At 46.7% G+C, this 70,757-nt stretch overlaps 5 protein-coding genes and 1 non-coding gene across 6 annotated transcripts in view; 3 read left to right on the plus strand and 3 right to left on the minus strand.

Moving 5' to 3' along the window:
* Positions 1-21,848: 21,848 nt before the first annotated feature.
* On the minus strand, positions 21,849-25,263 carry LOC109770488 (uncharacterized). Its single transcript, XM_020329193.3, has 4 exons — positions 24,981-25,263; positions 23,245-23,877; positions 22,674-22,772; positions 21,849-22,573 (listed from the first exon to the last, which is right to left on the minus strand). The coding sequence occupies exons 1-4, from the start codon at positions 25,140-25,142 to the stop codon at positions 22,223-22,225; spliced, it is 1,245 nt and encodes a 414-aa protein (XP_020184782.1). The 5' UTR covers positions 25,143-25,263; the 3' UTR covers positions 21,849-22,222.
* Positions 25,264-25,300: 37 nt separating this feature from the next.
* Positions 25,301-29,244, plus strand: LOC109770489 (uncharacterized). Its single transcript, XM_020329194.4, has 10 exons — positions 25,301-25,647; positions 25,952-26,040; positions 26,180-26,287; positions 26,396-26,478; positions 26,791-26,924; positions 27,606-27,655; positions 27,746-27,838; positions 27,920-28,011; positions 28,668-28,774; positions 28,929-29,244. Exons 1-10 carry the CDS (start codon positions 25,396-25,398, stop codon positions 28,968-28,970), a joined length of 1,050 nt encoding a protein of 349 aa, XP_020184783.1. The 5' UTR covers positions 25,301-25,395; the 3' UTR covers positions 28,971-29,244.
* A 2,908-nt stretch (positions 29,245-32,152) lies between these two features.
* On the plus strand, positions 32,153-34,409 carry LOC109770491 (transcription factor JUNGBRUNNEN 1-like). Its single transcript, XM_020329197.4, has 3 exons — positions 32,153-32,539; positions 33,323-33,624; positions 33,708-34,409. The coding sequence occupies exons 1-3, from the start codon at positions 32,359-32,361 to the stop codon at positions 34,407-34,409; spliced, it is 1,185 nt and encodes a 394-aa protein (XP_020184786.1). The 5' UTR covers positions 32,153-32,358.
* LOC109770490 (pentatricopeptide repeat-containing protein At1g74600, chloroplastic) lies at positions 33,614-37,591 on the minus strand. The gene is made up of 2 exons (XM_020329196.4): positions 34,885-37,591; positions 33,614-34,409 (listed from the first exon to the last, which is right to left on the minus strand). Exon 1 carries the CDS (start codon positions 37,425-37,427, stop codon positions 35,001-35,003), a length of 2,427 nt encoding a protein of 808 aa, XP_020184785.1. The 5' UTR covers positions 37,428-37,591; the 3' UTR covers positions 33,614-34,409; positions 34,885-35,000.
* Positions 37,592-37,699: 108 nt separating this feature from the next.
* Positions 37,700-37,780, plus strand: TRNAL-CAG (transfer RNA leucine (anticodon CAG)). Its single transcript has one exon. It is a non-coding gene; the product is annotated as a tRNA-Leu (tRNA).
* Positions 37,781-69,662: 31,882 nt separating this feature from the next.
* LOC109770492 (large ribosomal subunit protein eL34) overlaps positions 69,663-70,757 on the minus strand; it is a 1,634-nt gene continuing 539 nt past the window's right edge. Inside the window, exons 3-4 of the mRNA XM_020329198.4 lie at positions 70,036-70,145; positions 69,663-69,947 (exon numbers count right to left, since the gene is read on the minus strand). Coding sequence (XP_020184787.1) covers positions 69,857-69,947; positions 70,036-70,145 — 201 coding nt within the window. The 3' untranslated portion in view covers positions 69,663-69,856. The remainder of the gene's footprint in view (positions 69,948-70,035; positions 70,146-70,757) is intronic.

Raw genomic sequence — 70,757 nt, forward strand, 5'->3', positions numbered from 1 at the left:
AAGTGAACGGGGTGGATGAAGTCGTACTCGTCGTGATCCAAATCACCGATGACCGAGCGCCGAACGGACGGCACCTCCGCGTTCAACACACGTACGGAGCAGTGACGTCTCCTCCTTCTTGATCCAGCAAGGGGGGAGGAGAGGTTGATGGAGATCCAGCAGCATGATGGCGTGGTGGTGGAAGTAGCGGGATTCCGACAAGGCTTCGCCAAGCGCTACGGGAGGAGGGAGATGTGTCACGGGAGGGAGAGGGAGGCGCCAGGGGCTGTGGTGCGGCTGCCCTCCCTCCCTCCTCCTATATATAGGCCCCCTGGGGGGCGCCGGCCCTAGGAGATCTGATCTCCAAGGGGGGCGGCGGCCAAGGGGTGGCTTCCCCCCAAGCCAAGTGGGGGGCGCCCCCACCCCTAGGGTTTCCAACCCTAGGCGCAGGGGAGGCCCAAGGGGGGGGACACACCAGCCCACCAGGGGCTGGTTCCCCTCCCACTTCAGCCCATGGGGCCCTCCGGGATAGGTGGCCCCACCCGGTGGACCCCCGGGACCCTTCCGGTGGTCCCGGTACAATACCGGTGACCCCTGAAACTTTCCCGGTGGCCGAAACTAGACATCCTATATACAATTCTTCACCTCCGGACCATTTAGGAACTCCTTGTGACGTACGGGATCTCATCCGGGACTCCGAACAACTTTCGGGTTACCGCATACTAATATCTCTACAACCCTAGCGTCACCGAACCTTAAGTGTGTAGACCCTACAGGTTCGGGAGACATGCAGACATGACCGAGACGACTCTCCGGTCAATAACCAACAACGGGATCTGGATACCCATGTTGGCTCCCACATGTTCCACGATGATCTCATCAGATGAACCACGATGTCGAGGATTCAATCAATCCCGTATACAATTCCCTTTGTCAATCGGTACGTTACTTGCCCGAGAATCGATCGTCGGTATCCCAATACCTTGTTCAATCTCGTTACCGGCAAGTCACTTTACTCGTACCGTAATGCATGATCCCATGACCAACCACTTGGTCACTTTGAGCTCATTATGATGATGCATTACCGAGTGGGCCCTGAGATACCTCTCCGTCATACGGAGTGACAAATCCCAGTCTCGATCCATGTCAACCCAACAGACACTTTCAGAGATACCTGTAGTGTACCTTTATAGTCACCCAGTTACGTTGTGATGTTTGGTACACCCAAAGCACTCCTACGGCTTCCGGGAGTTACACGATCTCATGGTCTAAGGAAATGATACTTGACATTGGAAAAGCTCTAGCAAACGAACTACACGATCTTTGTGCTATGCTTAGGATTGGGTCTTGTCCATCACATCATTCTCCTAATGATGTGATCCCGTTATCAATGACATCCAATGTCCATAGTCAGGAAACCATGACTATCTATTGATCAACGAGCTAGTCAACTAGAGGCTCACTAGGGACATGTTGTGGTCTATGTATTCACACATGCATTACGATTTCCGGATAACACAATTATAGCATGAACAATAGACAATTATCATGAACAAGGAAATATAATAATAACCATTTTATTATTGCCTCTAGGGCATATTTCCAACAGGCCCGCCATGCTTTGGCCCCCGCATCCGTGATGAGCCCTTCCCCAAAGGGTTCTCGCTCCCCAGAGACACGCCCAAGTACAACGGCTCTGTGAAGCCGGAAGATTGGCTCATCGACTCTCTACTGCTGTCAGCATAGCGAACGGCAACAGGCGCGTAGCCGTGAAGTACGTCCCCCTCATGCTGCAAGGCACGGCACGCACCTGGCTCAACAGCCTCAAGCCCTACAGCGTCAACAGCTGGCTGGACTTCATGGAAGTCTTCGTCCGCAACTTCACCAGCACGTACAAGCGGCCTCCCAAGCCCCGCCAGCTCTCCCTATGCGTCCAAGGGCCCAACGAGTCGACCCGCGACTACCTCACGCGGTGGGCCGAGCTCCGCAACTCCTGCGAGGGGGTGCACGAGGTTCAGGCCATCGAATACTTCACCGCCGGGTGCCGAGAGGGCACCCTCCTCAAGCACCGACTCCTCTGCGACGAGCCGGCTACCCTCGACGAGCTGCTGATCATTGCGGACAAGTACGCCACGGCCGACTCCTCGATGAAGACCGAGCTCCGAGTGGACGCCTCTGGGAAGGTGCTCGCTCCGGCTCCCAAGACGCCGGCTGGCGACCCCAATCGGCGCCCCTACCAGAACGACCACAAGCGTAAGGCCCCTATGCCGCCATCCACCAGTCGGCAGGTGGCCACAGTCGAAGATGAGCAGCCCGAAGAACGGCCCGCTCCCAAGAAGAAGGGCGGCAGGCCGGCTTGGCAGCCGGCCTTCTCCTACGAGCAGACTCTCGATGCCCCCTGCAAGTTCCACATCGGCGCGAAGCCGTCCAACCACACGACCCGAAAGTGCCACTGGCTCACACGGATCTCCAAGGGCGAGGGGCTGGTGCCGCCTCCGCCTCCCGGCCCGCCGCCTCCAGCCCCCCAGCAGCTGGCTGCTCGACCAGCAGTCGGAGCCATTCAAGATGAGTTCCCTGAAGAGCACGCCGCCTACATCGTCTTCACGAGCCAGGTTGAAGACAAGCGCAGCCGGCGCCGACAGCACCAAGAGGTCAACGCAGTCACCTCCAGCAACCCCGAGTTCATGCATTGGTCCGAGAATCCTATCAACTGGAGCCGGGCCGACCACCCAGAGGTGATGCCGTCCCCTGGCTCCTACGCATTAGTATTGGATGTCACCCTCGCAACGGAGAGGCGAGCTGCCCGATTCTCCCGCGTCCTGATTGACGGCGGAAGCAGTATCAACATACTGTACCGCAATACCATGGAGAAGCTGAACCTCAAGGCAAAGCAGCTCATGCCAAGCCGGACCGTGTTCCATGGCATCGTACCCGGCCTATCTTGTTCCCCGATCGGCAAGATCAAAATGGATGTTCTCTTCGGAGACAAGGATCACTTTCGCCGAGAAGCAATCTGGTTCGAGGTAGTAGATCTGGAGAGCCCTTACCACGCCTTGCTTGGCCGACCTGCTCTGGCCAAGTTCATGGCTGTGCCCCACTACGCCTACCTGAAGATGAAGATGCCGAGCTCGAAGGGGATCATCACCGTAGCCGGCGACTACAAGAAGTCCATCGAGTGCTCCGCCGCCAGCAGTCGGCTGGCCGAGTCCCTCGTAGTGGCCGAAGAGAAGAAGATGCTGGAGCGAGTTGTGGCCATGGCCGGCAAGCAGCCGGCCTTGTCCCCTAACCCCAAGGATTATGATGCGCAGGACTCCTTCCAGCCGACCAAGGAGACGAAGAAGATACCTCTGGACCTGGAGAACCCGGAAAGGTTTGCAGTCATTGGTGCAAACCTGGACAGTAAATAGGAAGGCGAGCTCGTCGACTTCCTCCGTGAGAATCGAGACATCTTTGCATGGTCCCCAAAGGACATGTCGGGTGTTCTGAAGGATTTCGCCGAGCACAAATTGCACGTCCGAGCCGACGTGAAGCCGGTCAAGCAGCCCCTCCGCAGACTGTCAGAAGAGAAGCGAAGAATCGTAGGAGAAGAGATAGCCCGGCTCCTCGCCGCCGGCTTTATTATGGAAGTATTTTTCCCAGAGTGGCTTGCCAACCCAGTCTTGGTGTTGAAGAAGAACAACAAATGGCGTATGTGTATAGACTACACCAGCCTCAACAAGGCCTGCCCCAAAGATCCGTTTGCTTTGCTACAGATTGATCAAGTGATAGACTCCACGGCCGGATGCGAGCTGTTGAGTTTTTTGGATGCCTACTCAGAATACCACCAGATCAAGTTGGACCCAGCAGACCGCCTGAAGACTGCCTTCATCACACCATTCGGAGCTTTCTGTTACCTGACTATGACATTCGGCTTGAGGAATGTCGGTGCCACTTTTCAGCGTTGCATGCAGAAATGCCTCCTTAAGCAACTCGGCAGAAATGCCCACGTCTACGTAGACGATATTGTGGTGAAGACAGAGAAGCGCGGCACCCTGCTGGAGGACCTCAAAGAAACATTTGCCAACTTGCGCTGATTCCAGATCAAGCTCAACCCTGAGAAATGCGTGTTCGGAGTACCAGCCGGCCAGCTTCTAGGTTTTCTGGTCTCCGAACGCGACATTGAGTGCAACCCTGTGAAGATCAAGGCCATTGAGATAATGGAGATTCCCACCAAGTTGCGGGACGTGCAGAAGTTCACTGGGTGCCTGGCCTCCTTAAACCGCTTTATCAGCCGGCTAGGAGAGAAGGCTCTCCTCCTGTACTGACTCATGAAGAAATCCACTCATTTCGAGTGGAATGACCAAGCAGACCAAGCCCTCCATGAGTTGAAGAAGATGCTGACTACTCCACCTGTCCTGGCGGCGCCGACTGAGAAGGAGCCCATGCTCCTTTACATTGCCGCGACTAGCCAAGTGGTCAGTACAGTTGTCGTGGTCCAGCGCCCGGAAGAAGGCCGAGCCCAGCTAGTCCAGAGGCCGGTATATTATCTAAGCGAAGTACTATCCAACTCAAAGCAAAACTACCCGCACTACCAGAAGATGTGCTATGGAGTGTACTTCGCCGCCAAGAAGCTGAAGCCCTACTTTCAAGAGCATCCCATCACGGTCGTGTGCACCGCCCCGCTTGCCGAGATCATAGGCAGCCGGGATGCATCCGGCCGGGTGGCTAAATGGGCCATTGCGCTGGCACCTTATACGATCTTCTACCAGCCCCGCACCGCCATCAAGTCCCAAGCATTGGCCGACTTCCTCGTCGACTGGGCCGAGACCCAGTACCTACCGCCGGCTCCCGACTCTACCCATTGGCGGATGCACTTCGACGGGTCCAAGATGCGCACCGGCTTGGGAGCCGGCATCGTCCTCACCTCTCCAAAGGCGACAAACTCAGATACACGTTGCAAATCCACTTCGCCGTCTCCAACAACGTGGCCGAGTACGAGGCACTCATACACGGACTCCGGCTAGCCAAAGAGCTCGGCATACGCCGGATCCTGTGTTATGGCGACTCAGACTTGGTGGTCCAGTAGTCATTTGGCGACTAGGACGCCAAGGATGCAAACATGGCGAGCTATCGATTCCTCGTCGAGCAGATCAATGGGTACTCGAAGGGTGCGAGTTCCTTCACGTGCCATGGGCCGACAACGACCAAGCAGATGCCCTGGCGCGGATCGGCTCCACCCGACAGGCTATACCGACCGGTGTCTCTCTCCAGCGCCTCCTCAAACCGTCCATCAAGCCGTCTCCAGAGTCGGACTCTATATTCGTACCGCCTGCCCCTGATGCAGCCGGATCCGACTGGAGGAACCCAGCAGGCGGCTCGGGGACTTCGACAACCGGCCCGGGGACTACCGTAGTCGCACCCGGCTCGGGGACTTCAGAACCCGGCCTGGGGACTGCAGCAGTCGGCCCGGGGACTGCAGCAACACAAGAAGCGGTGGCCGACTCCAACTCCCCACCACCCAACCCGCCCACCCGAGTCACAGTGGCCGTACTGACAATAGAAGAAGTCATAGCTCCATCATGGGCCCAGCCCATCCTCAACTTCCTAGTCAACAGAGAGCTGCCAGCTGATGAGATCTCCGCAAGACTAGTGCAACGTCGAGCCGGAGCATATGCAATAATAAACAGAGAACTTGTCAAGCGCAGCGTCACTGGAGTCTTCCAGCGCTGCGTCGAGCCAGAGAAAGGTGTGGCAATCCTCAAGGATATCCATCAAGGCGAATGCGGCCACCACGCAGCCTCAATATCACTTGTGGCCAAAGCTTTCCGCCACGGTTTCTTTTGGCCGGCTGCTTTGGAAGATGCCAAAGAGATAGTCAAAAGCTGCAAAGGATGCCAAGTCTTCAGTTCCAAGCAACACCTACCGGCTTCTGCACTCAAGACCATCCCCCTCACCTGGCCCTTTGCCATCTGGGGGTTGGACATGGTGGGCCCATTCAAGACAGCCCACGGCGGCTTGACACATCTGCTTGTCGCCGTGGACAAATTTACCAAATGGATCGAAGCAAAGCCGATCAAGAAGCTGAACGGGCCGACTGCCGTGACGTTCATTGCCGACATCACTACTCGGTACGGCGTGCCGCACAGCATCATCACCGACAATGGCACAAACTTTGCCAAAGGAGCACTGGCACGTTTCTGCGCGACGCAGGGTATCCGATTGGACTTAGCGTCCGTGGCCCACCCGCAGTCAAACGGCCAGGTCGAGCGAGCAAATGGACTCATCCTCTCCGGCATCAAGCCCCGACTGGTCGTACCACTAGAGCGATCGGCCGGCTGCTGGCTCAATGAGCTGCCGGCTATCCTCTGGAGTCTGCGTACTACCCCTAACAAGTCAACCGGCTTCACTCCATTCTTCCTTGTATATGGTGCCGAGGCTGTCATCCCAACCGGCATCGAGTTTGACTCGCCTCGGTTCACCATGTACACGGAGGCGGAGGCCAAGGAAGTGCAAGAAGACGGCGTCGACCTGCTAGAAGAAGGCCGGCTGTTAGCACTCAGCCGGTCCGCCATCTACCAGCAGGGTTTGCGCCGTTACCACAACCGCAAGGTCAAGCCAAGATCTTTCCAAGAGGGCGACCTTGTGCTCCGGCTGATCCAGCGAACAGCCGGCCAGCACAAGCTCTCGGCCCCTTGGGAAGGCCCTTTTGTCATCAGCAAGGCACTAGGCAACGACTCTTACTACCTGATCGACGCACAAAAACCAAGAGCACGCAAGAGGGATGATTCCGGCAAGGAGTCGGAGCGACCATGGAACGCGAACCTCCTGAGAAAATTTTACAGTTGAAAGCAGTATGTATCATGCTACCTTTTTGTATTAAGTACGAAACAATGGGCCCCCCGAGGAGCACTCGGGGACTGCCCTCCTTTATCTATGAATGACGAGTGTCGTATTCATGAATGTATTATTACATTTGATTTTCTGTCTGGCACCGGGTTCGACTAGTCGGCCCGGGGACTGGCCGCCTTAAGTTATATTAAAGTTCTACCTGAAGTCAGACAAGTAGTGTGCCGGCACCCGAGCCCTCTCTTGTTGAAAGTCGCAGCTCGAAGAACCGACTGTCCGACTAGCAAGAGCCAAAGGCAGAAAGGATACCCACATGAAAAACGGCTAAGGACTAACGAACTTGTATAACGAAAAGACGGCCTCCAACCACGCTTGCCGGCTGTCAAAACAGCCGGCTGGCTGGCCTCCCAATCACTTCGCTATAATCCAGCAAAGCTAGAATACTTACCCTCCCAACTGGCCAAGCACTTCTCCAGCCACAGATTGCAGAGCAACTGTCCGACTGGGGAGGCGGCAACCAAGGGAGGGCGGCAAAGGAAACAGCTGAAGGATGAAAAGCAAAGAACAAGGGAAAGCCAAACGCATGCATAATTATATTTACACATAAGGCCCCCAACAGGCCGGTAGTCAATATAGTTTGAATACACCCCCAGTAGGTGGAATTGTGCAAACCTAACAAAATACTGTTCCAAGAGTGGTAAAACAGGAAAATAGAGGCAGCAGACTAGACTAAGGGCGCGGTGTGGGAGCCGGGTTGGTCGGTGGAGACGGCGCCACCGGCTGGAGGAGTTGCCGGCTGGCGGGTCTCGGCTTGATCATCACCAGCTACAGGCGGTGCACCCGCGCGTGCCTTGTTGCTGGAGGCACGGTCAAGCTGAGGCTGACCGGCCGCTCCACCATCTGGCCCAGCGTCTTCACCCTCCTCCTCCTCCTCCTCCTCGCCCTTGTCGCTGGAGTCGATCTCCTCCGTCGAGTCCTCGCCGTCTGCCGGGTTCAGCCCAAACCACTCCTCCGGATGGGCAACACCGTTGTCGTCCACCTCAGGAGCGAAGGCGCTGGTGTTGGTGTAGTCGGCGATCGCCGAAGCCCGCTGGATGATAGCCGGCCACGCCGGCTCCAGCTCCGTGTCGGCCTCCTGCCGCCAGGTGGCCAGCTGGTCCAGACTCAGCACAGGATACCAGGCCTTGGTGAACTCCAGCGCCCGCCTGGCGCCGGACCGAGCCACCGAAGCCTTCCAGGCCTTGAAGCGGCCGACCGCCACCTCCAGCCAGTCGGCAGTCCGACTGGGGGTGCGGGGAATCACTTCACCAGGCCAGAGAGCGGCCAACACCTGCGCCCCAACACGCTGAAGCCGGCGGAGCAGGCGATGAGCCGGCTGGAGGCGGGCCTGGATCGCCAAGAGCTGCTCCTCCAGCGACCGGCGAGCGTTTGGTGCGATTTCGGCGCCAGCCTGCCTTTGTGCCTCGCGGTGGGCCTCGACGACCTGGTTGGCGGCGGTAGAGTAGCCAGGGAAGTACTCTGCACAAGGAAGAAAGAGAAAGAAGAGAAAAACACCAAGTCAAAAAACGAGCTAAAATGGCAAGTGGCAAGCAAGGACGAAGAGGAAGGCGGCCTACCATCAACCAAGTCTTCGATCTGGCCATAGCCGTTGATCAGCGTCTGCTTCGCTTTGGCTCAGCTGGCCGCCTTTGTCTCATACTCGGCTTGGAGGGCGGCCTCGCTGTCCTGCACCGCCTTCAGGGCCGCCTTGTGGCTCTCCTCCTGGTCGGCCAACCTCTTGGCCAGGCGGTCACGCTCCTGTGCCAAGGCGGCAAACTCGGCCTCCTTAGCGCGGAGGGCGGCCTGAGTCCCGCCCAGCTGCTCCCTTAGACTGGCGTTGGCCGCTGTAGGGATGGCAGAAAAGAAAGAAGCAATAAGGAAGAAGTCGTCAAGGAAGATCCGACCCGACTGCTCAGCAGTCGGCCCGAATCTCGGGGACTACACCCAGTGGGTGCGCTGACGCGCCCCCACGTGAGATAAAAGAAGAAGCACTTACCCCGGCTCTCAGATAGGTCAGCAGTCTTCTGGGTCAGCTCCCGAGCCTGGGAGTTGAAGGCAGCCGCGCGGCGGTTGTGGTAGTCCTGCAAGTCAGGCAGAGGAGCGAATGAGAACAAGAATAGCAAAACAAGGCCCGCTAGGAAGTTCCAAGCCGCCTGCTCAGCAGCCGACTCGGAACTCGGGGACTACACCCACTGGGTGCGCTGACGCACCCCCATGGAAGAAACCAAGATAAAAAAGAGCAAAGACAAGAAGATTAACCCGAATGGTCGCCCGCGTCGCAAGGAACTCGTCATTATATTTCCTCAACGCCGCAGCCTGGGCTTGAAGCCGGTTCCGGATGTCCTGCGCGGCCACGTTCACCACAGCCGTCCCTCCACCTGGCGTCCACCCCGAGCTGGCGCTGGTCGCCTCCATGTCCTGGGCCGACGAGCTGGAGCCCGCGGCCTTCTGCGGTTCCGATGCAGCCTTCCCCGCGCGCTGGCGCGACGGCGTCTGGACCACTAGATCAGTCCTCGCGGCCGGCTCGCCCCCGGCCGATTGTGCAGGCGGCAAGTTAAGCCGGCCGCCTCGGGTCGCCGCAGTCGGCGGGGCCGGTGCTGCCTCCCTCTCCGGGACGACGACGTCGTCCTCCCTCTCCAATCCCGGCTGGTCACCGCCGGCTTCTTCTGGCGGGGGCTCTGGGGCCTCAGGCGCCGCGACGCGCAGAGGGGTGACTAGCAAGGCCCCCTCCGCCATCGCCGCGGCCGCAGCCTCCGCTTGGGCCTTGGCCGCTGCATCGGCGAGCGCCTTCGCCGCCTCCTCCTCCTGCGCCGCCTTGGCGGCGGCCGCCCTCAACTCCTCCGCCTCCCGCTCCTCCCGCGCCTCCCGCGCATTTCGCTCTGTTGCTGCCTGAAGCTCGGCACGGGGGTCCACGCGGCGAGTGGTGCTCCCGGATCCTCCCGGCGATCCAACGACGGAGGCGGCAGCAACCCGCTCAAGCGACAGTGGAGCCCTGATTTTTTGAGAAAGGACAAGGATTTAGGAACTACCAGAGAAAAGAAGAAAGAATACATGAAGGAGTATACACTCACGCCGACACCGTCTGCGGCTGCTTCACCGCCTTGCGGAAGCGGGCCGCCTTTGCGGCCGCCTCATCCCGCCTGGTCGCCGTTGCCCCGCCCTTGGGCTTCTTCTGCCGGCTGCCGAACAAGCCCGACGCGGCACGACGCTTCTGCCCGCCGCCCCGAGCAGGGGGCGCGGCGGAGGAACCCGCGCCGTGGCCAGACGCTGGCTGGCGGCATGGGACGACTTCCGCCTTGTCGTCATTCGGCCAGTCGTCGAAGCTGACTCCAAGCCCGGAGCCGCCTGCCTCGCCGCCGGCTTGGCCGCCACCCGCCTCGGTGTTGTCATCCATGGCGGCCGCCCCCAAGTTGGGGTCCTCCAGGTCGTGCTCCGTCCGGTCGGGGAGGAATCGGCGCTCCGCCTCCGACCCGCCTACAGGCCGAAGGAGAGGGCTCTGCCGAGACGTGCCGACTAGTCAGAGTCGGCCAAAAGGAACTCGGCGACAAAACTAAGAGAAGAAAGGGAAAAAGAAAACATACCGTGGGCGGCGGATGTGCTCGGGAATATGGCTCCTTGCCAAACTGCCATTCTGCGGAGAGCTTGCAGTTCGCAAGGTAATTCACCATATGGGCCACCTCGTCGTGCGGCATGTCCTTGGTGCACATCCGACTCGGATCGAGCTGGCCGCTCATCTGACAGATCAGGTGAGGGCAGCTCTGAAGCGGAAGCACCCGGCGCGCGACGAAGGCGGCCAGCAAGTCGGACCCAGTCAGGCCCTCCGACTGGATCATCACCCGCAGTCGGGCGACGGCCGCGGCTCCAGCCGGCGTCAGCGTCATGGCCCGATAGGACCACTGGGGCCGGCTACATAAGCCGGCAAATTGACGTAGTCGCCTTGCGGGGCGACGTTCTTCACGTAGAAGTATGACTTCTGCCAGAGCTTCACCGACTGGATTAGCGTGATGACGGGGAAGGGGTTGTCGGCTGCCACCCTCCGCATAGCGATGAAGGCGCCACTCTGAGCTGGCACGCCCTGCATACGCCTGCCCAGCTTGGACTGGAAGAACTCCCCCCAGAGCTCGAGGGTGGGGAGAACGCCAAGATAGCCTTCGCACAAGGTGACGAAGGCGGACAGCAGCACCACCGTGTTCGAGGTGAGGTGGTGCGGCTGGAGTTGATAGAATTCAAGGAAGGAACGGAAGAAAGCACACGCTGGCAAGCCGATGTCGCGCAACAAATGCGAGCGGAAGACCACCCGCTCGCCTTCCTCCGGCTCCGGCGTGATCTCCTTCTCAGGCGCGAGACGGACCCGCACCTTATCCGCGCCGGGCAGCTGCCGCGTCTTGCGGAGGAACTCGACGTGGTCCACATGGACGTTGGAGCCGTCCCAGTCCCCGCTGTACTGCATGGCGGCGTGAGGCCAGCAAGAATGAGCGCGGCGGCGGGGAAAAGAATGGTGGGACGGCACAGCGGTGAGGCGCTACTGTGAGGGGAAGCAGGAGGAAGAAGATGGCGGAGAGGAGAGGAGTGTGCGAGCGTCTGTCGCTTCCCCTCCTCCCCCTACTTATAGCCTCATGCGGTGAAGCCGAGGAGGCGAGGCGTGGGGTGGGACGTGGGATTAACTGCACCCACTCCCCCACGTCCCGCGATTACTGCGCCCTAAAGACGTGCGGAAACCACCGTCGGAAGACGTGCGGACAGCTTTGGGCCGCAAAGAATCCGCGCCTGGGCGTAGGCGTAGGAGTGGTGGGCCCTTGGCCTGCGGCGGCGTCTTGTCATGCGCATGGGTTGGCAGGCTCTCTTCAGCTAGGGGATGCCACGTGGTTCGCGGGCGGCGGGCGGCCGGCCCGCAGCCCGGCGCACGCGCCAACAGTCTCCCGCCTTCCGACTTTAAAAATTTCGCCAAGACGGCACGCCCAACCGGAGCCTGCTCCCAGCTGCTAGCTTGTCAAGATAAGAAGCTGCCCGAGCTTCTCGACCTCCACTCAACCTCGAAGCCCAATCAGCTTCGGGGACTACTGTCGGAGTAAATGGCCATGGGTAGCCTAACCGACTCCCCCTGGCTCTTCGTAAAATTATCAAGCCATTCGAGCCTTCAAGCATACAAAGCATAGGGCCGCCTTCCCCCGGCCGGCTATCCCCAGGGCCGACTCCCGGAAGGCGACCCAGTCTCAGAAAACCTCCCCCAAGAAAGATATGAGATAGCCGACTCCAGGAAACCGGCCCCAAGAGGACCGACTCCCAGAAGCCGGCTATGAAGAAAGCCGACTCCCAGAAGCCGGCCAAGACTGCACCCACTAAGACTGTACCCACATAACAGTGATAAGATGGGGCGTGGCCGTAGTACAACCCACTACCCCCAAATCCCGAAACAGGCATGGCCACAGGACGCCGTACGGGCCAGCCATCCCCCGTCCGGCGCGGCATTGTAGCCATGTTGGCCCCGACGTCACCCACGACAAGTGCCAGAACGGCCCGCGGGCAGCGGGCCCCTTTGCCAGGGAGACATCTGGAGACGGCCCTGCCTCCTCTAGTCGGACAGGGATGTGGCCGGCTCCCAATAGCCGGCTACCTCCCTCCCTCGAAGCATGCGCCCTGTTAAGGAGACAAGACGGGGTAAGGCTACAGTGAGAGCTTGCAAGGCGGCGACACTGTAGCCATGCTTACCTCGACAAAGCCCTCGTCATCAGAGGTGAGGCAACAGTAACCAGCCGCCGACAAAGCCCCCATGCGGTGGGGCCGGCGTGCCGGCCAAGAAGCCGGCAGCCGGCGGGACCCACCAGTCGGCGGGCCCCAATGACCGGTGGAGAAGCCGGCAAGCATGGACACTGATGGCTGGGACCCGTGCCTAGCCGGATTACCATTGTACCCCTGGGGGTAGGCCTATATAAACCCCCCGGGACACCCATGCAAAGGGTTGGTCTCATAGAATTACACACACCACATAGAGAGAAAAGGAGAGCTAGCCTTGCCCTTCTTCTCCCTCTAACCCGACAGCTCAAGGAGCACTTGTAGCTACTTGTCTTGATCTAGTGATCATGCGGAGACCCCGCAGAGCAGGACTAGGGGTGTTATCTCCACGGAGAGCCCCGAACCTAGGTAAGATTCGCCGGCGTGCATGTCTTCGCCTCATCCCGTTTCCAGGCACCGGCGACGTCTTACTGGCTCCCACAATGATAAGCCACCCGTTGGCATATGTCGCACCTACCACCCGACAATTGGCCTACTCTTTTCGAGGACGCCCGTAAGTTCGTCTTATCTTGTGATGAATGTCAAAGAATAGGTAATATCGGTAAGCGTCAAGAAATGCCTATGAATTATTCACTTGCTGTTGAACCATTTGATGTTTGGGGATTTGATTACATGGGACATTTTCCTTCCTCTAACGGGTATACACATATTTTGGTTGTTGTTGATTATGTTACTAAATGGGTAGAAGCTATTCCAACCAATAAGGAAGTTATTTTCCCAAGGTTTGGAGTCCCTAGATATTTAATGACTGATGGTGGTTCACACTTTATTCATGGTGCTTTCCGTAAAATGCTTGCCAAGTATGATGTTAACCATAGAATTGCATCACCCTATCATCCTCAGTCTAGTGGTCAAGTTGAACTTAGTAATAGAGAAATAAAACTAATCTTGCAAAAGATTGTCAATAGGTCCCGGAAGAATTGGTCTAAGAAATTAGATGATGCACTTTGGACTTATAGAACAGCTTATAAAAATCATATGGGTATGTCTCCTTACAAAATGGTTTATGGAAAAGCTTGACATTTACCTCTTGAGTTAGAACATAAAGCATATTGGGCAATCAAAGAACTCAACTATAATTTCAAACTTGCCGGTGAAAAGAGGTTATTTGATATTAGCTCATTAGATGAATGGAGAACCCAAGCTTATGAAAATGCCAAGTTATTTAAAGAAAAAGTTAAAAGATGGCATGATAAAAGAATCCAAAAGCGTGAGTTCAAAGTCGGAGAATATGTTCTTTTGTACACTCTCTTTTCAGATTCTTTGCAGGAAAACTCCTCTCCAAATGGGAAGGACCCTATGTTATCGAGGAGGTTTATCGGTCTGGAGCTATCAAAATAAATAATGTCGAAGGTACTAACCCGAAGGTTGTTAATGGGCAACGAATAAAACATTATATCTCGGGTACGCCCATTAATGTTGAAAGTAATATTATCCAAACTTTGACACCGGAAGAACACATAAAAGAGTCCTTCCAGAACACTCCAGAATCGTGAAAATAAGGAGGTACGTGATATGGTAAGTAAATGGACTCCGAAAAATCAGCAAAAATATTTTTTTGTCAGTTTTGGAATATTTGGAAAATAAGGAAAATAAGAAACTTCTAGGAAGCGTACCCTGGTGGGCATAAAACACCAGGGCGCGCCCAGGTGGGTTGTGCCCACCAGGGACACCTTCTGGACTCCGTTTCTCTCACGTTTGCTTGTTTCCCAAGATAAAAAATCTTTATATACCCCCCGAACCTATTGACAGTCGTATCACGGAAAAATCTTATGTTCTCTTTCCTTGTTGTTTTCTGACAGATCGAATCTACCATGGCCGCTCCATGCTCCTCCAAGGGCAAGTTCTTCGAGAACGTCATCAACCCATATCTATGGGAGGTGATGCAGCACCCTCAGGCTATCCAGATGCATGAGGGGGTGCTGCACATCCGTGATGTGCAAGGTCCCAAGGGGACGGGAACCGTGGAGGCCAGGCTTGAGGCTATGGAGTAGGAGGTCTTCCGATGCAAGGGGATGGTGGAACATGGACTCAATGCCAATCACCTCATGATCGCGGACTACACCCGTGATCTCAAGATGGATGGCAAGTCTTTGAAGGACATCGTCTTCACCCTCAACGAGCAAATCAACTTCCTCCAAAGCCAGATCTATGATCTTCAAAACCAAGTCTTTGAATATGAGGCAAGGTTTAAAGGTATGAGTTTGGCTGCCAGTTTCAGGACCCGTGAGACTCACTCCTCCTCTTATAATGGTGAGCCTCTGCCATGGAAACCCGAGGACAAGATATCTTCATCACCACCTCCTTCTTCTTCATCACCAAAGGAAAATTGAGTATCGGGTATGGGCACTCCCCTTGGCTTCCGCCAAGCTTGGGGGAGGTGCGCAGGTATCGTATTATCCCCACTATCTTTTTGCCTTTACTTATTTTAGTTCGATCTTTTGCTTTAGATGAATAAAAGTTTAGTTCGATCCTTTCTTTTCGAGAGCTTGCTTAGTTATCTATCCTTGTAATAGTGTGGAAGATATATAATAAAGTTTAGTTTGAGTTTCTGCTTTCTTTACTTTCATGTTGCAATAAAAAGAAAGGATATAAATAAAAAAGAAAGGAAATAAAAGAAAAAGATCATATGCTAACCTTATGGTAGGTGATGGCACCACATAAGGAAAAGTATAAGTAGAAAATTTTATTAGAGATTGACAAACATAGCATTGGTCAATGATGCAACTCATGAAAGAATTAATAAGGGAAGAGAAGATTCACATATAAATACACTATCCTAGAAATCTTTTGTGATTTCGAGCCCCATCAAAATATTATATGCCAAAAACTGTTGACGTTGGACAAGGAAGACAACGTAATGATTTATGTTTGTTCATATTCACATAGAAGTTATATTGTCATAGATCCTTCAACATGTGGTGCTTGCCCCTATCTTTGCTAGCCAAAAATTCCGCACTAAGTAGAGATACTACTTGTGCATCCAAAAACCCTTAAACCCAAATCTTATTTTCAAGAGTCCACGATACCTACCTAGGGATTGAGCAAGATCCCTCAAGTAAGTTGCCATCGATGCAAAAAGGCAATAAAAATTGCTTCTAAATGTGTGAGATCATTTAGTGTAAGAGAAAATTGAGCGTTGCACGAACTTGTGATGATGAAGAATTAAAGCGATAGACTGCATAATAAAGGTTGCTATCACAAGGGGCAATGCAACGTGATGTTCTTTTGCACTAAGGGGTTGAGCATACAAACAAATAAGTGCACGGCAACCTCTGCTTCCCTCTGTGAAGGGTCTATCTTTTAATTTTATGTTTTTTTTACAGAATACTTTTATGCAAAGAGTCAAAGTTTTTCCCTCTATTCCTTTTTTATTTTTCTTCTTTGGCAAGCATCATGTGGTGAGGAAAGATCTAGGCACATATGTCGAGTTGAATATGGGTGGCATAAGTTATTACTGTTGACATCACCCTTGAGGTGAATACGTTGGGAGGCGAAACTATAAGCCCCTATCTTTCTATGTGTCCGGCTGAAACGTTTTGCTCATGTGTATGCGATGAGTGTTAGCAATCATAGAAGACTATATGATGGTTGAGTATGTGGACTTGCCTAAAGGCTCTGATACGCGACCCTTCCTAAAAAATGATGAATTATAGTTACAAAGTTGACTAAGAACATAGTTTGTTGGTTTCTAATAGAGTTTATGCTTTATACTTCGATTGTGTGATGAACTGCTACTTATTCATGAGAAGTCTATGATAAAAGCTCTATGATAAAAGTCTTGTGTTTAAATTTGTTGCTGTTATAATAATCTACATGATGCTTCTATGTCTGTATATTATTTTTATCGACAACTCTCTCTCTAAGCATGTGGACATGTTTTTCGATTTTGGTTTTCGCTTGAGGACAAGCGAGGTCTAAGCTTGGGGGAGTTGATACGTCCATTTTGCATCATGTTTTCCTACTGTTATTTATGATGTTTTTATGCATAATAATGCTTTTGTAGTAATTCTAATGCCTTTTCTCTCATAATATGCAAGGTACACACAAAGAGGGAGAATTCCGGCAAATGGAAATCTGGACCTGGAAAAGCTACGTCAGGCCACCTATTCTGCACAACTCCAAACAAGCTGAAACTTCACGGAGATTTTTTATGGAATATATGATGAATATTGGAGAAAATAAGTACCAGAGGGGGCCCACCAGGTGGACACAACCCAGACGGGCGAGCCAGGGAGCCCATGCGCGCCCTGGTGGGTTGTGCTCACTCAGGCCCACCTCCAGTGCCCATCTTCTGGTATATAGGTCATTTTGACCTAGAAAAAATAAGGGGAGGACTATCGGATGGAGCGCCGCTGTCTCGAGGCGGAACTTGGGCAGGAGCACTTTTGCCCTCTAGCGGAGCGATTCCGCCGGGGGAACTTCCCTCTCGGAGGGGGAAATCATCGTCATCATCATCATCAACAACTCTCCCATCTTGGGGAGGGAAATCTCCATCAACATCTTCAACAGCACCATCTCATCTCAAACCCTAGTTCATCTCTTGTGTTCAATCTTGTTACCAGAACTATAGATTGGTGCTTGTGGGTGACTAGTAGTGTTGATTACATCTTGTAGTTGATTACTATATGTTTTATTTGGTGAAAGATTATATGTTCAGATCCAATATGCTATTTAATACCCCTCTAATCTTGAGCATGATTATCATTTGTGAATAGTTACTTTTGTTCTTGAGGTCACGGGAGAAATCATGTTGCAAGTACTCATGTGAACTTGATATGTGTTCGATATTTTGATAGTATGTATGTTGTGATTCCCTTAGTGGTGTCATGTGAACGTCGACTACATGACACTTCACCATATTTGGGCCTAAGGGAATGCATTATGGAGTAGTAAGTAGATGATGGGTTGCGAGAGTGACAGAAGCTTAAACCCCTGCGCTATTCCGTAAGGGACCGATTGGATCCAAAAGTTTAATGCTATGGTTAGAATTTATTCTTAATACTTTTCTGGTAGTTGTGGATGCTTGCGAGAGGGTTAATCATAAGTAGGAGGCTTGTTCAAGTAAGAACGGCACCTAAGCACCGGTCCACCCACATATCAAATTATCAAAGTAGCGAACACAAATCAAACCAACATGGTGTAAGTTCCCGTGTACCCTCAAGAATGCTTTGCTTATTATAAGAGACCATTTTGGCATGTCCTTTGCCTCAAAAGGATTGGGCTACCTTGCTGCACTTTTGTTACTACTATCGTTACTTGCTCGCAAATTATCTTGCTGTCAAACTACTCTGCTACTTACAATTTCAGCACTTGCAGACATTACCTTGCTGAAAACCACTTGTCATTTCCTTCTGCTCCTCGTTGGGTTCGACACTCTTACTTATCGAAAAGAGCTACAATTGATCCCGTATACCTGTGGGTCATCATTGGGGAATAAGACCTCCTTTGTATAGTGGTGGGGCGAATCCAACCATTACTTGTTCTGCCCGCACCCAAGCGGCAAATCCAACCGTTACTTTGTACTACCTCTAGGGGTGATTGTTCTAGCTGACGCCTGCGAGTACAAGAGTACAAAGGCGATAGTGTCGCCGAAGTGGTACTACCGTTCCCATATGCGGTACTGCCGCGAGGGGTCACAGGACACAGATGCCAAGGCAGAAGTACCGCACGAAGTGGTAGCTTAGTACAGCCGCTCTAGTACCGCTAAAATAGTCTGGGCAACAGAAGCCCTAAAATAAGCGGTACGCGTCAGTAGAATGCGGTACTGCCGCAATAAGCGGTACTACCGCTCTACTACCATTAATTATGGGGAGGCCTAAAACAAGAGGTATTGGGTACGGTACTGGTCTGCGACAGTACCGCCAAGCGATGCTATCGTGGACCAGCGCGATACTACTGCTTGAGTGCTTCAACTTTGCCAAGTAAAAACGGTGAACTCCTACATGTTGCCGGAATGGTTAGTGGGTGCATATGTGTAAGTGTACGTGTTGATTTCACCCAAACCTTTTCAAAGCGAATCCCTTCTTAATAGTACGGTTTTCCTACGACTCATGTCCACCAAAAAAAGAAACGTCGGAAAAACCGTCTTCACTCTTATTGTCACCAAGGGGAATAAATTCGTCTTGTGCCATATATAAGAATATCTAAAATGCTCAATGTGAACGGTTAGTCCGTAAAACACATTGTCATCAATCATCAAAACCATTAGAGAGAAATATGCCCTAACAAATGGAGAGGAGCTTGTGTTGGAGATCATGGGCCGACTGCATGTCAAGTCGCCGTCGCTGTTTAGGTGCATCTGCAAGGCCTGGTGCAACACTATCTCCATTAACGCACTAGCGCGCCGTTTTGCCTGGTCCATCTCCATCCCCAGATGCCATGCTTACTCCTCTCGACCAACACTAAAGAAGACCATACGAACAAGGTCACCACCATCTGCAGGACCTTGTAAATGTAAAAAGATGGAAAGCGAGTATTATTCATGCGCATATATATATTTTGTTCTATATCATCTTGGTGTGTGCATATATCCAATATTTTTTGTGAAGGCAAGATGGACAATAGATGTCAAGCCAGCGTTTCGTTCTTCGAGGACTGCAAATACGCATGTATGGTCTGAGCACATGAATAAGTACCAGAACTATGTAACATGGCTAGTGAAGCTTTATTCACGGCCGCAGCTAGCGAATCACAGCCAGAAGAGATGATGGAGTTCCTCAAGAGTATATTGGTTGACAAAGAAAAAACTGATTGGGATCATGGTCGGAAATCGTTTGTTTCTTTGTCGGCCTACTTCTTTTCTGCTCGCGAATGCTACACCGATGAAGTCGAAGACCCAAACCCAATAGTTTCAAAAGGGAGACCAACTACCAAAGAATCCAACAAGAGGATGTAATCTAAGCGCGAGAGGTTGAGAGGCAAAAAAAAGCTAATGAAGTTCATGTACATGTTTACCTCTTTGTTCATTTTCATATGTGTTTACAGTGTAATTTACTCCCTTGGAGAGTGTTAAAATATTTTTCTTCAATTTTGCCAGGAAAGCAAAAGGCACTAGGTAGAGGCGGAGAAAAGAGAAAGATTCAGATGCAGAAGATGGATCATTGGAGGATGCAGAGAAGAGAAAGATTCAGAATGCAGAAGATGATAAGGTGGCGAGGGGCAAGAAGAGACCATTGAAGGATGCAGAAGAAGATTGTTCAAAGCCAAAGAAGTGAGTATTTAGCATTGTGATGTGTAGTGAAACATGTTTAGTTTGTTGGTAGTCTATTCATCTATTTGGAAACGGAAGTGTGTTGGAAAGGTCAAAAATGGAAGCCTCGATAGGAATTATGAACACATCGACGGATTGAAATGTGGAAACCATCAAATAATGCATTTTTAGTGATGTAGGTTTTTCGTAATTTTATCATTTTTTGACGTGCAGTTTTTTGAATTTTGATTAAATTATAGTCAAATTTCATACTTGTTATCAAAATAAAGTCAAATCAAAAGCCTCATTTTGAAACATGAAATTCAGCGTTAGTTTTCAAATTTTCAAAATAGAAACCTTATTTTATAAAATTAAAAATAGCGTGTTCATTTTCTTTAAAAATAATAATTATTTTACACGCAAAATTAATATTTTTTATCAAATGCTTGACAAAATAGGAATCTCATTTTTGAAACATGGAAAATGGGTGATATTTTGAAATCATACTATCTTGAAAAATGTTGATTTTGAAATATGAAATAAGCGTGTTCAACAATATATAATATGTTTGAGCTGAAATTTAAGCGTTTTGGTCAAAACAGAACCCTCGTTTTTTAGATTTGTAAATAGCATGCTGGTTAAAATAGAAATCTCATTTTTGAAATAAAAATGGGTGATATTTTGAAATCATGCTTTATTGAAAATGTTGATTTTCAAATAATAAATAAGCATGTTCATTTTAAATAACATATGATATATTTTGTGCTGAAATTTCAGTATTTCGGTCAAAACAGAACCCTCATTATTAAGATTTGAAAATGGCATGCTGATTTTCATAAATTTTATCATTTTTTACGTGCAAAATTCATAAATTTGATGAACTTCTGGTCAAAATATGAAACTAACATGTAGTCCATATGAAAAATGGTTACATTTTCTTTTCGGGAAATTGCATCATTTCAAAATTCTACTAAAAAAAGAAACACCATTTTTACATTATAGTCATGTTGGGCAAAATTCTAGTCCAAATATAAATGTTGGATTGTAAATTTGATTTAGCGTCTCAACATAGCATATTTTATATTTTGGTGTGAAATGAGCTGAGTGTATTGTAGCCCTTTGTGTAGTGAATAAAAAATAGCAAAATCGCAGTACTGATTGCCAAGCTAGTACAATTTGAAGGAGAGTAGTAGGATGGTTACACTAGAAGCCACATATATGTACATTTACATGCCAAGTAGGTCACAAAATAGAAGGTGGATGATCTTCATATCCAGTTAGACCCAAAAGTTGATACTACCAAGTTCATTACCGCATAACACCTACCATTAAACACATAAGTTCGTACTGTATACTACTACATACATATCCTAATCTGCCATTCAATCAGGGTTTATCACATGGGCCAATGAATCATCAAACCACTGGTCATGTTGACCTTATTGAACCTGAACACAGCCATTTCAACTTCTTTCATCATGGTGTCCTCGACAACTTTTCACCAGTTCTGCCTCATGATCGCACGCCCGTCACTCTTACCCATCATAAACCGGATCTTTTTAGAACCTTCAAAATACACATCGGTGACAGACACAACCATGCGTTTATACAGATAATCCTTTTTATCTCAGAGTTATTGGCGTACCGTGATGCTATGTGACTAACTATGGACAAATTGTTATCTCATGTAATAACTGAGTCTGATTGTCAAAACCTTTGCAACTTGTGGATGCAAGGCGATGACAGGTCCGTAGGATGGCAAGTTTTCAGAGAGATGTAGTCTTATGTCTGGAGTTTTCAGGGATTCAAACTTGTCTACACTTATAGGGAGGCCAATGTGGCGGCTCACCTTTGTGCTAGATACCCCTTTTCCTTACATGTTAATCAGTATACTTTCGATGTAATCCCTGAGTTTCTGATTGAGCATATGATCCGCTTGAAGGAATAAAATGCCTGATGGGCAGTTCTCAAAATAAAGGGCAGACAATGCAAGAGCTTGCCTGTAAAGTATCCAGTGAAATTCAAGAAAGACATGGCGTAGTTGATGTTTTCCAAATGCCGTTTTAAAGTGCAAAATTGTACAGATAGCACTACAGAGTTCGCTGATTCAGAACATACTTCGGCCAGAACAAGGCAACATTACTGATAAAATACTTGGATTTAGGGTCATAATTTTTTTTGCCTCAGTGCTCTTGACCTTGTACTTTATAGGTTCAAGACCCCACAAAGCCTATCCGGCCTGACAACTTTAGTTGAATGATCTGATCCCGAAGCAAGCCTTTCCAAAATACCTCTAGCTGGAAACTTGACCAGACCACAATCCAACCCGTATGAAATGGGATAATTAAGTACAATGTGAAGGCACTCGAGCGCATCAAAATTCGCAGCTAAAGCTCAATCAAAATCAAGGGAGCACTCGTAGTCATCACCTTCACGAACTTGACCGAAGGAACTGTACGCGAGATGATCACCCTTCTTCATCTTGCCACCAAGAAAGCTCTGGGGATCCTTGTCATCATGCTGCACCCTTCCGGTTACCTCCAGGCACAAGCCATTCTTTCCGAGTTTCTTGCTCTGTTTTACCCTGTCGGTTCTCGGCTTCACAGGTCCTGTTTCAACGAAGACTGGTTGCTCTCTGATCGAGGGGCTGGGCTGTATGCGTTGAACCTGATGCATCTGTTCTAGTGGTCTCATGATCCCTTGGTCAGATTCCGACTCTGCGGCATCATCCTTGTTCAAAATTACCTGCAGAAGATACTTGCAAAATTATATCGGCGTCGAAATGTTTCTTTTCTTATTGAAAGCTTCCAAACTGTGAACCGAGCCTGCAGGAACGAGTTACTACCTTACGGCCCACCAAATCAAATGTGACCGTCACTTTCCCCTTTTGTTTTTCAGCTGCATCCTGAGCTTCGTCGTGCACCTTCTTTAGGTTTGTCTTCTCCTGAAGCGAGAAAAATAGAGAACTGCAATAAATGTCTTTGTATATATCATCCAATTAGAACAACTTGCCTTTCAATATCCTAAAAAACAGTCACACAACATCCTATCATTGTCTAATCCATCAAATTACATCTTTTATCATATATACTCATAAAAATAGATGATATATGCATAATTTTTAGGAGTAAAGAGTTGATTGCTGAAATGGGCTGATTCTGAGCACCAAAGAAAAATACATTGCATAAATAAATCCTATAATAAATATAAACATAAATTTTCACATTATGGCTAGGTGTTGTATGCAAATTTCGGTTAATAGCTAAAAGTCTTTCCTTACGACTTAATCACTAAAATAAAGGACAGTGAAGATCAACAAATGGGAAAGAATCGGAATGAGTGGATATATACGAGTATGAGCCACAAGGGATGAGATGGATGGAACAATGAAATAGAAACAATCAAACGTCGATTACCTTAGATGAGAGCCAACTATTTCCTTCCATTTCAAAATAGTCACTTTGATCATCATAAACTTTAGTTCTTGCCGCAGAGTTTCTGTCATAGTCAACAAGCCTCTTTGCATAAGCTTCAGCTGCAACTTCTGTGTCCGAAAGAGGAACTCCAACATCACTTAAACCCGCATATGTACTACCTTCCATCAAGACAAGTGAGCCACAGAAACTACATGGTCCCTCGCCCTCTTGTTCACACACAATTTTTCCACATGATAAGCAGTTGCTAACAAGATTGTGCAGCCGTGCTTGGCATGAACAAGGTTTCCCCTGCTTGAAGACAATAGAACCCTTTGCTGCCTCAGCAAGGGAGATGGCCTTTCCTCCCTTCTTTTTTGGACCTCTCTTGGAGGCAGCAGGGGTCTCAGCAGCATCTGATTGACTCTTGGAACTCTGACTAGAAGAAGATGCTGGATCTTTTTGTGTACGTGTATGTTTCTTTGTTTGGGCAGTTGCTGCATCAGCAGATGGCTTCAAATAAGGCTGAAGGTTAGACGACTGCGAGCTTCCAGCTCCTTTTGAGGGATCAATGTAGCCCCTCCTCTGCAAGTACTCCTGAATGAGGTCCTGCGCGGCTTCTGCTCCAACAATATTCTGCAGAATTGTACACATAGAATGATCAACATTTTACTTCACCTAAGTAACAGTAGTTTCCACAATTCATGGCGTGTGCATAATATAGAACATGATAAGCTGATAAACAGTGGTGTCACTCAGAAGAAGCAGTCTGGAGTATGTACAAGTACAACTCCAAACGAATTAAAAAAATGGAACTAGAGCTCCTTTATAACACAAAATGGCCACACATAAAATTTGAGAAAGCCATGCACAATGCCCAATTGAGAAAGGTTAATGCAAAACTACAGTGACACGGATGTCAAGAGCACACATTAGTTTCATCATGATGGTATTTGGGCTGAATGTGCCCAGGTCATCCTTTCAACTATATTCGAGATGCTCCGCAAAAGATATGTAGACACACTGCCAAACCAATAGTCAATGTACATGCTCACAAGAAAGCAAATCATTTTCATCACAATCCACAATACTTGTGTCGATCAGATCAGCAAGACAAGGGCAGGCTAACTATGCACTAGTCTAAGTTTCCCTTAAAGATGTAACTACATCTCAAGCTCTAGATTGCCAGCGAACATGCACATATGCATATATTAAGTAATAGAACAGATAAGATGCTCAAAACATACTGACAAAACATTAGGTTACAAAATGGGATTCATGATGATATGATTCTTTTTTCATTTTTTTCTCTTTTCTTTTGAAAGAATGATGATATGATTCTTTAAGCACCATGTTCTCCACTGGCCGCATACAAGTCTAACATGACACGCTTTGATCATTCATCAGTTTAAAACTAACAGACAACCCTCAACCAGAAATAGCAAACTGCCAGTGGCACAATGCAGCAACCAGACTATTGAAACTACTAGTGACAATTATCATCAAGCTCTGAAGGTTGATCTGACGTGAAACCGATCCTAACGTCAGCCAAATTTACTAAAAACCGCACAAACCCTAAATCTGAGAAAACCCCCAACCGGATGCAGATCAGGCCGCCGCGCCAAACAAGCACACACGCGCAGCAAGCTCAAATCAGAAGGCCGAGCGCGACGCGATATGGATCATGTGCTGCAAGCTATCGTTCCGATGACGGAGGGGCGTGTGGTGGGGGTACGGACCGCGAGGTAGTCGGCCGCGTCGGGCGGAGGCGCGAGCTCGCAGAAGGAGACGAGGCCGGAGATGAGGCCGTCGTCGAGCTCCAGGGCGCTCCCCGTGCGGCCCCTCAGTTCCTGCAGGGCGCCCTTCAGCCACTCGCCGGACGTGCTCGCCGACGTCGCCATCGCCGCCGCCGTTGCCACGAGCGCGGAGGCGTCTTGCTCCTAGGAGAAAAGAACGGGTGTGTGTCACTTTGCAATTTGGACCCCAAGTTATACGACAAATAAACGAAAGGGTCTCCCGTCTACGTTTTCTGGCTTTGCGCTTGCATTTTATCTGATTTACAGAAAGGTCCCCACCTTATCCCCACGAGGCCGTGAGGCTTTCTTCCCCAGCGAGCAGAGAGAGCAGAGAAGTGAGAAGCGCGCGCCCTTTCCGATGGCCTCCACGTCGTCGTCTCCGCTCTCTCTTGTCCTCCTCCGGCCGCTCCCATGCAGATCCCTCCTCCTCTCCAAGCACGGGAGGCCATTTCCCACCCCAAGAACCGGCCGCCTGGCAGCGTCAGCCGCAGCAGGAGCTCAGCAGCGGTTGCTGCGGCCGCCGGAGACCGGCCGCTGGAGCAGGAGCTCGAGGAGCGGCAGAGACTTCGCGTGCTTATCCTACAACAACCCGCCACCGCCTTCCAGTAAGGTGATGCGCCACCGCTCCATTTCTTGATGCCCTACCCTACTGAGGCTAGCAGCAGTGCTTCTTGTTGCTTGGTGCAGAATTTAGGTTCTTGAAAGAGCAGAAGAACTTGTGTTGAAATTTGAAACACGTCCAGTGCATCAATAGAAAAATGTGGCCGGTGCATTGGTGAACTATCAATCTATGTGCAACGATATTATCTAGCCATGGAAACTTACTGAACTCTAGTTGGACTGTGAATATTCCTGTCTTTCTGGTGTTGCCCTGCTGACAATCAGACTTTGTTGCGTTATTTGGATGTAAGCAGGATTCGAACGAGTGGCCCGTCCTTCGCCGATGGGATGTGCCATGGGAGTGGCAAACTGTTGTCCTCAGCATGGTGGGCTGTGGAGTAAGGTACTCTTATCCTGCACACCGGATGGTTATTTTCGCAGAAGTATCTTTGTATATGCATGCTGGCTGTGGTTGGTGATGCCTATTTGCAGTTTTAGGCATGGTTAACGCTAAGAAAGTGTCCTGAGCGTTCTTTAGACAGCTTTGCTCTGACAGGATTGGTTGAGCAGTCGATACTGCAATACGTAGGGTTTTCAGCCGCGGGGGCAACTATAGATGAGAAGGCAGAAATACTGTTCCTCGGACAACTGTATGGATCTATTCTTACTCGATACTTTTTCTGGTAGTGTGTACATAAAGGATGGATATTGCCCATTTCAAAATATCCAATTCTGTTTACTTTTGTTGTCTTATGCAGTAGCGTGACTGCTGTTGTGCTTGGTGTTATATTTAGCATCACCAATACCTTCCGACCATTCCCTGAGGATGTCTTCCGTTACGGTCAGGACATGATCTTATTAATATGCTTACTTTTAGTTCATTTGATCTTGTGCAAAGAGAGTGGTGCATTCTTTCTTGTAGACTAATGTTTTCAACTGTCAGAAGTGCTGTCGGTTATTTACTGCAACTGGAGTTTCCTTGTAACTATGAATTTAGGGGTTCCTCTTTTTCATGAATGCTGCTTTTAACACTTTAGTCAAGGTCAAAGATTATTTTTGTGATTTTCTGTTAGGAAGTAAGTTGACACTGTGTTTGGGACTAAAGGCTTTGTTGTTGTTGAAGTACATTGACATTGTAATTTTGACCTTTCAGATGTCAAAGAACCATTCAAGCTGCAAAATGGCTGGCTTCTGTGGGCTGGTATTGGCCTCTTTGGTGCAGTCATTTCCATTGCTTTAGTTGGAGCTGCCATGACCTATCTGAATGGTGCACCTCCAGAGAGAGAGGTCAGGCTCTGTTATACTCCCTCCGTTCCTAAATATTTGTCTTTCTAGAGATTTCAACAAGTGACTACATACGGAGCAAAATGAGTCTTTACAGACTTACACTAGTCTGCTCCTTACACTTCTGTCACCTTACAGACTTACACTAGTCTGACTCCATCCACCTTTAATTTGCACCCCGATTTGTTCATTGAAAAGTAATATGGTAAATAAAGCATTTTGTTGGACAGTTCAGAATATGCCAAATGTAAAAGTTCTTCCTAAGAATCTGTTTTGTTTTCATATGGCCAATCTTTTGACGTATCTTAAGCCCACTTGAGCCTAGCTTTATGTAATCACTTTTACTCATGCAAGACTAACTCAATATATTCATAACCTGAGACTGTTCTATATGTTCTCTGTCAAAAAAGAAAGACTGTCCTATACTTTGGAGTTAGTACGAAATGATTGTCAAATCAAACGATACATTTGCCAGAACAGAGAGCTATGTTGTTAAACATTTGGAAACATAGATTCTCTTATTTTTGGTTGGCAATTGATTTCTCTGAGATGCCTTATAATTTTGGATGTTCAGAATTTTTTATACCTATCCTATATGTTGTACAACTACTGCAGTTAACCCATTTAATGGGTACTACTACATGACTACTGATCTATTTCTGGACTCTCTCTTTGTTATTGCAGAAGGACTCGCTGGTCCTTTTACTGCCACTAATTGGCTCATCAACTCTCAGGTAGCATCTCACTAGCTTTTGTGTTTTACTTGCCGGCTGTCACACCAGCTATCAGAACTTTATTTATTTTTCAAATTTTAAAATTGGTAGCACTGCCTATTTGGTGGGGATTACTGGAGTTCTAGCACCAATTCTGGAGGAGACTGTGTTCCGAGGATTTCTAATGGTGTCCTTGACTAAGTGGTAAAAGTTGATATTGTATTTATTTTTCTAGAGCTTGCAGTTTTGCATGTCGGTGTATTGAATAGTTTGCTTTTGGTACAGGTTTCCTACTCCAGTCTGCGTGATTCTCAGTGCTGCTGTATTTGCCTTCGCCCATTTGACACCTGATCAATTCCCACAACTGTTTGTACTTGGTAATTTTCTAGGAGATTCAAAACTAATGTGGAAAACCAATTGAATTCCATTTTTGCCATCTGTGCATGAACATACTTAGTTGCCGACAAACTTTGCCATATGGTTCATGTTGCTGTAGGGGATGCTGCTGTTGGGACTTCCCCATATTGGGGCAAACCAGCAGCGCATGGCACCCTGCCACCAGTAGCGAGTCCAGTGCGCGCATCTTTAGGGAAGCTTCATGTTAGAGATAAAGTCCCCATATCAGTCTATCTGGTAGCAGGAAATTGGTGGTGAGGCAGCAGTTCAGGATAATTAGGAAAGACGTAGTATAGGACTTGAATTAGTTCCCAGTTAGTCCCGAATCTTAGGGATCAGATTAGGTGGTAGTTATCCTTATTTGAACAATATTCAACATCAGCTGTTGTGTTTGTTACATCTGGTGTAACCGTTATGTGGTATGTTATAATTGTGGTCTTCTCTTCTAAAGAAAGAAGCCAAAACTGGCTACAGAAATATGACAGACAAAGCTGTTGCGATGAAACAAAGAACAGGCACAACATGCAACATTTTGTGTAATTCGGTCTGAGGACTACAATCTGTCAGTGGTGTCTTCTTCAGGACAAATTATCAGTTTTACCATTATGTTGATACAAATTTTCTGAATGTTCCGCAGGTGTTGCACTGGGGTTTACATATGCTCAAACTCGCAATCTTCTAGCTCCTATTACAATACATGCATTTTGGAACTCGGGAGTTATACTACTGCTAACCTTTCTTCAGGTACGTCTTATCATCTGTGTCAGTAATTTGCTGGATGAAAATGCTAAGGAAATTATGATTTGATTAACATGCAGAATATTGCACATGAGCAGGGGCAGCTAATTCATGTTCCCTTCTTCCTATGTAACTGACATATGATCTTTTATTGCTTCAGTTGCAAGGGTACGATATCAAGGAGCTATTGGGGGCGTCTTGAAGTCTTTATAACCGTCCGGATTTTAGCTTTGTGCATATCCTTGAGTAACTTCTGCAAAAAGATCTGGAAGAACAATGAGCTTTCCTTTATTCGACTGCTTAGTGTATGATCTTACTGGGTAAGGCACGCAATGTATGGTCTACAAGATGTCTTACAAAATATGATTATGTATGGTTCTTTCCATACTACTGCCAATCTTCGTGGTGGAAAATGTCCAATCATACAAATATACAATACGGTTATTGCTATAAGAAATGCATTGTACTTGTACGTAGCTTTCAGGTTGGCTCAATGATTCTTCCTCGCAAGTGGGCAATGGATGTTCATACCATGCTAGCATTAAGTAAAACTTATACCAATAAATCTATCTCACTGGGATTTTCTATTATTTTTCCTATGGATGTACTGTGTGAATGGAGGGAACTGCAGGTATGCACCAAGTTGTTCTTTCTTTGCTACATGATTGACATGCTCTGGCTTGTCCTATGTAGTAACTTCTTTTGAGTAAAGAGGTTGATGTTAACGGCTTCATTATACTATCGGGAGGTCAGATGTTGCTTTCTGGGCCAGTCCATTTCAGCCACAAAAAAAATTAGGCCGTGCAATGTAAGTTCTGTAGTGTGCATGGGCAAACAAATTATGAGGATGCATGAAAAATGCTCCTTTTAAGATAGTAAATTAGCAAGATATGTGTTGCTGGCACCACATATTTGCTCAAAAGGGTTGTAGGAAAAGGAATGCATAAAAATTGGAGTTGATTTTTCATTTCCTTTCTAAAAACTATCTGATTCATGGCAGCTCTAATGACTCGTATTTAACCAGCTTTGCAAATGCGAATGTAATCCAGGGCCAGAGTTGTTAAGATGAAATGGTCAAATTTCCTCTCACATTTCACAGTAACTCAGTAAGTATCTATTTTTATATGCTCCTAAGATATAAGATATGGAACATCTGTAAGCTCCCCGATGGCATGCTTTGGCTGCAAATTTCCAGCACTATAGCTTGACGCACATTTGGCTCGATAGTCCCAAAGACTCAAAAGCTGGGACTCCTTTTCTTATCAAACAAACAGAAGATACAACCCTCGATACAAAATCTAGCACAGGTTGGAAGATATGGTACCATAATGTAGATTGCAGAGTCCTAAACATGCATTTGTTGGTGTGTGTGCTCTATTTTTAGCAAGTTCACAAAAATTGGAAAAGGAAAAAACCAACCCGCAAATTAGGCAATAAAACAAAGATAATGCCCATTTGGCAAGAACGTTCTGGTGCTCCAAGAACTACAAACCAAGAATGCGACAAGGACATCGAGAAGGTATGCGTTTGAAGAGTTCAACCCAAACCATCTCCCAATGTGGATCATGGTAGAAGACAAGAGTTGTGAACGTGATCATGTTTTGTTTTCAAAAACATGGAATTGATTGGGTGGTAATATCCTGCCTGGAATTGGGGAGGCATGGGAAATTTCTGAGTTCTTTTTGGTACTAAGTTATTTGTACGTTGTAACATGGCCAAAATCTTGTCTTTAAGCCGTTGGCATGATTATTATGTCAGCTGATTCAGCGCAGGAAAGATGATACAGAAAGTAGCATGGCAAAAAAAAATCGGGATACCTTTGACAGAAAGAGAGGCTGTACAAGATCATGTATGACCAAGTAATCATATTTAACTATGCTAACTGTGATACTTAAAAACAGGATCTTATAAAATAATGAGCAATGAACTGTGTACAATTGGTGATGGACCAGAACATACGATAAAGCACTCAAGCAAGCTGAGATTGATTCTACGACAATGACTGATTGTGAAATAAAAGTTGATATATACCAATATATGTGACAACAGTTTGCAGTGAGTTATACGATTCTTGGTAGAAAACTGAAGGCAATTACACTGCTAAGGCTATCATTGTCAGGAGATGACGATGATTATTTTTTAATGACATTAACTGGGATGAAGGTTTCTCCACACTGCAGTTTTTAAACAGTTACCCCGCCTTTTCAGTTAAGCTATTGCACAGGTTTAGAACAAAAAGTAGCAATCACAAATTCATAGGTACGTGTACATCTGTTGTCACATCAACTTTCATCCAAGTTTCCATCAATGATGTTAGCAGTAGAAATAAGCTAACCGTTGCTTTAGTACGTGCAAAATGGATCGTCCTAGTGAGAACAAATTAGACAGTGGTGAGAAATGATCCCGTAAAAGAGAAGGAATTCTTTATGCAAAGTAAATCTCGAATGCAACCAGAAGCGTAATAGTGTATATGTACTGAAAATGATGTGTAGTAAGAAGAGATATCCTTTTCTATATACAAGGGATTTTCTAAACCAGAGAATGGAGGAATATGTATTGGTATTCTTCAAGAAAATTAATGTAGCAAGAATAAATCCTGGATATTGTGGTGTTGATGTATTTGAAAGTGTTTAGCTTCCAAAGCGTACTCACTCCGTTCACAAATATAAGATGTTTTGGATATTTCAATATGGACTACATATGGACTGAAATGAGTGAACAAATACACTAAAACATGTCTGTAGACATCCAATTCACTAAAAATCTAGAACATCTTATATTTGTGAACAGAGGGAGTACTAAAGAAACTGTTCAAACCATACCTGATTTCTATGAAACTGACAAATATATAAAAGAAATGGTGCTACTACTGTTTATGAATATTTTTTAGGGGTTGCTTAGGGTGTCCTAGATCACAATTTAGGTGTGAAGTGAAAGGGACAAATAATCCCCATATATGTTGACATGCTTGTCTTCATTGAGATACTAATCCTTGATTAAATAAATCTGATAGATTCAAAAGGAGACTGAATAAAATATTATCTTATTGCAAGGGGCGCTTCAGAGTTGTGGGCCTCATCTAGTCATGTTTAAGCAGCTGTAATTTCTTTCATAAAGGGTATGTTAAACTCCCCTTGCCGACTATCGTTTATGACCCGGAATACAAGGCATATAATAGGAGCCTAGAAATCTAACAGAAAAACAGTTAATCTTACACAGTAGTTATATAAGTACTAGTTTCCTACCTCATGTCCTCAAGTTACACATGATACCTGCGTCTTGTATTCATTCTTTCCCATATATTTAGGTCCATCAAGCCATCTCTGTATTTTTTTCTGGGTTGATAAATTCCTGTACCATATTAGATAACTGTCAGTAAGAGTTTTGCCACCTTTGCACAAGCACAAAGCCACAAACAAGGGATATAAATAGTAGACCGTGCATAGTTGATAAGTCCTTGCACTGTATTAGAGAGACAGATTCGTGAGTTTGTCTTCACCTAGCCAACTTCGACCCTAAAACCATACACTACATCCATATAGGTAATACAAGAGCAGTGCAACCTGTATCAGGCTTCACCCTTGTTAGTCATGGATGAGAGAAGTGATATGGACAAGTCAGAGGAGGTACTTCTGCCTGGTTTCCGGTTTCATCCGACAGATGAAGAGCTGGTAGGTTTTTATCTCAAGCGAAAGATTCAGCAGAAACCCCTTTCAATTGAGCTCATCAGGCAGCTGGACATCTACAAATATGACCCATGGGATCTCCCAAGTAAGCTGCTACCTTCTCTGTATTGTTCTTATTTGATTTGTTCTTATTTGTTACTGAATGGAGCAACAAGGAACTTTGATCTTGTAAAGGCTTTAGCTTCAAATAACCAAATAAATGCCAGCATATACAATTTTGCATTTATGTATCAATAGAATGAATGGAAGACATCTCTCTCTAATAACATGCAGACACCAGATATTATGCCCCACGTTAGAGATGAGATAGAATTTCAAAATTATTCCACACTCACCATCTTGTTTCTGCCGAATGCATGGAAGATAAACTCATAGCCTCCTTACTTTTGGGGAACTACAGCGCAAAGATACAGTCTTCATAGTTAACCTATATGAAAGTTAAGACGAACAAGAGAGAGAACTCGTGATTTCTGATCCACTTCAGTTCAAAGTTTTACTCTTAATACAAGTTGGGCAAATCTTCTAGCAATATTTCAAGCAATGGGTAAACTAGTGGTCATGGTAAATAAGGCCATATCATACTCAGACAGAGCACAGAAGATCCAAGATTGTGCATATCCATTATGTATGCATGCAACGTGTTCAAAATATAATAGTAACCATAATTATAGCAAAAGTCGCACAAAACATAGACTTTATTTTCATAATATAAGAGCATTTTTTACACTAATAGTTAAGAACCTTCTCATCAGAAAACCAAACTAAATATAGTTATCCTCCTTAAATATCTGCAAACATTACTTCATTGCATTGAATTATTCACCTTTACTTTCTCTAATATTTTATTCATTACCTTGCCCTCACTTAGAACTTGCAAGTTCTGGGGAAAAAGAATGGTATTTCTACTGCCCAAGGGACCGGAAGTACCGTAATAGTGCTAGACCAAACAGAGTCACAGGAGCTGGATTCTGGAAAGCAACAGGAACAGATAGGCCCATTTACTCCTCCGAGGGAACCAAGTGCATAGGCCTGAAGAAGTCTCTTGTCTTTTATAAAGGGAGAGCAGCAAAAGGGATCAAGACTGACTGGATGATGCATGAGTTTAGGCTTCCTTCACTAACTGATCCATCACTTCCTAAAGTACCAATAGACAAAAACATTCCAGCCAATGTAAGCCTCTTATTCAAAACATACTTATAGTGCTAAAATTCCAAAAAATATCTCGATATATGATATATATCTTCTGATGACAGGATGCCTGGGCTATTTGTAGGATATTTAAAAAGCCTAGTTCTATGGCACAAAGAGCACTATCCCACTCCTGGGGTCCTCAGTCAACTGCAACAATAGAGCCAGATCTCTTATCTGCCCTGCAATCCATACAAGCTTCACATTTTGCTTTCGAAAGCTCCCCTTGCTCAGCAGAAGTTGCAATACCTGTGAGTCGGCTCAATAGCCAGCATTACTTTCATGAGCAGCAGCAGCAGAAGCCCAACAGTTCACAAAATGGCTCTTCATGTAAAGTCATAAATTTCAGCCGTGGTCCGTCTTTAACTCATATATCAGACAAAGACATCCATAGTGGTCCAATCATCTTTCCATTTGAAACACAGACCCTCCAGAGGTCATCAGATGCCATGCTTTTCAGCATAGCCCCTGGAATAATCAATAGCATGAATGAAGCCTCGCCAGAGATAGAGTTTGAACACCCTGAACAGTGCAACGGGTATGCAGTTGATTGGGTTATAGACACAAATGAAGGTATTGGAAATAGGGACGAAGATCCATATACAAGAAAACCTGACAATGGACACAATACAGGCAATGAGTATGGAGTTCCGCCCAAAGTAAAATTCCCCTTTGATTTGGGGGTACATTCTTCAGATGATTGGATATCCAATGTGCCATGTGAATCTCTCAATTGTCCCCCTGCCTCTCCGAGAGATGTCCAATAGCTGCTCGAAGGAAAAATATATACATAGTTAGATAATACAAGAAGAAGAGCAACCTTCATTTGCTAGCATTTCTGTTAGCAATTGCCCTTGTACATTTTCTGCTCAGTGTATACTTTGTGAATCCTACCCACCTGTACAAAAGATAGGCTAATAGAGAGAGAAATAGATTTGGTTGTATGTATTGAGTGCTTCAGTATTATGAATACATATACTTTCCCTGAGAATTATAAGTGTGCCCTACATGTCAAATATCATAAAGTGAATGAAGAATTAAGTTCAGCAAAGAGCCTGACTCAGTTGTATTGTCGGTGCAAATTTAGAAAGGCATCAAGTCTTCCCCATGATCAGGAACAAATGTCACTAATCAGATGCCTAACAGGTTTAGAACAACTACCAATGCAAAATGTGCTGAACAGTGTAAAAAGGCTCAACAGTTTATCCAATATACCAATGATATCCATTGCACATTGCTTACATGTAACCAACTGGCGCTCTTCTCAGAACTCCCCGAGATGATGTCATTATTTCATCTCAGTCAATGTACTGTGCTGCATTCCTGTTTTATTTATAGAACTCTTTGACCATTTCACTTTACACCATACTCAATCCAGGCTCTTTCTTGCTGCTCTTTAATGATTTTCTGACTCTCGCTACTTCCTCCCAGTCTCCAGAGTTTGCTAGAATGTTTGACAGCATTGCAAAAGAGCTTGGGTCATAATTATCTTCACGTATCTTATTTTCTACAAATCGTCCAAGTACAGCATCCTCATGAACTCTGCAAGCAGCAAGCAGTGTGCTCCATACCATCAAGTCAGGCTTCATAGGCATACTCTCAATAAAACTTTTTGCCTCTGCAAGCCTCCCAGATCGACCAAGTAAATCAACCATACAACAGTAGTGATGTAACACAGGCTCAAGCCCATACACGTTTCTCATAGATTTAAAGTAGTTAAAGCCTTCTTCAACTAAACCGTTACGGCTGCAAGCAGATAAAATACTCACTAGTACAACATTATCTGGTTTCACTCCACGCCTAATCATCAAATCAAACATCTCCAAAGAATCCTGACCGCTTCCATGCTGAGCATATCCATCAATTATAGCTGTCCAAGTAACTAAATCCGGGGAATTTATTTCGTCAAAAACTTTACGAGAATCATGCAGGTTGCCATTTTTGGAGTACAGCTTCACAAGTGAACTACTTACTGATAGATCAGACAGTATTCCTGCCTTAGTTGCATACCCATGTAATAGTTTTCCATAGAGCGGTCTTGCTATGTTAGCACATAGGCTAAGGATAGATGAGCATATGAACCTATCTATCTGAAAACCAGCTGCCATCATAAGCTGAAATAGTGAGATTGCCTCGTCAGTGCAACCATTTGTAGAGTATCCAGATACCATTGAAGACAACATGACCTGATCTTTGCATGGAGTTGCATCGAAAATTCTTCTAGCTGTTTGTACTTCTCGACATTTGGAATACATGGAAACCAAACAAGTGCTAACAGACGTAGTTTCTCCATAGACACGAAGAATATGTCCATGAACTTCCTTCCCTTTAAGCAAGTATTCTGGTCCATTACAAGCTGAAAGAATGGCAGATAACGACACATGGTCAGGCTTTAGATTATCAAGAATCATATTCCTGAACAGTCGGAATGCCTCATCTGAATGGCCATGAGATGCAAAACCAGCAATCATTGCAGTCCATGAGACTTCATCCCGTTCCTGCATTTCTTCGAAGACCTTGCAGCTATCTTCCATTTCACCACATCTAGAGTACATGGTGGAGAGTGCACTGCCCACAAGGACACCATGAACAAACCCATCTTTTATAACCAGCGAATGCAGCTGCCTTCCAAGCTCAGTTGAGTCCACAGAACTGAAAATAGAAGCATAGCATTTGTCGTTTGGTCTTAGACCCTGACGAAACATCCTCGTTAATAGCTGAATTGATCTCGGTAGGTTATGGCTACTAATCCCAGATATGAAAGTTGACCAGATACTTTTGTTGCTTACTCTGCCAACTTCTTCGAACACCTTCTCGGACAAATCAATAGCCCCAATATTAGCGTATGTGCAGATCAAAGCCTCCTTGACAACGTAATCCAAGTACAGCTCTGTCTTTATGATCATTCCATGGATCTGGCTAGCCTCTCGTATCATGTGCATCTGGGAGCAGGCGAGCAAGATGCTAGTAGCTGTGTATTTGTTGATAGACACGCCGCCCCGGACCATGTCTCTGAGCAGCCGAACAGCACCTAGTGGCTCCTCCTGCTGCACGAAACCAGCGATCGCGGTGGTCCAGGAAACCACATTCCGGACGGGCATCCTCCAGAACTCCCTCATGGCAGCGACCATATCACCCGACTTCGCGTACATGTTGACGATCGCCGTCCCAATGAACACATCGTACTCGGGGTCACGCCGAAGCACCAGCCCGTGCACTGCCTTCCCGACGCACAGCTCCGCGCCCGCCGCACAGGCACTGAGGACCCCGGAGTAAGTGAACGAGTTGGGCTCGCAGGAGCCCCACGCCATGTCGCCGAACATCTCGACGGCGAGCCCGTGCTCGCCGTTGCGCGCCGCCCCGGAGATGACCGCGTTCCAGCAGACCGCGCTCCCGCGGTCGCCGTCCGCGAACGCCCTGAGCGCGTCCCCGAGGCGGCCGCTCTTGGCAAGCAGGTCGACCATGCCGCTGCAGACGTAGGCGTCGCCCGCGAGCCCGTCCTTCCAGGCGGCGCAGTAGAGCTGCTCCGCGAAGGCGACGCTGCCCGCCCCGGCGGCCGGGGTGCAGGCCGCGAGCGCGTTCCCGTAGGCGAACTGGCTGGGCGTGTGCCCCGCGGCGCGCGAGCGGACGAAGCCCGCGAGCTCGGGCGGGAGCCGCCCGAGGCGGTCCGGGCGCGGCACTCCGTCGAGCAGGTGGGGGGCACCGGCCCGGGCGGCGGATGCCGGGGCGGCGGAGAGCGTGCGTATGTGGGCGGAGAGGGCGGGGGAGGGGAGGCGTGGAGGCATCGAGACGGTGGAGGGCAGAGACGGCGTGGAGTAGGGATGCAATCGGAGTGAGCGAGCGCTGTCGCCGCCTCGCCGGTGAACTTTTGCACTTGAATTTTTCACGGCGATGGGAGTCGGCTTGCTAGTGTTCTATGTGATGTTGCACACAAAGTCACAAACATTGTGGTTTGTACTCGTAGCTGTTAACCCATGCAAGTCTAGCCTACCTTAGAATGGTAGCCCTCATTGCTTCCTACAAAATGTTTAGCTTGATTGCAGAAGAGAGCCATCAAGTCAAGATGGCCGAGTTGGTCTAAGGCGCCAGTTTCAGGTACTGGTCCGAAAGGGCGTGGGTTCAAATCCTACTCTTGACATACAATTTTTTATTTTGTAAGCTTTTGAAAGCTAATTATATATGCCCTCATCCTAGTTTGATCTTATTGTAAGAGCATCTCTAACAGCCGCCGAACGCGCCGCGGGCTAAAAACTACTTTGTCGCGCACCCATCGCCTAATTTGACGTGGCGTGCGCAGTGCGCAAAAATGCAGCGCGCGCGACTCTCGCACAAACAACATATGCATTCCAAAACAGAAGCAAAAAGATCAAACATAAACAAAAATAAATCGAAATAAATAGTTCAATTTCATTTACAACTCAAACAAACAGTTTATCGTTCAATACAACAAATAGTGCAATAAACACAACAAATAGTTCAACAATACAATATCGAACGCACAAATCATGATGCTCTTTGTCGTCCATTCCATGCCCACCACTCCTCAATGAGATCCTTCTGAAGATCATTATGCGTTGTGGGACGTCGAATGGCATGATAGGAGGCAACAAAACGGGCCACCCTTTCAGCCCTCCGTCGCACTCGCACGGGATGTCCCAAGAGCTCATACTGATAGTAGTCTACATCTTGGCAACGCTCATTCTCGATGATCATGTTATGCATGATCACACAAGCGTGCATGATGTACCAAAGCATTTTCTGATCGCAAAATCTAGCCGGTCCTTTCACAATAGCAAATTGGGCTTGCAAAATCCCAAAAGCTCTCTCTACATCTTTTCTAGCCGCCGCCTGAGCATCGTGGAAATCAAGATTTTTCTTATCTTCCGGCTTTTTCAACGGCTTCACAAAGGTTTGCCACTTTGGATAGATGCCATCCGCTAGATAATAGTCATAGTTGTATGTACGGCCATTTGCTACAAACTGCACCGGTGGCAAATCACCATTTGCAATCTTATGCATCAGTGGAGACCGGTTGACAACATTGATGTCATTCAAAGATCCAGGCATTCCAAAAAATGCATGCCAAATCCAAGTCTCTTGATCGGCCACCGCTTCAAGGATTATAGTGGAACCCTTTTTTTGGCCATGGAATTGCCCATGCCATGCCTTTGGACAATTTTTCCAACTCCAATGCATGCAATCTATTGAGCCAAGCATACCAGGAAAGCCGCGAAATTTGTTCATCTCCAATAGCCTTGCGGCGTCTTCTGTTGGGAACGTAGCAGAAATTTAAAATTTTCTACGTATCACCAAGATCAATCTATGGAGTCATCTAGCAACGAGAGAGAGGGGAGTGCATCTACATACCCTTGTAGATCGCGCGCGGAAGCGTTCAAGAGAACGGGGTTGATGGAGTCGTACTCGTCGTGATCCAAATCACCCATGATCCTAGCGCCGAACGGACGGCACCTCCGCGTTCAACACACGTACGGAACGGGGACGTCTCCTCCTTCTTGATCCAGTAAGGGGGGAGGAGAAGTTGATGGAGATCCAGCAGCATGACGGCGTGGTGGTGGAAGTAGCGGGATCCCGGCAGGGCTTCGCCAAGCGCAAGCGGGGAGGAAGAGGTGTCACGGGAGGGAGGGAGGCGCCAGGGCTTGGGGTGCTGCTCCCATGCGCCTCCCCACTATATATAGGGGTGGAGGGGGCTGGTTTCTTGCCCTCCAAGTCCACTGGGGCGTTGGCAAAGGTGGGGGAAAGAAATCCCATCATTTCCCTTCCCCACCGATTGTTATCCCCCTTTTTTAGGGATCTTGATCTTATCCCTTCGGGATATGATCTTATTCCTTCTAAGGTGGGATCTTGGTGCGCCTTGACCAGGGGTGTGGGGCCTTGCCCCCACTACCCACGTTCATGTGGGTCCCCCCATGCAGGTGGGCCCCACTTCGGAACCTTCTAGAACCTTCCCGGTACAATACCGAAAAATCCCGAACATTTTCCGATGGCCAAAATAAGACTTCCCATATATAAATCTTTACCTCCGGACCATTCCGGAACTCCTCGTGACGTCCGGGATCTCATTCGGGACTCCGAACAACTTTCGGTTAACCGCATACTAATATCTCTACAACTCTAGCGTCACCGAACCTTAAGTGTGTAGACCCTACGGGTTCGGGAGACATGCAGACATGACCGAGACGACTCTCTGGTCAATAACCAACAGCGGGATCTGGATACCCATGTTGGCTCCCACATGTTCCACGATGATCTCATCGGATGAACCACGATGTCGAGGATTCAATCAATCCCGTATACAATTCCCTTTGTCAATCGGTACGTTACTTGCCCAAGATTCGATCGTCGGTATCCCAATACCTTGTTCAATCTCGTTACCGGCAAGTCACTTTACTCGTACCGTAACGCATGATCCCGTGGCTAACTCCTTAGTCACATTGAGCTCATTATGATGATGCATTACCGAGTGGGCCCAGAGATACCTCTCCGTCATACGGAGTGACAAATCCCAGTCTCGATTCGTGCCAACCCAACAGACACTTTCGGAGATACCTGTAGTGTACCTTTATAGCCACCCAGTTACGTTGTGACGTTTGGTACACCCAAAGCATTCCTACGGTATCCGGGAGTTGCACAATCTCATGGTCTAAGGAAATGATACTTGACATTAGAAAAGCTCTAGCAAACGAACTACACGATCTTGTGCTATGCTTAGGATTGGGTCTTGTCCATCACATCATTCTCCTAATGATGTGATCCCGTTATCAATGACATCCAATGTCCATGGTCAGGAAACCATAACCATCTATTGATCAACGAGCTAGTCAACTAGAGGCTTACTAGGGACATGTTGTGGTCTATGTATTCACACATGTATTACGGTTTCCAGTTAATACAATTATAGCATGAACAACAGACAATTATCATGAACAAGGAAATACAATAATAACCATTTTATTATTGCCTCTAGGGCATATTTCCAACAGTCTCCCACTTGCACTAGAGTCAATAATCTAGTTCACATCACCATGTGATTAACACTCAAAGTTCACTAGAGTCAATAATCTAGTCCACATCACCATGTGACTAACACTCAATGTGTTCTAGGGTTTGATCATGTTATGCTTACGAGAGAGGTTTTAGTCAAGGGTCTGCAACATTCAGATCCGTGTGTGCTTTACAAATCTCTATGTCATCTTGTAGATGTAGCTACCACGCGCTACTTGGAGCTATTCCAAATAACTGCTCTACTATACGAATCCGGTTTACTACTCAGAGTCATCCGGATTAGTGTCAAAGTTTGCATCGACGTAACCCTTTACGACGAACTGTTTTACCACCTCCATAATCGAGAAAATTCCTTAGTCCACTAGATACTAAGGATAAGTTCGACCGCTGTCATGTGATCCATTCCCGAATCACTATTGTACCCCTTGACTAACTCATGGCAAGGCACACTTCAGGTGCGGTACACAGCATAGCATACTGTAGAGCCTACGTCTAAAGCATAGGGGACGACCTTCGTCCTTTCTCTTTCTTCTGCCGTGGTCAGGTCTTGAGTCTTACTCAATACTCACACCTTGTAACACAGCCAAGAACTCCTTCTTTGCTGATCTATTTTGAACTCTTTCAAAATCTTGTCACGGTATGTATTCATTTGAAAGTACTATTAAGCGTTTTTGATCTATCCTTATAGATCTTGATGCTCAATGTTCAAGTAGCTTAATCCAGGTTTTCCATTAAAAACACTTTTCAAATAACCCTGGATGCTTTCCAGAAATTCTACATCATTTCTGATCAACAATATGTTAACAACATATACTCATCAAAAATTCTATAGTGCTCCCACTCACTTCTTTGGAAATACAAGTTTCTCATGAACCTTGTATAAACCCAAAATCTTTGATCATCTCATCAAAGCGTTCATTCCAACTCCGAGATGCTTACTCCAATCCTTAGAAGGATTGCTGGAGCTTTGCATACTTGTTAGCATCTTTCAGGATTGACAAAACCTTCTGGTTGTATCACATACAACCTTTCCTCAAGAAAATCGTCGAGGAAACAATGTTTTGACATCCTATCTGCAAGATTTCATAAATAATGCAGTAACTGCTAATATAATTCTAACAGACTCTTAGCATCGCTACGAGTGAGAAAGTCTCATCGCAGTCAACTCCTTGAACTTGCCGGAAAACATCTTAACGACAAGTCGAGCTTTCTTAATGGTGACGCTTACCATCATTGTCTGTCTTCCCTTTAAAATCCATCTGTACCCAATAGCCTTACGACCATCAAGTAGTTCTTTCAAAGTCTATACTTTGTTTTCATACATGGATCCTCTCGGATTTTATGGCCTCAAGCCATTCGTCGGAATCCGGGCCCACCATCGCTTCTCCATAGCTCGTAGGTTCATTGTTGTCTAGCAACATGACTTCCAAGACAGGATTACGTACCACTCTGAAGTAGTACGCATCCTTGTCGTCCTATGAGGTTTGGTAGTGACTTGATCTGAAGTTTCATGATCACTATCATAAGCTTCCACTTCAATTGGTGTAGGTGCCACAGGAACAACTTCCTGTGCCCTGCTACACATTAGTTGATGTGACGGTTCAATGACCTCATCAAGTCTCCACCATCCTCCCACTCAATTCTTTCGAGAGAAACTTTCCCTCGAGAAAGGACCCGTTTCTAGAAACAATCACTTTTGCTTCCAGATCTGAAATAGGAGGTATACCCAACTGTTTTGGGTATTCTATGAAGATGCATTTATCCGCTTTGGGTTTGAGCTTATCAGCCTGAAACTTTTTCACATAAGCATCGCAGCCCCAAACTTTTAAGACACGACAGCTTAGGTTTCTCTAAACCATAGTTCATACGGTGTCGTCTCAACGGAATTGCGTGGTGCCCTATTTAAAGTGAATGCGGTTGTCTCTAATGCCTAACCCATAAACGATAGTTGTAATTCGATAAGAGACATCATGGTATGCACCATATCCAATAGGGTGCAGTTATGATGTTCGGACACACCATCACAATATGGTGTTCCAGGCGGTATTAGTCGTGAAACAATTTCCACAATTTCTTAATTGTGTGCCAAACTTGTAACTCAGATATTCATCTCTATGATCATATCACAGACATTTTATCCTCTTGTCACGACGATCTTCAACTTCACTCTGAAATTACTTGAACCTTTCAATAATTCAGACTTGTGTTTCATCAAGTAAATATTCTCAGCATCTACTCAAATCATCTGTGAAGTAAGAACATAACGATATCCACTGCGTGCCTCAGCACTCATTGGACTGCACACATCAAATGTATTACTTCCAACAAGTTGCTCTCTTGTTCCATCTTACTGAAAACGAGGCCTTTCAGTCATCTTGCCCATGTGGTATGATTTGCATGTCTCAAGTGATTCAAAATCAAGTGAGTCCAAATGATCCATCTGTATGGACTTTCTTCATGCATATATACTAATAGACATGGTTCGCATGTCTCAATCTTTTCAAAAACGAGTGAGTCCAAAGATCCATCAACATGGAGCTTCTTCATGCGTTTTATACCAATATGACTCAAGTGGCAGTGCCACAAGTATGTGGTACTATCATTACTATCTTATATCTTTTGGCATGAACATGTGTATCACTACGATCGAGATTCAATAAACCATTCATTTTAGGTGCAAGACCATTGAAGGTATTATTCAAATAGACAAAGTAACCATTATTCTCCTTTAATGAATAACCATATTGCGATAAACAAAATCCAATCATGTCTATTCTCAACGCAAACACCAAATAACAATTATTCAGGTTTAACCCCAATCTCGATGGTAGAGGGAGCATGCGATGCTTGATCACATCAACCTTGGAAACACTTCCAACACATATCGTCATCTCACCTTTAGCTAGTCTCCGTTTATTCCGCAGCTTTTATTTCGAGTTACTAACACTTACAACCGAACCGGTATCTAATACCCTGGTGCTACTAGGAGTACTAGTAAAGTACACATTAATATAATGTATATCCAATATACTTCTGTCGACCTTGCCAGCCTTCTCATCTACGAAGTATCTAGGGTAGTTCTGCTTCAGTGACCGTTCCCCTCATTTCAGAAGCACTTAGTCTCGGGTTTGGGTTCAACCTTGGGTTTCTTCACTAGAGCAGCAACTGATTTGCCGTTTCATGAAGTATCCCTTCTTGCCCTTGCCCTTCTAGAAACTAGTGGTTTTACTAACCATCAACAATTGATGCTCCTACTTGATTTCTACTTTCGCGGTGTCAAACATCGCGAGTTGCTCAAGGATCATCATGTCTATCCCTGATATGTTATAGTTCATCACGAAGCTCTAATAGCTTGGTGGCAGTGACTATGGAGAACCATCACTATCTCATCTGGAAGATTAACTCCCACTCGATTCAAGTGATTGTAGTACTCAGACAATCTGAGCACATGCTCAACGATTGAGCTTTTCTCCCTTAGTTTGCAGGCTTAAGAAACTTGTCAGAGGTCTCATACCTCTTGACGTGGGCACTAGTCTGAAATCCCAATTTCAGTCTTTGGAACATCTCATATGTTCTACGACGTTTCAAAACCGTCTTTGGTGCCACAATTTTAAACCGTTCAACATTACGCACTGAACTATCACGTAGTCATCAAAACGTGTATGTCAGATGTTCGCAACATCCACAAACGACGCTCGAGGTTCAGCACACCGAGCGGTGCATTAAGGACATAAGCCTTCTGTGCAGCAGTGAGGACAATCCTCAGTTTACGGACCCAGCCCGCATAATTGCTACTATCAACTTTCAACTAAATTTTCTCTAGGAACATATCTTAGTAGAACTAAAGCGTAAGCTATGACATTATTTGCAAAGACCTTTTGACTATGTTCATGATAATTAAGTTCATCTGATTATTTAATGAACTCCCACTTAGATAGACATCCCTCTAGTCATCTAAGTGATACATGATCCGAATCGACTAGGCCGTGTCCGATCATCACGTGAGACGGACTAGTCATCATCGGTGAACATCTCCATGTTGATCGTATCTACTATACGACTCATGTTCGACCTTTCGGTCTCTTGTGTTCCGAGGCCATGTCTGTACATGCTAGGCTCGTCAAGTCAACCTAAGTGTTTTGCTTGTGTTCCGAGGCCATGTCTGTACATGCTAGGCTCGTCAACACCCATTGTATGCGAACGTTAGAATCTATCACACCCGATCATCACGTGGTGCTTCGAAACAACGAACCTTCGCAACGGTGCACGGTTAGGGGGAACACATCTCTTGAAATTTTAGTGAGGGATCATCTTATTTATGCTACCGTCGTTCTAAGCAAATAAGATGTAAACATGACAAACATCACATGCAAATCATAAAGTGACATGATATGGCCAATATCATCTTGCGCCTTTGATCTCCATCTTCGAGGCGCGGCATGATCACCTTCGTCACCGGCATGACACCATGATCTCCATCATCGTGTCTTCATGAAGTTGTCTCGCCAACTATTACTTCTACTACTATGGCTAACGGTTAGCAATAAAGTAAAGTAATTACATGGCGTTTTTATTGACACGCGGGTCATACAATAAATTAAGACAACTCCTATGGCTCCTGCCGGTTGTCATACTCATCGACATGCAAGTCGTGATTCCTATTACAAGAACATGATCAATCTCATACATCACATATATAATTCATCACATCCTTTTGGCCATATCATATCACATAGCATACCCTGCAAAAACAAGTTAGACGTCTTCTAATTGTTGTTGCATGTTTTACGTGGCTGCGATGGGTTTCTAGCAAGAACGTTTCTTACCTACGCAAAAGCCACAACGGTGATATGCCAATTGCTATTTACCCTTCATAAGGACCCTTTTCATCGAATCTGATCCAACTAAAGTGGGAGAGACCGACACCCGCTTGCCACCTTATGCATCAAGTGCATGTCAGTCGGTGGAACCTGTCTCACGTAAGAGTACGTGTAAGGTCGGTCCGGGCCGCTTCATCCCACAATGCCGCCGAATCAAGATAAGACTAGTAACGGTAAGCAAATTGAACAAATCGTCGCCCACAACTACTTTGTGTTCTACTCGTGCATAGAATCTACGCATAAACCTGGCTCATGATGCCACTGTTGGGGAACGTAGCAGAAATTTAAAATTTTCTACGTATCACCAAGATCAATCTATGGAGTCATCTAGCAACGAGAGAGAGGGGAGTGCATCTACATACCCTTGTAGATCACGCGCGGAAGCGTTCAAGAGAACGGGGTTGATGGAGTCATACTCGTCGTGATCCAAATCACCCATGATCCTAGCGCCGAACGGACGGCACCTCCGCGTTCAACACACGTACGGAGCGGGGACGTCTCCTCCTTCTTGATCCAGCAAGGGGGGAGGAGAAGTTGATGGAGATCCAGCAGCACGACGGCGTGGTGGTGGAAGTAGCGGGATCCCGGCAGGGCTTCGCCAAGCGCAAGCGGGGAGGAAGAGGTGTCACGGGAGGGAGGGAGGCGCCAGGGCTTGGGGTGCTGCTCCCATGCGCCTCTCCACTATATATAGGGGTGGAGGGGGCTGGTTTCTTTCCCTCCAAGTCCATTGGGGCGTTGGCAAAGGTGGGGGAAAGAAATCCCATCATTTCCCTTCCCCACCGATTGTTATCCCCCTTTTTTAGGGATCTTGATCTTATCCCTTCGGGATATGATCTTATTCCTTCTAAGGTGGGATCTTGGTGCACCTTGACCAGGGGTGTGGGGCCTTGCCCCCACTACCCACGTTCATGTGGGTCCCCCCATGCAGGTGGGCCCCACTTCGGAACCTTCTAGAACCTTCCTGGTACAATACCGAAAAATCCCGAACATTTTCCGATGGCCAAAATAAGACTTCCCATATATAAATCTTTACCTCCGGACCATTCCGGAACTCCTCGTGACGTCCGGGATCTCATTCGGGACTCCGAACAACTTTCGGTTAACCGCATACTAATATCTCTACAACTCTAGCGTCACCGAACCTTAAGTGTGTAGACCCTACGGGTTCGGGAGACATGCAGACATGACCGAGACGACTCTCCGGTCAATAACCAACAGCGGGATCTGGATACCCATGTTGGCTCCCACATGTTCCACGATGATCTCATCGGATGAACCACGATGTCGAGGATTCAATCAATCCCGTATACAATTCCCTTTGTCAATCGGTACGTTACTTGCCCGAGATTCGATCGTCGGTATCCCAATACCTTGTTCAATCTCGTTACCGGCAAGTCACTTTACTCGTACCGTAACGCATGATCCCGTGGCTAACTCCTTAGTCACATTGAGCTCATTATGATGATGCATTACCGAGTGGGCCCAGAGATACCTCTCCGTCATACGGAGTGACAAATCCCAGTCTCTATTCGTGCCAACCCAACAGACACTTTCGGAGTACCTGTAGTGCACCTTTATAGCCACCCAGTTACGTTGTGACATTTGGTACACCCAAAGCATTCCTACGGTATCCGGGAGTTGCACAATCTCATGGTCTAAGGAAATGATACTTGACATTAGAAAAGCTCTAGCAAACGAACTACACGATCTTGTGCTATGCTTAGGATTGGGTCTTGTCCATCACATCATTCTCCTAATGATGTGATCCCGTTATCAATGACATCCAATGTCCATGGTCAGGAAACCATAACCATCTATTGATCAACGAGCTAGTCAACTAGAGGCTTACTAGGGACATGTTGTGGTCTATGTATTCACACATGTATTACGGTTTCCAGTTAATACAATTATAGCATGAACAACAGACAATTATCATGAACAAGGAAATACAATAATAACCATTTTATTATTGCCTCTAGGGCATATTTCCAACATCTTCGGCATTAGGAGATCTCAAATACTCCTGGCCAAACACTTGCACAATTTCGACTGCGAAGCGCTTGACACACATGATGGCTTGGCTCTCACCCATAGCCAAGTGATCATCAACTAAATCAGCCGGGATACCGTATGCCAACATACGCAAAGCGGCTGTCACCTTCTGAGAGGTGCTATGCCCGAGCTCTCCGGCTGCATTCCTCCTTTGCTGAAAAAACCGGTTATGGCTCGCTAGTTTCTCTGCAATGCGCCTGAACAACTCGGTGCTCATCCTAAACCGGCGACGAAAGTACGACTCCGGGTATGTGGGATTCTCCATGAAATAGTGCCTCATCAATCTGTTATGGGCATCAATCCTATCCCTCCAAATTTTCTGCCGACCCATAACCGAACCACCGTGCTTCGGTTTTTTATTGATGTGCATAGCTAGGATCATTGCAAGATCCTCCTCCTCTTCCATATCAAATTCTTCTTCGGAAGAATCATACGGCGAACTCATCTACAATGATCAATACCAGGCTATAAAAACTACAATCAACATGCACCAAATTCATGAAGTTTGAGCAATACATACTTTGCAGGCGTTTTGTCGAACACCTTGCGGGCGCCGAGAGGCAGCGAGCGCCCAGGCGCTGTTCGTCGGAGGACGGACGCGCGCGAGGGGCAGTGATACATCTCCATCGTATCTACTTTTCCAAACACTTTTGCCCTTGTTTTGGACTCTAACTTGCATGATTTGAATGGAACTAACCCGGACTGACGCTGTTTTCAGCAGACTTTCCATGGTGTTATTTATGTGCACAAACAAAAGTTCTCGGAATGATCTGAAACTCCACGGAACATCTATTTGGAAAATAAGAAAAATACTGGTAGAAAAAGCCACGTCAGGGGGCCCACACCCTGTCCACGAGGGTGGAGGGCGCGCCCGCTACCTCATGGGCCCCCTGACGCTCCACCGACCTCAACTCCAACTCCATATATTCACTTTCGGGGAGAAAAAATCAGGGAGAAGGATTCATCGCGTTTTACGATACAGAGCCGCCGCCAAGCCCTAAACTCTCTCGGGAGGGCTGATCTGGAGTCCGTTCGGGGCTCCGGAGAGGGGACTCCGTCGCCGTCGTCATCATCAACCATCCTCCATCACCAATTTCATGATGCTCACCGCCGTGCGTGAGTAATTCCATCGTAGGCTTGCTGGACGGTGATGGGTTGGATGAGATCTATCATGTAATCGAGTTAGTTTTGTTAGGGTTTGATCCCTAGTATCCACTATGTTCTGAGATTGATGTTGTTATGACTTTGTTATGCTTAATGCTTGTCACTAGGGCCCGAGTACCACGATTTCAGATCTGAACCTATTATGTTTTCATGAATATATGTGAGTTCTTGATCCTATCTTGCAAGTCTATAGTCACCTACTATGTGTTATGATCCGGCAACCCCGAAGTGACAATAATCGAGACCACTCCCGGTGATGACCGTAGTTTGAGGAGTTCATGTATTCACTATGTGCTAATGCTTTGTTCCGGTACTCTATTAAAAGGAGGCCTTAATATCCCTTAGTTTCCATTAGGACCCCGCTGCCACGGGAGGGTAGGACAAAAGATGCCATGCAAGTTCTTTTCCATAAGCACGTATGACTATATTCGGAATACATGCCTACATTACATTGATGAATTGGAGCTAGTTCTGTGTCACCCTATGTTATGACTGTTACATGATGAACCACATCCGGCATAATTCTCCATCACCGATCCAATGCCTACGAGCTTTTCACATATTGTTATTTGCTTATTTACTTTTCCGTTGCTACTGTTACAATCACTACAAAACCCAAAAATATTACTTTTGCTACCGCTACCGTTACTTCCATATTACTTTGCTACTAAATACTTTGCTGCAGATACTAAGTTATCCAGGTGTGGTTGAATTGACAACTCAGCTGCTAATACTTGAGAATATTCTTTGGCTCCCCTTGTGTCGAATCAATAAATTTGGGTTGAATACTCTACCCTCAAAAACTGTTACGATCCCCTATACTTGTGGGTTATCAAGACTATTTTCTGGCGCCGTTGCCGGGGAGCATAGCTCTATTCTTTGAGTCACTTGGGATTTATATCTGCTGGTCACTATGAAGAACTTGAAAGACGCTAAGACAACAATCTATCCCTCAACTACGAGGGGAGGTAAGGAACTGCCATCTAGCTCTGCACTTGATTCACCTTTTGTTTTGAGTAAGCTTGCGACACCTAAACCCGCTTCTGCTATTCATTCTGATATGTCGCATGTTATTGATGATGCTACTTCTGCTATGCATGATACTTAATTATGATGAAACTACTACTATGCTTGATACTACTGTGCCACTTGGTGAATTTCTTGAAGAACAACTTGCTAGGGTTAGAGAGAAAGAAATTATTGAAACTGATAATATTGATGAAAGTGATGATGAAGACTCTCCTGTTATTCCTGAGGGTTATGTTTTTGAAAAAGAAGTTGCTTTAGCTATTTTAGCTTGCAACGATAGATACGAGCTCAAGAGGTTATTAGCTAAATGGAAGCAGCAATCTCTTAATGCTAGAATGAAACCTGACCCTGCTTTTGCTACTTCACCTATCTGTGTTACTGATAAGGATTATGAATTCTCTGTTGATCCTGATATAATTACTTTGGTAGAATCTGATCCTTTTCATGGCTATGAATCTGAAACTGTTGTGGCACATCTTACTAAATTAAATGATATAGCCACCCTGTTCACTAATAATGAGAGAACTCGCTACCTTTATATCCTTAAAATATTTCCGTTCTCATTAAATGGTGATGCTAAGATATGGTTTAATTCCCTTGATCCTGGTTGTGTGCGTAGTCCTCAGGATATGATTTATTACTTCTCTGCTAAATATTTCCCTGCTCATAAGAAACAAGCTGCTTTAAGGGAAATATATAATTTTGTGCAAATTGAAAAAGAGAGTCTCCCACAAGCTTGGGGGAGGCTTCTCCGATTACTTAATGCTTTGCCTGATCATCCTCTCAAGAAAAATGAAATACTTGATATCTTTTATAATGGACTAACCGATGCTTCCAGAGATTACCTGGATAGTTGTGCTGGTTCTGTTTTCGGGAAAAGAACACCGGATGAAGCTGAAATTCTATTGAATAATATGTTGACAAATGAAAATAATTGGACACTTCCTGAGCCAGCTCCTGAGCCAATCCCAGAGCCTATTCCTAAACCAACTCCAAAGAAAAGAGGTGTTCTATTTCTCAGTCCTGAAGATATGCAAGAGGCAAAGAAATCTATGAAAGAAAAGGGTATTAAATCTGAAGATGTTAAGAATTTACCTCCTATTGAAGAAATACATGGTCTTAATTTACCGCCTGTTGAAGAAACTTGTGATCTTAATCCTCCACCTATTGAAGAAACTCATGGTCTTGATAACCCGACACAGGTAGTAAAGGTAAATTCTCTCTATAGATTTGATGAAGGTGATATTCCTCACTATAAGTCTGCTAGACAATGCTTAGAAGAGTTTGATAATTTTATTGTCAAACAAGAAAACTTCAATGCTTATTTTGGTAGACAATTGAAATACAATTCCGATACGCTTGAACACTTGGGTGATTATATGTCTAGAGTTAAAGGTGAACTTAAACTCATTAGTAAACATGCTTCTATGGTTACCACTCAAGTAGAACAAGTACTTAAGGCTCAGAATGATTTGCTCAATGAATTGAATAGTAAGAAAAATGATTATGCTGTTATAGTGGCTACTAGAACTGGTAAGATGACTCAGGAACCTTTGTATCCTGAAGGCCTGTAACACCCCGGATGTAACTTTCCATATTTGTAACTCCAACTCTTGCCATTTTCGGCTATGTGTTATGATATTCCCTCCGTGGTTGGGTTTTGGCTCTCGTTTTGCATTTTGTTCATGTCATGCATCTCATATCATGTCATCATGTGCATCTCATTTGCATACGTGTTCGTCTCATGCATCCGAGCATTTTTCCCGTTGTCCGTTTTGCAACCCGACACTCCCACATGCACCGGCGCACCCCCTCTTGTCTCTTTTCGTGAGCAGTTGTTAAACGTTCTCGGAATTGACCGAGGTTTGTCAAGTGGCCTTGGTATACCACCGGTAGACCACCTGTCATGTTTCGTTCCATTTGGAGGTCGTTTGATGCTCCAACGGTTAACCGGGTAACCGCAAAGTCCTTTTCTGTGTTGCAGCAAAACCCCCCTCCAAACAGCCCAATAACCCATCTAAGTCTCCTTCATGCTCTCGGTCGTTCGATCACGATCGTGTGGGCGAAAACCGTGCCTCATTTGGACTCTCCTAGCTCCCTATGCCTATATAAACACCTCCCCCTTCCAAATTTGCGTCCAAACCCTAAAAATCGCCCTCCGCCGCGACCGGACAAAGTCGCCGCCGCCCCGCAGCCAGTGGCGAGCCGCCACGTGGCCCCTGGCCACCGCGCGCGCCGTCGGCCCGCCAGGCCCGCGCCCGGCCCCCGGAGCCCGAGTCGCCGCCCGACCGCGCCCCGCCGCCTCGTCGTCTCCGCCGCCGACTGCCGCCGCCTCCTCCGACCGCCGCCGCCGCGCCCCGACCGCTGCCGCCGCGCCCCGACCGCCGCCGCCCGTGCCGCGACCGCGCCGCCCGCGCCTCGTCGGCGTCCGCCGCCGCCGCGCCCTTCGTCCGAGCGCCGGCCCCATCCCTCCTCCCTCTCCGTCCAAGCACCGGCCGACTCCGTCCAACTCCGGCGAGTCGCCCCGCCTCGACGTCCGTGCCTGCTCCCAATCCAGATCTGGGATAAGGTTGACCCCCGAAATCCTCTAAGTCCTGAATATTTCACATTATGTTGCTCTGTTTATCATGGCATATCTCACTGCATACTGCTCTGTTTTGCGTGCATGATATATAGAAATGTTCATCACGAGATTCTCTTCATTTTGTTCCATTGTGTCATGCTCGTTTGAGTTCATCTTGATGCCTAAATCTCTGGTGTAAGAGTGCTATATGATGTTTACTGCTGTTAATTATCAGAACTTGGTGTTTTGTTATTTTGCTACATTTGATGTGTGCATCTTATAGGCATGAGCTCTACAGGTGTTTTGATCTATGACATGCCATCTTTACAGAGGTGTATTCTATGTATTTTTGTGATCTATGTGGTGGCTAGCACAAGCATGCAAACTAGGCTTCGTGATGTTTCTATTTTCAGGGACTTAGAATTTTGCTAAGTCTGTTACTACTGTTATTTTGTTGCCATGTATCCATGTGTCTACAGTGAGACCCATGCTTCTTTTGGGCATGTTCATTAAGGATGTTTTGTAGATATAATTGTGCTCTATCCATCCATGCCCCTGTTTGCAATTATGGAGTGCCATAGCATGTCTTAATCTTGCTCTACTTTTGCTATAAAATGTTCCTGGCAGAATGTAAACATGATATTCAATTTTGCCAAGGTTGTTGTAGTTGATCCATACATGCTATGAATTTGTTCTTGCCATGGTTAGCTTCATAAACATGTCATCTTGCTGTCTGTATGCTTGTTTTTTCATGCATTGCTTTTTGATGAGTGCATCGAGCTCACAAAGATGCCTTCATAATTCTGTTAATGCCATGTTCTGTTTTCTGCCAAGTCTGAAACCTGTTAACGAAACTTTCTATGTTTACATGGGTGCCATCATATCTTCTGTGCCTTTTTGGCTCATGGTAAGTAAGGGATTTTTGTTCTATGCATTTAATAGATTCATGCCATGCCTTGTTTTGCTATGTTAAGTTCCTGTAGCATGTGTTTTGCTTGCTCTGAACATTGCTACCTGATGCTGTTTATGCCATGTCCAGTATTTTCACCAAGTCTGTGAAGCTGATATCTTTTGCACTTTTGCCATGCTTGTTTGAACCTGTTCTGGTGTGATCTAGCCATAGCTCAGTGTTCATCTTTTGTCAAGAATATCCTGTAGATCACTGCCATATGCTTTGTTGCTATCTTGGGGTGCTGTAGCATAGTTACTTGATGTATTCTAAGTGCTATCCTGCTGTTAATCGCAGAATTATGTCATTCTTGTTTTGCTTGCCATTTGCAAACCGTGCATCCGTTTCCGGTGATCTTTATATCGATTTCGACCAAAATCATTTCATCTTTCCAGTGGCATACTTGGTTTGCCAAGTTGCTGCCTTCTTCATCCTTTTTCTTCCGGAGCACGCATACGCATCGCATATCATATCTCGCATATCATGCATGTAGTGCATCATGTTGCTTGTGCATTTCCCGTGATTGATTGTGGTTCCATTGCTTGTGTTCTTGCTGTGGGTAGAGCCGGGAGACGAGTTCGTGAATGAGGAACCTGTTGAGTACGCTTACGAGAATCAAGCTTTCGACAACTCTGAGAACCTTGCAGGCAAGATGACCATACCCTCGAAATCACTTCTATCTTTGCTTTGCTAGTTGTTCGCTCTTTTGCTATGCTGCGCTACCTACCACTTGCTATATCATGCCTCCCATATTGCCATGTCCAGCCTCTAACCATCTTTTCCTAGCAAACCGTTGTTTGGCTAAGTTACCGCTTTTGCTCAGCCCTTCTTATAGCGTTGCTAGTTGCAGGTGAAGTTGAAGTTGGTTCCATGTTGGAACATGGATATTTTGGAATATCACAATATCTCTTATTTAATTAATGCATCTATATATTTGGTAAAGGGTGGAAGGCTCGGCCTTATGCCTGGTGTTTTGTTCCACTCTTGCCGCCCTAGTTTCCGTCACACCGGTATTATGTTCCTTGAGTTTGCGTTCCTTACGCGGTTGGGTGATTTATGGGACCCCCTTGACAGTTCGCCTTGAATAAAACTCCTCCAGCAAGGCCCAACCTTGGTTTTACCATTTGCCACCTAAGCCTTCTTCCCTCGGGTTTTCGCGAGCCCGAGGGTCATTTTATTTAAACCCCCGGGCCAGTGTTCCTCTGAGTGCTGGTCCAAACTAGAGCCCATTGCAGCGCCACCTCGGGGAAACTTGAGGCCTGGTTTTAGTTGTACGGACTGCTCATCCGGTGTGCCCTGAGAATGAGATATGTGCAGCTCCTATCGGGATTTGTCGGCACATTCGGGCGGCTTTGCTGGTCTTGTTTTACCATTGTCGAAATGTCTTGTAAACCGGGATTCCGAGACTGATCGGGTCTTCCCGGGAGAAGGTTTATCCTTCGTTGACCGTGAGAGCTTATAATGGGCTAAGTTGGGACACCCCTGCAGGGTATTATCTTTCGAAAGCCGTGCCCGCGGTTATGAGGCAGATGGGAATTTGTTAATGTCCGGTTGTAGAGAACTTGTCACTTGACTAAATTAAAATACATCAACCGTGTGTGTAGCCGTGATGGTCTCTTTTCGGCGGAGTCCGGGAAGTGAACACGGTTTGAGTTATGCAGGAACGTAAGTAGTTTCAGGATCACTTCTTGATCATTTCTAGCTTCGCGACCGTTGCGTTGCTTCTCTTCTCGCTCTCTTTTGCGTATGTTAGCCACCATATATGCTTAGTGCTTGCTGCAGCTCCACCTCATTACCCCATCCTTTCCTATAAGCTTAAATAGTCTTGATCTCGCGGGTGTGAGATTGCTGAGTCCTCGTGACTCACAGATCCTACCAAAACAGTTGTAGGTGCCGACGATGCCAGTGCAGATGACGCAACCGAGCTCAAGTGGGAGTTCAACGAGGAACGTGGTCGTTACTATGTTTCGTTTCCTGATGATCAATAGTGGAGCCCAGTTGGGACGATCGGGGATCTAGCATTTGGGGTTATCTTATTTTCATTTGGATTTGACCGTAGTCGGTCTATGTGTGGATTTTGGATGATGTATGAATTAATTTATGTATTGTGTGAAGTGGCGATTGTAAGCCAACTCTCGTTATCCCATTCTTGTTCAAAACATGGGATTGTGTGAAGATGACCCTTCTTGCGACAATACCTACCATGCGGTTATGCCTCTAAGTCGTGCCTCGACACGTGGGAGATATAGCCGCATCGTGGGCGTTACAAGGCCATCCTAAGAGAATTGAGCAGGATTCTCAGAGAAATAATATTGATGCACCTAGTCCTTCTAAAAGGAAGAAAAAAAAATGATAGGACTTTGCATGCTTCTAGTGAACCTGTTGCTGAAACACCTGAGAATCCAAATGATATTTCTATCTCTGATGCTGAAACACAATCTGGTAATGAACATGAGCCTAGTGATAATATTAATGAAGATGTTCATGATGATGCTCAACCTAGTAATGATAATGATGTAGAAATTGAACCTGCTGTTGATCTTGATAACCCACAATCAAAGAATCAACGTTATGATAAGAGAGACTTTGTTGCTAGGAAACATGGTAAAGAAAGAGAACCATGGGTTCAGAAACCCATGCCTTTTCCTCCCAAACCATCCAAGAAAAAAGGATGATGAGGATTTTGAGCGCTTTGCTGAAATGATTAGACCTATCTTTTTGCGTATGCGTTTGACTGATATGCTCAAAATGAATCCTTATGCTAAGTACATGAAAGATATTGTTACAAATAAAAGAAAGATACCGGAAGCTGAAATTTCCACCATGCTTGCTAATTACACTTTTAAGGGTGGAATACCTAAGAAACTAGGAGATCCAGGAGTACCAACTATACCATGCTCCATTAAAAGAAACTATGTTAAAACTGCTTTATGTGATCTTGGAGCCGGTGTTAGTGTTATGCCTCTCTCTTTATATTGTAGACTTGACTTGAATAAGTTGACACCTACTGAAATATCTTTGCAAATGGCCGATAAATCAACTGCTATACCTGTTGGTATTTGTGAGGATGTGCATGTTGTGGTTGCAAACGTTACTATTTTAATGGACTTTGTTATTCTTGATATTCCCGAGGACAATAGTATGTCTATTATTCTTGGAAGACCTTTTTTGAATACTGCAGGGGCTGTTATTGATTGCAACAAAGGCAATGTCACTTTTCATGTTAATGGTAATAAGCATACGGTACACTTTCCGAGGAAACAACCTCAAGTCCAAAGTATCAATTCTATTGGAAAAATTCCATCGATTATTTTTGGAAGTTTTGAATTTCCTCTTCCTACTGTCAAGAAGAAATATGATATTCTTATTATTGGGGATGTGCATATCCCCGTTGAGGTAACATAGTGTCATTCGAAATTTCTCTGGTTCCATGTTATTCGGAATGAGTTTGTTAACAAGACTTGATCAACCTTGTTAGTGGATTCCTTTTGATGAGCATGAGATGGATGAAACTAGAAGGCACAACCTTTTGTACCCTCTCTCTACTTTCTGTTATTTAGTTGAAATAAAATAAAAATAGTATTTTTCTGTCTGTTTTCTGAATTATCCATGCAATATAAAAATACCCCGAACATAAAAGTTCTCCAAATGCCCTGAAAATGAAATATGATTTTTTCTAGAATATTTGAGAATATCGGGCACTGAGAACACAACAGGAGGGGCAAGCACATGGCCACGAGGATGGAGGGCGCGCCCTACCCCCCAGGGCGCGCCCCCCTGCCTCGTGGGCCCATGGTGGCTCCCCTCCACTTATTCCTGCACCCACACACTTCTTCCTCCTCCCAAAAAAATCACCATCCAGCTCAAGCACGAGTTCTAGCTCATTTTGCTGCGATTTTCGATCTCCTTGCTCAAAGCACCTCTCATAAAACTGCTTGGGGGGATTGTTCCTTGGTATGTGACTCCTCCATTGGTCCAATTAGTTTTTGCTCTAGTGCTTTATTCATTGCAAATTTGTGCTGCCTAGGTGACCATGTTCTTGAGCTTGCATGTCAAATTTATATGGTTCCAAGTAGTTCTAATGCATGATATAGGCTCTAGGCACTTGTAGGAGTAGTTGCTATCAATTTTGTTGAGCTTGGTTCACTTTTATTTGAAGTTACTAAAAATTTCAGAATTTTTCAGAAAATAATGAAGAGATTTTTGAGGGGCTCATCGAGCCGAAGCTCGAAGGAAAAGCAAAGCGAAGAAGCACAGAGGCCCAAATATAATTTGCCTCGCACCGCAGAGGTCCGGCCATGTGAATGGCCTTCCAATGATTTCTTGAGAGAAGCCGGGATTTATGATGATTTTTATGAATTGGCTGAGAATGCAGGCCTCACCGACTTCCTCCGCGACCAACGCAATCAGTATCTCTTACTCACCAATACTTTTGTGCAAAACTTCTACTATTGTCCTAAGGAATCACCTCCTTCAGTAGAGTTTCATTTATATGATGTTGTTAAGAAGATGCCACTAGATGAATTTTGCAAGGTTTGCAAAATACCCTTTGAGGGTAGTTTAGAGGAACTACATCGTAAAGATGTGGATGGGTTTATTGACACTATTACTGTGGCGGAAACCAGGAAGGTTTCCGATGCAAGAATCACTAGCATACATTTTCCTGTTTTACACTACTTTGCCATATTTGCTAGTCGCTGCTTAATTGGTCGCGGAAACTGTGGAAACCTTAGTGTTCCTGATATTATCATTTTGTTCCATGGTTTATTATGCAATAACACTATTAGTATGGGCGGTATTATTGGCAAACGGTTAAGTCTGAACCGTACGAAGGGGCCCATCTTTGGGGGTATTTACGCTTCACGCCTTGCTGCACATTATAACCTATTAGGCACTATGAAAAAGAAGAAAAATTGCTGCCCAATGCTTATTTAGATTATAAGAGTATGGTAGCGCATGACTTTATTGTTAAGAATAGGGAAGGAGCGGTTAAATACAAATTGTTCTTTGATAAACATCACCCTGAGACTATTACCTTGCCTGCTCCCTCCTTGTTTAATTTATCTGAAGGTCCGTATCTCGTTCCGTTGGCGGCCATTCACGCCTACCGGAACCCTACACCAGCCACGGAGCCGGAACCACAATTTGAACCTCCACGACAGTCTAACTACCAGTGGGATCCGGAGATGATTTCCAACCAGTGGCAATCGGAGTCTTCTTCATCTTAGTACGACCCCGGCTACAACTATGGATATCCGCCAGGCCATTCGTGGCAATAAACCAACTTAGGCCAAAAGCCTAAGCTTGGGGGAGTACGTATTTCTCACCGACATTACATTTATGTTCACACACACTCATTGCTAGATGTCGGTGCTCATACTCTTTCACTGTAATATCCATGCTAGTTTATTTTCTTTTTCTTGCTTTCTTCTTGTGTGTTTAATAAACCTTAAGAAAAACCAAAAAACAATTAGTTGTAACTTTTAGTTAGTTTACTTTTCTTGCTGTAGTAGTAATAATTAAAAAGAAAACCCAAAAAGATTTCATGTTCTTCTTTTGCTTGTTGGGAGCTTTCCCGTGTAAATAGTTTTATTTCTTTTCTTTTCTTTGGGGGTCGATAGGAGAAGACCATAATTAAATTGTTGAATTGGCTCTTATATGCATTATTGTTGATTTAACCAAGAGCCCATATTGCCTTGTCTTCTCCTGTTTATTGAATGCTCACAGATTCCAGCTTAGTCCAATGCACGTGCACTCTTATTATTATTCACATCGTTCGGTCGTGCAAGTGAAAGGCAATTATGATGATATATGATGGACTGACTGAGATGAGAGAAGCTGGTATGAACTCGACCTCTCTTGTTTTTGTAAATATGATGAGTTCATCGTTCCTGATTCAGCTTATTATGAATAAACATGTTTGCAATGACAATTAGAGATCATAGTTGCTTATGCCATGCTTGATTAGCTATGAGTTATAATGGTTTACCTTGCGTGCCAACATGCTATTAAAATGGTTGTGATGTGGTATAGTGGGGTGGTATCCTCCTTTGAATGATTTAAGTGACTCGACTTGGCACATGTTCACACATGTAGTTGAAACAAATCAATATAGCCTTCACGATATTTATGTTCATGGTGGATTATATCCTACTCATGCTCGTACTCAATGTCTATTAATTTTAATGCATGTTCATGACTGTTGTCGCTCTCTAGTTGGTCGCTTCCCAGTCTTTTGCTAGCCTTCACTTGTACTAAGCGGGAATACTGCTTGTGCATCCAATCCCTTAAACCCCAAAGTTATTCCAGACGAGTCCACTATACCTTCCTATATGCGGTATCTACCTGCCGTTCCAAGTAAATTTGTATGTGCCAAACTCTAAACCTTCAAATAAAATTCTGTTTTGTATGCTCGAATAGCTCATGTATCAACTAGGGTTGTCCGTATCTTCCATGCTAGGCGGGTTATTCTCAAGAGGAGTGGACTCCGCTCCTCACTCACGAGAAAATGGCTGGTCAGCGGGATGCCCAGTCCCATGCTTTATGCAAACTAAATCAAAATAATTGCAAACAAAACTCCCCCTAGGACTGTTGCTAGTTGGAGGCACTCGTTGTTTCGAGCAAGCCATGGATTGATGCTTGTTGGTGGAGGGGGAGTATAAACTTTACCATTCTGTTTGGGAACCGCCTATAATGTGTGTAGCATGGAAGATATCGCCATCTCTTGGTTGTTATGTTGACAATGAAAGTATGCCGCTCAAAATATTATTTATCTCTATTTCAAAACCGAGCTCTGGCACCTCTACAAATCCCTGCTTCCCTCTGCGAAGGGCCTATCTATTTACTTTTATGTTGAGTCATCACCCTCTTATTAAAAAGCACTAGCTGGAGAGCGCAGCTGTCATTTGCATCCATTACTATTAATTTATATTGGGTATGACTATGACTGGATCTCTTTTACCATGAATTACAATGTCTAGTCAGTCCTTGATCTTTAAAGGTGCTCTGCATTTATGTTTTGCGGTCTCAGAAAGGGCTAGCAAGATACCATCCTGTTATATCATATTATGATTGTTTTGAGAAAGTGTTGTCATCCGAGATTTATTATTATCGCTCGCTAGTTGATTATGCCATTGATATGAGTAAACATGAGACCTAAGAGTTATTGCAAATGTGGTTAGTCATAATCTTTGCTGAAAACTTGAATGCTGGCTTTACATATTTACAACAACAAGAGCAAACAGAGTTTGTGAAAGTTTTTCTTTATCACTTTCAGTTTATCAACTGAATTGCTTGAGGACAAGCAAAGGTTTAAGCTTGGGGGGAGTTGATACGTCTCCGTCGTATCTACTTTTCCAAACACTTTTGCCCTTGTTTTGGACTCTAACTAGCATGATTTGAATGGAACTAACCCGGACTGACGTTGTTTTCAGCAGACTTTCCATGGTGTTATTTATGTGCAGAAACAAAAGTTCTCGGAATGACCTGAAACTCCACGGAACATCTATTTGGAAAATAAGAAAAATACTGGTAAAAAAGCCACGTTAGGGGGCCCACACCCTGTCCACGAGGGTGGAGGGCGCGCCCCGCTACCTCGTGGGCCCCCTGACGCTCCACCGACCTCAACTCCAACTCCATATATTCACATTCGGGGAGAAAAAAAATCAGGGAGAAGGATTCATCGCGTTTTACGATACAGAGCCGCCACCAAGCCCTAAACTCTCTCGGGAGGGCTGATCTGGAGTCCGTTCGGGGCTCCGGGGAGGGGACTCCGTCGTCGTCGTCATCATCAACCATCCTCCATCACCAATTTCATGATCCTCACCGCCGTGCGTGAGTAATTCCATCGTAGGCTTGCTGGACGGTGATGGGTTGGATGAGATCTATCATGTAATCGAGTTAGTTTTGTTAGGGTTTGATCCCTAGTATCCACTATGTTCTGAGATTGATGTTGCTATGACTTTGCTATGCTTAATGCTTGTCACTAGGGCCCGAGTGCCACGATTTCAGATCTGAACCTATTATGTTTTCATGAATATATGTGAGTTCTTGATCCTATCTTGCAAGTCTATAGTCACCTACTATGTGTTATGATCCGGCAACCCCGAAGTGACAATAATCGGGACCACTCCCGGTGATGACCGTAGTTTGAGGAGTTCATGTATTCACTATGTGCTAATGCTTTGTTCCGGTACTCTATTAAAAGGAGGCCTTAATATCCCTTAGTTTCCATTAGGACCCCGCTGCCACGGGAGGGTAGGACAAAAGATGTCATGCAAGTTCTTTTCCATAAGCACGTATGACTATATTCGGAATACATGCCTACATTACATTGATGAATTGGAGCTAGTTCTGTGTCACCCTATGTTATGACTGTTACATGATGAACCACATCCGGCATAATTCTCCATCACCGATCCAATGCCTACGAGCTTTTCACATATTGTTATTTGCTTATTTACTTTTCCGTTGCTACTGTTACAATCACTACAAAACCCAAAAATATTACTTTTGCTACCGCTACCGTTACTTCCATATTACTTTGCTACTTAATACTTTGCTGCAGATACTAAGTTATCCAGGTGTGGTTGAATTGACAACTCAGCTGCTAATACTTGAGAATATTCTTTGGCTCCCCTTGTGTCGAATCAACAAATTTGGGTTGAATACTCTACCCTCGAAAACTATTGCGATCCCCTATACTTGTGGGTTATCAGGCAGCGATGACTAGAGGGGGGCGGAGGAAGCCGCCGCGGCGCGGGGATAGGCCGGGGAAGCGCCGAAACGGTCGCCGGATGGCGCGGGTGGCGGCGGCGCCGCGGCTGGAGGGGGGTGAGTTGCAAGCGAGCGCGCGAGAGTGCAGCGCGCGGGAGCGAGCGCAGCAAATAAGCAGCACGCGATGGAGTTTTGGCCCGCGCGCTGAACTAGATATGCCGCGCGCGCGCTAAAATGGGCAATTTTGCGGCGCGGCGCTAGTTTGGCGCGACTGTTGGAGATGCTCTAATCTCAGAGTTCTCTTTTCACAATCCCGTCTTCGAAAGTTCGTAACATATCTTTTCAAAAATGCTAGTACATATTTTTCAGAAGTTTTAATTTAGTTGGATATAAGTTAATACAATTTCCACATGTACAACTTCATCTCAGTGAGTCCCCGACCCTCGTGTCGCCCGAGCCGGGCGACTCGGGGGGGAACCCTACTCGCCGGTGGCCCGCCCCCACCCCGCGTCGCCGTCGCCGGAGGGCCGGCCGGCGAAGCCGCGCCGGGCCCTGGGATGGCGGCGGCGGGGCTGTTTCTCTTCCCCTCGCCCCTGCCCTCTCCTCATCCACTCCGCCCCTCCCCCAGATCCGGACCCTGGCGGCGCCGGCGGCCTCCACCGGCGGCAGGGGCGGCCTCCCCCGGTGCGTTGACTGCTTGGGTCGCCTCCCCCAGCTGCGGTTCCTCTGCTACGGTCCGCCCCAGATGGGATCTGGGCCACCCCGGCCAGTCACGGTGCCCCCCGTCTGTCCTTCATGATGGCCGGACGCGCTCAACTCGCTGCGGCTCCCCACCCCCGCTCCCCCGACCCTCCCCATCCCCTGGTTAGGCTTTGGGTCGACTTCTTCGGGAGGCGGCCATGGAGGTGCTTGGTTGTGCCCGACAGCGTCTGCTCCCTGTAGCGAGTCGGAAGTTTGGCTGCCCGTGAGTCCTCTTCACCACCCACCCTCCCCCGGCAGGGGCGGCTTCGGCCCTGCGACCATGGACCTGCGCCCCTCCTGTGTTCGTGGCCGGCCGGCGCGGCTTCGGATCCAACGAGCCTTTGAAGCTACTCTCTTTCCGGCCTCTTTGGTTTGTTGACTCCCTGGCATCTCCGCACCACCACCACCCTGATGGCGCCCTTGGTTGGCCGTCCATCCCGGCGCATCGTCGATTCCGTCACGCTTCGAGAGCTGCGTCCTCTTCCAGCTCTTTGAGCAAGACGGCGTCCCTGCTGCTCCGGTTCCGGTGGCCTAGATCTGCGCTCCCTTCCAGATTCTGGCTCACCCGGGTCTCCGGCCACCATCGCATCCCCGTCGCCTTCATTCCGCTCAGTCGCACAACCTTGCCCTTCTCCGAGGCCCGCGCATCCGGCGGCACCCGGTGCCTCCTTCAGCGTCGGGCGTGGCTCCCCTTCCTGCAGTCGCAGCTCCGGTCTATGCTAAACTTCCGCTTCTCCGATTCGTGTTCCGATGGCTTGGGATTGCTCGGATTTTGGCCAGGGAGAAATCCCTGCATCCTATGCTGGCAGCGGCGGCACCCTCGGGTGTCGTTCCCTTCTTGGAGGCACTGCCATGGTCGTTATATGTGCCCCTCTTCGAGCATCAGGGGAAACCCTAGGTCCGGGTTTCCGGATCGGACGACGACGACGTCTTGATGTCGTTCTCCTTCGTGAAGGCGTTGTCTTGTTTGCTCGTGGTGTCCTCGGTGTTGGATTTGGAGATGATGGTCGTCAAGTTGTCGGTGGGACTGCTTCTCTGGTCGGCGAGTTTAGCTATGTTATCTTTATTTGGGTCGAGCATCTCATGTCTCTTTATTTCCGGCACCATGTTCACGCCTCTTGCGTTCGTGTCATGTGTTGTACCACCTCTTGTATTCATTCTAACTTCTTCTATCAATGAAATGATACGCAAACTTTGCGTATTCGTGAAAAAAAGAGCTACTACTAGCTACTAGGATTAGTTCTGCCTTGTCTTGTACTTCAAGTTGATCATTGTACTCCTGTATATATGTGCCTACGAGGCTCAAACAATACAACAACAATTCCACCAATCCCTCTCTCTCCCTTCTAACATGGTACTAGAAGAACGCCCGTGCGTTGCAACGGGGCCACATTAACTTTTAGAGTTCAATATTAATATTCCCATACATATCAAGTGACAAGTGACATTGGCGACCTTTTTTACCATCAAATCCTCAGACACACATTCTCTCCCTCTCTCTTCCTCACTCTCTCCCTCTCTCCCTCTCTCTCTCTCTCTAACACACACATACATATCCATCTTATTGGATACGGGGCCATAATCCATCTATTTCACTATGTGTATTATATTTGCCACCACAACTGAGGGAATTAATTTCATGTAAATCGGCCAGCTACAACTCCAAGAATACGCGGAGGAGGTGGCCCGGGTCGGCGTCGGCGCCGTCCGTCGCGGGCCACGGGCCCGCTTCCAAGTGCGTCTGTGCGCCGGCCACCCACGCCGGGCCTTCAAGTGCCCCTTCCACCGCACCAACTCCCAGGGCCAGGGAAGCCGCCCTTCTTCGCCCCCTTCACCGGCCGCGGCCAACGCGGTGCCGCGGCACCCGGCCTCGCCGTCCTCGTCCTCCGGCACCGTCGCGACCCAGTGACGCAGCCCAAGCATCGGCCTCGAGAATTAAGAACGCTTGACAACGGAGAGGGAAGGGAAGATCATATACATGTAATAAGAAAGGGAGTTTATTTACTGCTCCCTCGATGTATTGTTTCCTTTGTTTGGAGATTGATTACCATCCGTGAGTTAAGGTAAGGTTAATGTGATTGAGCGATTTTTCTGAAAATCAATTATTTGTTTTCTAGTTACTGTGATTGAGTGATTTAAGGTAAGGTTAATTAATTTAGATTTGATCTTTAGAGATTGTTCGTGATTGATTCTACATTACTAAATAACTTGCGCCAGTATGAAAAGTTCTGATCTGTTCATATTTCTTTCGTTGTGTGAGAGGGTGACGCGAAAATAAACCGATGAAGTGGGAGGAGGGGACGAAAAAATCTACGAAAAAAACCAGCGAAGGTGGGAGGAGGTACCAAAAAAACCATGAGAGGTGGGACGAAAAGAAACTGGAAGCGAGACTACCAACTGCTCCATTAGGAGTAGAGATATAGTCGTGTGTTGCAAAAAATATTTTAATTGCCTAATTAATAATACTAGCTAAATACTCATGTGTTCCAATGGGAGCAACTTTATTCTACTGGTTCAACGTAGGGATTAGTTGAGATAGAGATATGTTGTGAGGAGGCAAGGGTAAGAAAAGATATGATGTGATTGAGATTTTGTACATACAACTATGTAAGTTGATTTTGTTGTTGCTTGCAAGTGATTTCTTGCTATTGGTGATTTATTTGATTGTTGTTGATTACTTTAATAGTAGAGATTAATTTGGTATTGTGGTTGTTGGTTTTTCTACAAACTTGGCCAAACATTACACCGTGAGACAATTGAGACGAAGGGAGTAATTCCAAGTGTGTAGGGCAGATTAGAACTTTCTCATGTACAACTTCATATCCATCAGTTATTTCTTTCAACTTCTACTAGAATAAAGTATTTTCTAACCGTAGTTCAAGCTATTGCAAGCTAAGCGTTCTCTGATCACAATTCCATCCACTTACTGCCATAATTCACAAGTTGATAGGCAAAGGACAAGTGGAATTTCACAAACTAGTAAGGCCAACTCCACCGCGCGATCCCAAACGAACGTCCGGTTTGACCGGATTTTGTTTCTTTGGGGCGGCAATGGGTTCGCCTATGTCCGTTGGGTCGTGGGTGCGCCCAACGCGCGGCCGCACCCCAAATCATGTCCGGGATGGACGTGATTAAAAAAATCAAAAACTTAAAATAAAATACCTAAAAAGGTAAATAAACGCAGTTAAAAAAACTTAAAACATATTTAGGGTCACGGCCATAAAACGGCCCAGTTTCACGCCGCACTTAAACGGCCCAGTTCCATAATTAACATAAAAGCAAAATAAAAAATGCCGCCCGCGCACTGCTGTCGCGCCCGTCCATGCCGTGGCCGTCACCGTCGCCACCTTCAGTGGCCACCGGTGTCGTCGTCGTCGCTGCAGAGGTCGACGTAGTCCGGCGGCGTCTAGAGATGAGCCGGCGGTCCGCGGTGCACGGGGGCGGCGGGCTGGAAGGTGGCCGGTGCCTGCACCACCTCCTCCCGAGGCGAGGCGTCCCGCTTCGGCGATCGCGGCGGCGTGGGGCACCAGTTGCCCCCCACGGCGGCCGCCATCTGCTCCGCCGTGCACGACCAGGTCCACCCCTGGCCCACCAGGCCCGGGTGGAAGGCGGCCACCGGCGGCTCCTCCGTCACCTCCTCCTTCGGCACCATCTCCAGCTCGGGGATGGCGACGTCCCAGGCCGCAGAGAGGGCCATCGTCTCCTCGAGGCCCGGCCATTGGCGCTCATCGTGCGTGTGCATGGAGTCCTCCATGACACGCGCCATGAGCCGGGCCTCCACCTCCGTTGTCATGCGAGGAGGTGGAGGTGGCGACAGAGATGGGGAAGGCGACGGCGTGGGCGTGAGGCCACGCACCCGCGTACGCCCGCGCACCTCCCGACGTGGCTGCCGCGGCCCCGACACCGTGCCGGCGAAGTAGGACGCGCGCCGCATGTCGTGCTCGTCCTAGAGCCACGTGTCCCACAGGACGGAGTCGGGGGCGTACCTCTCGTCGTCGTATAGGTCGTCGGGGAGGAGGCGGCGGCGGCGCTCGATCTCATCGCGCCGGGCATGGCCGCTCGCCGGCACCAGCGGGATGGGGACCTGGTCCGCGGAGAGGTGCCAGTTGTTGGGGAGGTGCACGTCGCTCCACGGGACCGGCGTCCTCGTCTCCAAGTACCGCCAGCACACATCCACGGCCAGGTACCGCCGGTCGCGCTCGTCGGCGGCCCTAGGAGCGATGGTGAAGGGGGCAGGCGTGGGGGCTCGAATGGAGGAGCGCGGCGGTGATGCGGGCTCCTCCTTCTTGACGGAGCCGCGGCGGCGTACCGAGGAGGAGCCGGCCTCGCGGTCGTGCTTCCCCTTGCGGCCGTAGTTCCAAAGCTCCACGGTTGCGGCCGTCCGGCGAGGTCGACGACGGGGAGCGGCTAGGGTTTCGAGGGTGTCGGTTTCGAGGGGGCGGAGAGGGGCCGGAGTGGGAAGTGTGGACGACGACCGGTCCACGGCTTCCATTTCAGAAGGACGGCAACCCTTCGCTGGGCGGATGACAGGTGGGGCCACCCGCCCGTGCGCATTGATGTTGGCGGGTGGGAGGTAGGTGGCCGCCTGCCACGCTGCCTCGACGCGAACGTTTAAAGCATCCGTTCGCTGTCTGCCGCGACCCAAACCCAACGCAAGTTTGCGCTCGAAATGGGTCGGCCCGGACACAAAACGGACCAGATGGGTCCGGGTCGTCGCGCGCTGGGCCGCCTCGTTTGTCCGTTTTACCCCAAACAGACGAGACCGGACAAAATGGGGTCGCGTGATGGAGTTGGCCTAAAAGCGGAAGGGATGCAAGCAGACGCATCCACTTTGTCCGCGACGGGCTGTTGCTTTAATAATTGTGCAGGTCTAATTATACACTTGCGGACATGATACCGTCCGCCTGCATCCCTACCAAATGTACCGTCCGCCTGCATCCCTACCAAATGCTGGAAGAAATAAACAGGCAGAGGGTAATGCTAATTTGAAGATCAACCAGCGATCACCTTGCCTTGATTGAGAAAACAACTTTCCAGATGATTTATTTTTTTGGAAAACCCTACAAAATCAGTGTTGAGTCTTAAAACAATCAATTTGCATGAAGAGCAGAAAGCCAGAAATCACATCACAAATAAGCCTTGGGAGGACAAAACATCACACAAGTATCTTTGCACAGCATAAGATCAACAATTTAACCGTTTTCCCTGGAAAGAAATTCGACAGATGGATTCCCAACATATGTTTTGTATACAGACAGTTTAACCGGATTGCCTTTCACCATAACATAAGTTACGTGATAGTGGTTACGCTAGCATACCTTCAGTGCTTGGCCAGCTAAGATGATAAAACCAGTTGATCATGAAAAGATTAATATATTGTAGAGCCCATGCAAACGCACACATTTTTCTTATAAAGGTAAACTAATTATGTTGGGATAATCTCATCAACAAAAATTATGTTGGGATAAAGAGATTGCATTTGAATTCCTAAAAATCCCAATTGGAGGGGTAAAAAAGTGGTGTCCAAATGGCAAACAAGTAGATTAAAACGAAGCACTATGTATCTTTGACCTAAGGCCTCAACAACTACAACATGCACTCTACAACTAGCATATGGGTGTCGAACAAACTCCAGTTTTTTTTACGGCAAAAGACATCATTTCTCATATTATTGTCATATTGTTTACAAGATGATGAGAAACTAATTCAGTAATATAATAAGAATCCCAAAGGCTGGAAGATCTAAATCTAAAAGAGTGTTTTGCTAACTAATCAGCAACTTGATTAGCTTCGCGGCAACGGTGCATATTAGTAGATTTTCGGAACTCCATCGCCATTTGTTCAATTATCACTGTAACATTCTGGCCCAGGTACTCGTCCATCAGTTGCAGAGGGTCCACAGCAAAACTACAGTCAGACTCAATCTCTATACTGTTGCACCCCATGTTAGCCGCCAAGAACATACAGTACCATTCTCAATTGCTATCAATTCCGCAGAATCGGCAGAGCTAACATGTGGTAGGAACCAGGTTGTTGCTGCTATAAAACCACCTTTATTATCTTGGATAACTATACCAGTAGCACCCGTATGTGTCTCTGCATGAAATGAAGCATCTTAGTTCACCTTGACAGATCATGACATGGCCTTTTCCACATATGATCAATCTTCCGGGTTGGCATCTTCGGCAAATTTGCTCTGATAAAGCTAGTGGCCAGTACCTTAATTGATAGAGCGGTTTTTTCTGGTGTTTGGAATGCACCCCACTAACAAATTGTCGCCTTTGCCGCCACCAGATAACCACAGCCTGCTCCTAGTTGCACTCATCTTTGAAAGAATCTCCATTGTGATAGAACCTGACCTAGGAGCAGGTTATCCAAAGTTGCACTCATCTTTGAAAGAATCTCCATTGTGATAGAAACACCAACCGAGCAGATCGGGCATTTTGTGGTGAATCTGGGATATGGCGCCCAGCTTAAAACCCCACTTTCCACGCCGAAGGCCCCAAGTGTTCTTCCACACCTTGTTCATATGAACACTGCCCTGTGCAAGATCTCCAATTTCATGAAGGCTACCACGCAGAGCATTTGCAGACATAGAGATTACAGCAGCCAAGAGAAAGCCGCATGTTCCACCAATCGAGCCCAAATGGGCATAATCGACCCAGAGTATCCTAGAACATATGCACTATTCACCCCTGTTGTCAGGACATATCCAACTTGATACCAAAGATCTGAAAACGACCAGAATCTTTCAGCCTTCACAAACAAAATTGTTCCTCCCGAAATTTACAGGGTTAAATTTCTCAAGTACTTTTCTGCTAAGGAGCAGGGCAACAAGGGCATGAGCGGGAGTAACCCAATGATTGTTATAGATAGATAACCACAAATGCTATGTGAAACCAAATTAACATAAGTAGATTCAACATGCATTCAGAAATGAAACTGCAAATGGGTATCAAATGTTTCACAATCTCTGATGTCACGGCAGCAGAAGGATTTCAAGTACTCTAAAACATTTAGCTAGAAGGGAACCACCAACAAAAATATTTTCCTTGTTTACAGAACACCATCTCACTTCGCACTTCCGTTTCAATCAGATTACTTTGAGGTCGTCTTGTCCTTGGTCTTCTGTATTTTCAACACCTTCTTCACGATCTTCTGCTCCTCCACCAAGAAGGCGCGGATGATCCTGAAGGAGAACGCGAATCAAATGAGACTACATAAAGGATAGGTTTGAGGTAATGAGATTAGATGGTTGTAAGGCAAAGTTTGCTCACCTTTCCCTCACTGCAGTTCCAGAGAGCACTCCACCATAGGGACGGTTCACAGTCCTGCGGTTCCTAGACAACCTTGATCTTTTGTATTCAGTAGGCCTGAGGTGGGGAATCTGGAAATGGAAGTATCAGATCATGAGCCATCAGGTTGAAATATTCTTCAACCAAAGACAAATAAAAAGGCAAATTTCAAACACAAAAATGTCCTCTAAAACAAGCATGGAAGAAGAATATCATTTCACTAATAAAAACAAGCTGAGTGAGCAAATGGAGGTGTTGAAGTCACAGAAGAACCAAATGAGCTGTGACATTCATTCCCGTTACGAGAGTTTGCTTTGCTGCTAGTAAAATCATGCATCGCTTAACCTGATCGTATAATACAATCAACACAACCGAGCAACCAAGTGTTTAAACACCACTAGAAACAAATAGGAATGATTGAACCATCAAAATAAATACAACAATTGAACTTTGTTGAAATGCAGCAGTACTACTCTGCACAACCAGCTGTCCACGTACACCATCATACCAACTGTCGGACAACCAACTCTGAATTTGATACTCATGCACTAACGCAAACCCCCAAAGGAATAACTTCTCAGGAATGATATGAGGAAACGGTCTAAACATAAATCTGATGCCCGATAAGGTCAAATCGGCATCTGCTAATTGTGCATCTGGTAAAAGCCTTAAAGGTACTCTACAAGTTGATAGCCATATACATG

The sequence above is a fragment of the Aegilops tauschii genome, chromosome 5, assembly GCF_002575655.3.
Source record: "Aegilops tauschii subsp. strangulata cultivar AL8/78 chromosome 5, Aet v6.0, whole genome shotgun sequence".
NCBI classification, from domain to species: Eukaryota; Viridiplantae; Streptophyta; class Magnoliopsida; order Poales; family Poaceae; genus Aegilops; species Aegilops tauschii.

Excerpts from the sequence above, each read along its gene's own strand:
- LOC109770488 (XM_020329193.3), bottom strand. The coding sequence starts at position 25,142 with ATGGCGACGTCGGCGAGCACGTCCGGCGAGTGGCTGAAGGGCGCCCTG. Across the intron at positions 22,773-23,244 it reads ATAGTTGGCTCTCATCTAAG|GAGAAGACAAACCTAAAGAA; the intron begins GTAATCGACGTT and ends TTCTCGCTTCAG. Across the intron at positions 22,574-22,673 it reads TTGATTTGGTGGGCCGTAAG|GTAATTTTGAACAAGGATGA; the intron begins GTAGTAACTCGT and ends TATCTTCTGCAG.
- LOC109770489 (XM_020329194.4), top strand. The coding sequence starts at position 25,396 with ATGGCCTCCACGTCGTCGTCTCCGCTCTCTCTTGTCCTCCTCCGGCCG. Across the intron at positions 26,479-26,790 it reads TGAGGATGTCTTCCGTTACG|ATGTCAAAGAACCATTCAAG; the intron begins GTCAGGACATGA and ends TTGACCTTTCAG. Across the intron at positions 26,925-27,605 it reads GTGCACCTCCAGAGAGAGAG|AAGGACTCGCTGGTCCTTTT; the intron begins GTCAGGCTCTGT and ends TTGTTATTGCAG.
- LOC109770491 (XM_020329197.4), top strand. The coding sequence starts at position 32,359 with ATGGATGAGAGAAGTGATATGGACAAGTCAGAGGAGGTACTTCTGCCT. Across the intron at positions 32,540-33,322 it reads TGACCCATGGGATCTCCCAA|AACTTGCAAGTTCTGGGGAA; the intron begins GTAAGCTGCTAC and ends GCCCTCACTTAG. Across the intron at positions 33,625-33,707 it reads ACAAAAACATTCCAGCCAAT|GATGCCTGGGCTATTTGTAG; the intron begins GTAAGCCTCTTA and ends TTCTGATGACAG.
- LOC109770490 (XM_020329196.4), bottom strand. The coding sequence starts at position 37,427 with ATGCCTCCACGCCTCCCCTCCCCCGCCCTCTCCGCCCACATACGCACG.